The 72,089-nt window shown below is 39.3% G+C and overlaps 1 protein-coding gene across 4 annotated transcripts; it reads right to left on the reverse strand.

Annotated features, from left to right (window-relative positions):
• Window positions 1-6,204: 6,204 nt before the first annotated feature.
• On the reverse strand, window positions 6,205-55,531 carry LOC307125004 (transmembrane protein 272-like). 4 transcript variants are annotated; one of them, XM_079814567.1, is made up of 6 exons: window positions 55,254-55,519; window positions 22,761-22,907; window positions 14,741-14,824; window positions 12,349-12,399; window positions 12,056-12,262; window positions 6,212-6,857 (listed from the first exon to the last, which is right to left on the reverse strand). In XM_079814567.1, the coding sequence occupies exons 3-6, from the start codon at window positions 14,802-14,804 to the stop codon at window positions 6,661-6,663; spliced, it is 519 nt and encodes a 172-aa protein (XP_079670693.1). In that variant the 5' UTR covers window positions 14,805-14,824; window positions 22,761-22,907; window positions 55,254-55,519; the 3' UTR covers window positions 6,212-6,660. The 4 variants fall into 4 exon arrangements, with proteins under 4 accessions (XP_079670691.1, XP_079670693.1, XP_079670692.1 ...); XM_079814565.1 differs by lacking the exon at window positions 22,761-22,907 and having other exon boundaries at window positions 6,205-6,857; window positions 55,254-55,531; XM_079814566.1 differs by lacking the exon at window positions 22,761-22,907 and having other exon boundaries at window positions 55,333-55,505.
• Window positions 55,532-72,089: the final 16,558 nt, after the last annotated feature.

The following is a 72,089-nucleotide window of genomic DNA, read 5'->3' on the forward strand; positions in this document are numbered from 1 at the left end:
TACTGCGCAGAATTGTATAATAGATTTTGTGATATTCTTGCACCACTTATGCTCAGGATGATGTATAATTCTAAAAACAATGGAAATCTGCCAAAAACCCTTTATGAAGCAAACCTCTCTCTAATTAAAAAAAAAGGCAGAGACGAAACCGACCCTGCAAGTTTTAGGCCAATTACACTTCAAAATTTTGATCGTAAAGTAATAACTAAAATCTTGGCTACTAGATTAAACAAATATCTGGCTTCTATCATCCATCTTGACCAGACAGGGTTTATTCCCTGCAAACTCTCCTTTTCTAATGTCAGGCGGCTGCTCAATACTATTTACTCTGATTTTAGTGGCACTAATGGAGCTTCTATTTTGTCCCTTGACGCACACAAAGCTTTTGATCAGGTCGAGTGGCCTTATATGTTTTAGTCACTGCGCAGGTTCGGATTCGAGGAAACCTTTATCTCTTGGGTGAAACTGATATATGCAAAACCGCGCTGTTCTGTTCTGACGAATGCCGATCGGTCAGCTCCTTTTTTTTTGCAAAGCTTGGTTCAGCAAGGCTTTCCATTGTCTCCGGCGCTTTTTGCTATTGCACTGGAGCCTCTTGCTGTAACAATAAGAGAGCATCCACAGGTGGAGGGGCTTCAGGTTGGAGGTGTGGAAACACTTATCAGTCTATATGCTGATGACGTAATATTGTATTTGCACAATGCCGAAAAATCAGTTCCCCCTCTTTCGAGTTGATCGAGTCTTTTGGTAAAATAACAAAATCTTCCCTTATCAATGGTCGGACGCATAAACTCAATTAAAATGATCTCCCTTCCCAAATTTTTATACTTATGTCAAAATCTCCCCATCTATCTCACCACAGCCTTTTTTAAGGACTTGGACTCAATTGTCTTGTCCTATATTTGGAATGGCAAAAATGCCAGAATGTCAAAGGCACACTTGCAGAAGTCTAGATTAGAGGGAGGCCTGTATTTAAACACTATTACTGGGCTGCCAATGTTAGGGCATTAATGTTCTGGCTAAAAGGATCCTTGGATAATCAGACGCTTGCAACCCCTTTGTGGCTTAAGATGGAGGCCAACTCTGTGAATAACTCTTCATTGCCACTGCCAGCTATGTTATTTTCCAAATTTAAAAAGCCAGAGTCCTATAAGAATTTATTATTTGTGGTAAAACAGTCAGTAAAAATTTTATCGAATTTTTATTCAAATACATCAGTACAAACACCTATATGCTTTAACCATAGTCTTCTGCCTCCCTGGCATGACATAGCATATCATGATTGGAGAAGGAAGGGCTTGATCTCACTTAATAATCTGTACATTGACGGTAAATTTGCATCAATTAACCAACTGAAAGAAAAATATAATCTTTCTAATTCCCATTTCTTTCGGTATTTGCAGGTTAGGCATTACACCCAGTCAAAAATTTAAGATTTTCAAAATCTACCCCTGGAGCATGAAATTTATGATATTTGTAAGAGCCCTCCTTTCTCCAAGCATCTCATTTCGAGAATTGTACGTCTATTTGATGACTGTATTGCTGCGCACACTGTGAGAACTAGGGATGCTTGGAAAGAAGAGTTAGGTGTGGAACTATCTGAATCCATGTGGAACACCTGTTTGTCTAATATTCATTCCTGCTCTATAAACAGCAGACACCAATTAATTCAATTTAAGATTGTCCATCGCTTACATTATTCCAAAGTCAGATTACATAGAATATATCCATTAGTTTCCCCAGTGTGTGACAGATGTAATATGTCAGAGGGTACACTGTCCCATGCTTTTTGGTCTTACTCTTCATTGACAAACTTTTGGTCTAAAATATTTGGTACTCCAAAGCATATCAGAGGCCCCTTCAGCCCGAGCCTGGACTTGCTATTTTTGGCTGCTCACAATTAACAAGGGCAATTCCAACTATAATGCGGCAACCATTGGAACTGGGCTTGATAGCTGCCAAGAGACTGATATTGAAGGAATGGAAGTCTCCCTCTCCTCCCTCCTTTCAGGTATGGATAGTCGATATGCTATCCATAATACAAATGGAAAAACTTTGCATTAGTCATATGGACACGTTTTCCCGTTCTTGGAATCCATTCCGAACTCATTTTGAAAAAACTAAAATATAGTAAACTAATTGTGTTCCTGTATCAACAACCTTTCCTCCCACCGCTGTACTAAATGTGACTGTAACAACTGGCAATAACTGCATCTGGGCCCTGTTTGTTTGTTTGTTTGCTGTTTAATTTGAAAATGTAAAAAAAAAAAAAAAAAAAAAAAAGTGTCTAGGCTCTGCACTGCTCTCAGCTCACTCGGGAGGTGGTTCCAAAGCAGAGGTGAAGCCAAGCAGAATGCTCGGTCCCCCATGGTACGAAGCCTGGTGGTGGGGACCTGAAGCAAAGAGTATAGAAGAAGAGGCGAAACTCAATAGAAAGCTCCATAGCAACAGTTGCCCCCATGCCGTGACGGCGCGGCCGCCATTATGGACTGAAAACTGAAGGAAAACGCAGAAAAATTATGGAAGTCAATGGCACTGAACCAACTTAACATAACAAAAACTTAACATAACAATTTTTTCTGGCCATCATATCTAAATATGAAAACAATTTAAAATACATTGATGAGGAGGACCGACGTTAAATGACAGAAAATGTTACATCTATGTGTTGGTCAGGGGTGGTAAAAGTACTCAAAAGTTATACTCAAGTAAAAGTATATATACCTAAATAAAAAATGACTCCAGTAAAAGTAGAAAGTCCTCCATTCAAAAATCACTTGAGTAAAAGTACAAAAGTATCCGATTTAAAATGTACTCAAGTACCGAAAGTAAAAAGTAAATATTCAAATTGACTGTAAATATCAATAATCAAAGAGAACAGTTGTTTTGGGAGTGATATGCAATGCTTTAATTGAACAAATGATAATGAAGCACCTTAACGCAGTATAGGGGTTGAACAAGCAATAGACATGTTCCATAATTAGCTGCATCAAACAAGATAAGCAACTAAGGAACATTCTATATGATTAATAGATTAAATAATCATTACATTGTTAATAGTTAAATGTGTCATATTGTATTAATTCTCTAATAACATTCTATTAACTAATAGTGTAAATTCATGTTAATTACCACAATATTAATTTACACTATTAGTTAATATAACATGTTATTAGAGAATTAATACATGACACATTTAATTAATATCAATTCATATATCACTTAATCTATTAATCATATAGAATGTTCATTAGTTGCTTATGCAGTGATCATTAATAAATGATTTAGTCATACATTAACTCATGATCTGAGCATTAGTTAAGCATGAATTAATGCATATTAGTGTGTTACAGACACCGTTAGCTATCAATATGCGTTAGCTAACTTGACTAACGTTAACTAGCTGTTTACAAGCCACGTTTGACATTTCAATATGAAATCACTTGGCTAACAATAGTAACAACATTAACCTCAGCTCACCTCAATATGTTTCTTCAGATTTGAGGGTGAATTCTTGAAAGCTGATATTGCATTCACCCGTGGCAGGCAAAGAAGACATTTCAGCCGATATGAATCTCCCTTGACTTCAATGAATTCAAACATATCCTTGAGATATGGCCATGGATGATCTCTGTCGGGAATCTCTGGATCATTGCTGGCAGCGAGAGCTGCCCCTTCACCTGTGGTTTCTGCGGCCATCTTCGCAATGGTTAACTGACTCGATTGTGAGCGTATGCTAGCAAAGAGCTCGCGGGAGTCGCGGCGCCTCCGCGTTCTTTTTATTCAAACGAAAACCACGTTTTTCATTGGTTTGGGAAGCAAGTGTAATAAATACTTGGAGCGGGCATAGGGAAATGTATCGGAGTAAAAAGTAAACTTTTTCTTTAATATTGTAGTGGAGTAAAAGTGAAAGTAAATGCAAAAAAAATATACTCAAGTAAAGTACAGATCCCAGAAAAAAATACTTAAGTAAAGTAACGAAGTATTTTTACTTCGTTACTTACCACCTCTGGTGTTGGTTATGCATGGCCTAATTACCCTTAGGAAAATAGTATTTTGGGACAAAATATTACTATAGTACTATAAGACTACTATAGAAATACTATAGCGGCTCTAGGATATTAGAGGTATTACAGAACATCACAGAAGTATGTTATGTTCTGTAATACCTCTAATATCCTAGAGCCGCTATAGTATTTCTATAGTAGTCTTATAGTACTATAGTAATATTTTGTCCCAAAAATACTAATACCTCTATAATATTTTAAAGCTGCTATAGTCTTATCGTACTTCTATAGTATGTCCCAAATTACTATAGTATTCCTATAAGATTACTATAATATTTTGTCCCAAAATACTATAAGATTCCTATAGTACTTTTTCGTAAGGTTATGCCCCCCACCGAGTCGGCTTCATTAGCCTACCACTTACGGTTTCCAAAGATACAATTATAAAATTACTGCAAACCTTTAATCTATCAATATTTATGTTCTATTATGCATTTTCCTTGTCATATGAATAACAGAAATTCATGAAATAATATATAGGCAGACACACAGTAATAAGATATTTATTCAAATGTTGATTTTGAAATTAGTGAAGATCACCATATATATGATTTGGAAAAATAAATAAATAAATAAATAAATAAAATAATAAAATATTAAATGAACATTTCTAAAGACAGTTAATCTTTTACATAGAAAATCACTAAAATATTAACAACTTGTTTTTCAACATCTTCAGTGAAAGTGCACACAGTGAACGTTTCAATGGCAAGAACAAAAACAAAAGGAAATCGATGAAATGCCAAATTGCTTCTGGTGGACTGATCATTTTTGCAATTTATTGCAGAACACTGCTTGCGTTTTGACCACTTGCTCATCTTCACAGTTGTGAGGCGTGCTAACGATTTCAGCAGCTTTCAGTCCATAATGGCGGCCGCGCCTCCGCAGCGCCATCTACAGACTGTTACCCATAACACAACAGAGTTTCACCTCTTGGGCTTCTATACTCTTTGCCTGAAGAAGCAGCAATATACCATTTCCAAATGTCCATTAATAACTACACACCTTTTTTCTTAAATTCCCACTATTCTAAGTAATTTCTGTATATTCAGTCAATTAGGAATCCTGAGCTTGTTATTGTTACCCTTCATAATCTCCACCCCCTTGGTGACTGTTGCTAGGTCAGACAAAAACTGAATCACACTGTTAATGCAGGACTAAATGCAATTGTTAAATAACAATTTAACAAGTGATATAACAATGTATCATTACTGCTTAGCTAAAAAGGAAGTTGAAAATTCGACTGTTAAAGCATGAAATAACAAAATGCAGGGTACATAATGAAATTATGTACCACGAATCAGTGAAGTTGACTTTAATGTGGGTATATTATCAGTAATAAAGTAATCATTAAAGAATTGTAATCATTCAAATAAATGTCAGCCATTTATATCAATGTGATTTGACTATGAAAATAGTTCAATAAATTGTTGAAAAAAATGGCATATAAATTTATTATAGTTTCACAAAGTTTAATAAAGCCCAATATAATAAGTTTGCAAAATCTGTCATCTCCAAAATACTTATAGACCTTTAATTTTTTTATCTTGATTTTAATCTTAATATTTGACAACATATTTATCAAGTTTCCAGACATGACTGAATCAATATGTTCAATTGAAGAAGAGACACTACACCGTATATCACGAAGCTGATGATACAATAAAAATACCCATTTGAATCCTATTAAGAATTTACCACGTTAAAACTCTATGGAGAAAGTCAAACATGATCAAAAACAGCCACACAAAGCTTTTTGAGCTACTCGTGACCTCCTTTACTAGAATTTTTTCACGTTTTATTGTAGACCTATTTATTGTGGTAAATTTGTATTAAATTGTAGAATTTATATAACTTGTAGATAATAGATAACTTGTAGAACAGATAATCTGTTCATGAAAATGACTTTTTCATAACAAATGCTAAATGCATTTTACCAAAGAGACTGAGAAAACTGAAAGTGCAGAGATGCGCTCTTGGTGTCTCAAGTATATACCACAATTCATTTTATGAGTAGGTATTTACAATCGCTTATTGTTATCAGCATGTTGAGGTTCATTCTGCGATTAACCAGCTGACTGTGTGTTATCCTGTTTGTTTGTTTTTTACCACAGAAAGGACATGACATATCAAAAGATATATTTGAATTGATTTTTATTATTATTATATGAGAAAAGACAGCATAAGCACAGTTACGAAGGAAAAATTGTGCCAGGGACAAAGTCAATTATACAGTTTAGTGTCAGTATACAAAAATATTTGTGCAAAATGCCAAAATTGACCAGTCAAAATGAAGTATTCCAGAGAACAGTGTAATAATTAATAATACATAAATTGATGAGTGACAATAGGTAATATGATATTTTATATCAATTCATTCATCTTTTTTCCACAATATTTAATGCTAAATCTGACACATGCCATTATTAAAGCTTCTGGCACCCAACACATACACAGGAATTAGAGAGTTACAAAACAGAATAAGGTTATCAATATGCAAAAGCTCATAACTGATCCAGTAAGTGGCACAACATCAAATAAGAGTAACTTCAAGAGTATTATTATTAGTAATATTACTGTTGACTGCTGGCCATCATACGTCATCGACATTTCCACTCCTTCCACACAAACACAGGCAGAATAACATACAGCAACCTCCTAAGAAGACGATGCCCAGCAATATATAGACCAATGTGGTGGTCCAGAAAGCAAATAGGTACAGTGTCTTATTGCAATAATCGGTGCTACTGTCGTAATTAGGCTGGTAAATAGAGTAGATCCATACATTACCTGTAGGAGAGACAAGGGTGAAGAGGACAATATGAAGAACTTCACAGGGTAAATGATTTATTTGAAAAACTGGAACTGGATAGTACTTTTGACAAATGTGTGTACAGTTTTTCTCGATTGCTTAAACACTATAACCAGGCTTTTGAACTAAAACCATAACTCCATTTATCAAAAAGCACACCCATTTCCCTAAACTATAAACACTATTCCCCTATTTTGACACATTAATCAGATTTGTTGAACTGTCACTGCAAAACTCTCTAGGAGGGGGGGGGGGGGGGGGAGGAAGAGGAGAACAAGCAAGGGCAAGGAGACAAGTGGTCTCTGATGAAATTCGAGCCACTTTAGTTGACCATGTCCTTGTCCATGGTATGACCATGAGGGAGGCTGGGCAACGCGTACAGCCAAATTTGAGTCGCTTCACCGTTGCCTCCATCATCAGAACTTTCAGGGAGGAAAACAGGTAGGTGTACATACAGTAAGACTGCTCTAAACAGTAACTTTTGAATGCTGTACTCTGTGCTGTGACAACACATACACTGTTGCACATATGCTACTGTAATAAAGAACTGCATAAAATTGCCTTGCATACAGAGAGTTTTAGTATGTTTCCATTTTCCCCATAAAAAAGGATGTGTGACAGTTACAGTAATGATTGCTTCTATTTTTGTAGGACACAGAGACGACCACCTGGTGGAGGCAGGCTAAGGCTTTTGTCGGAGGAGCAAGTGAGGGAGCTTGTAAACATGGTCATTGCCAATAATGTACTTCGCCTGCGAGAAATTCAAAGGAGAGTGATTGAGGATAATCATCATTTTCGAGGGATAAATTCCATCAGCCTCTCCACAATTGATCGCATCCTCCGAAAGCACCGGTTTCGGATGAAACAGGCGTACCGTGTCCCTTTCGAACGAAACTCTGACAGAGTGAAAGACCAACGAGTGGAATATGTTCAGGTATGAGTTTTAATATTGTATGGAGTATTGTGTACCATCACAGTATAGCAGTTTATGCAGCCATTTGTGCCCTCTTGAACTGTGTTTCAGGGAAGTGATTTACTCTACTGTGTTTTGTGTTTTGCAGAGAATCTTTGAAATTGAAGGCCGGCCTGTTCCCCATGAAATCATCTTTGTGGATGAGGCTGGTTTCAACCGGACCAAAAGAAGGAGAAGGGGGAGGAACATAATTGGCCATCGAGCTATAGTAAATGTCCCTGGTCAGCGCGGAGGGAATGTCACTATGTGCGCAGCCATAAGCCGACGAGGGGTACTCTACTGCCATGTCATTCTAGGACCCTATAACCCTATGATTCTCCTTGCTTTTCTTGATGGTCTAAGAGACCATATCGTCGCTGCCCGATGAAACTCACGTATGTCCAAAACGGTTACTTTTCAGGAAGTGAAAAAAACACTATTTCAAAAGCAGTTGAATGTAGCGTTGTCATACTTGGTACGGCATCTTTACATGTAACCATATTCTTGCCAGTGTAATGATATAATCCACATTTGACCAAAATTTTGTTTAAATGGACATACGTGCATATTTTACAGTAACGGTGGTCGATACGCGTTCTTCCGATCAATAATTAGAATGGCCAAGTCGCGTTTCATATTGACAGAGGAATACGTGCTGGACATTCTCAGCCTCAATCATGACAGTAGCATTACAGGCTATAATTTGATCAGTTTGACTAAGGAAAAAAAAGTTTGAATCTTATCAATGAGACCGAGTTTATTTACATACTAGCAAGCAAACTAATCTGTGAAGAACTAGATTAAAACTAAACTGTGGAGAGCTTCAATGTCGTACTTTCGGCTATCCAGTGCTGAGCTTCGATGAAACTTCACGAGACCGGCGAGATGCTTCCACAGGGCGGGAGATACGCGGCGTGATTGACAGCTTTGACACCAAATGGATATACGTGAAAATCAGATGACATGATTTCACAACTTTTCATTGGCCATTTAGATATGTGAAGCATACTGTATACGGAAATGAACCTGGACATTCAATCCGTCTCAAAATCGGCAAAATGGACATACGTGGTTTTCATCGGACAGCGACGATATGTTCCAGCTGGACCTCAGGGAACCAGCACAGCCAGAGCAGCCTCACTACGTTGTTGTTTGGGATAACGTCAGCTTCCATCGTGCTGCTCTTGTTCGTGACTGGTTTACCAATAACCCAAGGTTTTCAAACATCTTTCTGCCTGCATACTCTCCCTTTCTAAACCCGATAGAGGAGTTTTTTTCGGCATGGCGGTGGAAAGTCTATGACCGAGAACCTTATGTTCGAGTTCACCTCCTTCAGGCCATGGAAGAAGCCTGCCATGACATAACCGTAGATGCATGACAGGGATGGATCAGGCATGCACGAGGATTTTACCCTCGCTGCCTGGCTAGGGCCAATATAGCCTGTGATGTGGACGAGATTCTCTGGCCTGACCCAGACCAAAGACGGGACGCTGAGGAGGTGGAATATTTTTTTTTTGTGTAGTACATGAATGAATAAAAATGTGCAAATGTATACATTGGTTATGTCTTTTGTGTTCATTGTTCATCATGTGAAAAGGTGTGTTTTTTAATTAAATTTTTTTACAAGCAACATAATTGAACAGTTTTGGAAATGTTGTTTTGAATTTATTGTACCAGTGTGTAAGACTATGTTGTAGTGTGTGTTTTTCTGAGGGCTTGTGTGTGTTGTCTGAGGGCAAAGTTTGTTTTTTCAGCAAGAGTGAATGGTTTTGAGTGTAGAGCTTCATTTTGACCTGAAAATAGGATGTTTGGGGAATTGGGTGAGATGTTATGAATTTGTTTTTTGTTTTGAGAATGTGAGGCATAGTTTCAAAAAATGTGTTTAAGCAATAGAGAAAAACTGTAATAAAGACCATAATGTGATGTACATGGTCTTTGACCTGAGCGTCCTTAGCCTTGCATGACTGGCAGAAACTACCCAACACTTCCAATTCCAGAACAAATGAATCATAGGTGACTGTGAATAGGATATGCCTGTGAATAGGACATTTCTAAAAAGCCAATGCTTAAAGTGGCGATGAATTTGATTCTTAAATATGGATGGCTAGATAAACTAGATATTTAAGAATAAGTCATCCAATCTATCCAAATTCTTGCACATCATTAAAAGATTCAGTGTGATTAACAGTCCACTGTTTCTCTAAGCAAGCAAATAGGAGACAAAAATAGGAGGTACACGTTAAACAAATCTCTCAGTTACCTGGAGTGAAAGTGATTCATTTCATATTTTTAAAGTTTGCTTCTAAATATACACCAATCAGGCATAACATTATGACCTAATATTGTGTTGGTCCCCCTTTTGCTGCCAAAACAGCCCTGACCCGTCGAGGCATGGACTCCACTAGACCCCTGAAGGTGTGCTGTGGTATCAGGCACCAAGATGTTAGCAGCAGATCCTTTAAGTCCTGTAAGTTAGGAGCCACCAGAGAATACCGTTTCCATGAAGGGGTGTACATGGTCTGCAACAATGCTTAGGTAGGTGGTATGTGTCAAAGTAACATTTACATGGATGGCAGAACCCAAGGTTTACCAGCAGAACATTGCCCAAAGCATCACACTGCCTCCGCCGGCTTGTCTTCTTTCCATATGGCACATATTGCTTTTGGGCAATGTTCTGCACTATGTTCCTTGAATATGCGACGCACACACCCGGCCATCCACGTGATGTAAAAGAAAATGTGATTCATCAGACCAGGCCACATTCTTCAATTGCTCCATGGTCCAGTTCTGATGCTCAAGTGTCCACTGTTGGCACTTTCGGTCGGTGGACAGGGGTCAGCATGGACTGGTCTACGGCTATGCAGCCCCATATGCAACAAACTGCGATGCACTATGTATTCTGACACCTTTCTATCAGAACCAGCATTAACTTCTTGAGTAATTTGAGCTACAGTAGCTTGTCTGTTTGATAGGACCACGGGCCAGCCTTCACTCCCCATGTGCATCAATGAGCCCATGACCCTGTCACCGGTTCACCAATGTTCCTTCCTGAACCACCTTTGGTAGATACTGACCACTGCAGACCGGGAACACTCCACAAGAGCTGCAGTTTTGGAGATGCTCTGACCGTCTGTCGTCTAGCCATCAAAATTTGGCCCTTGTCAAACTTGATCAAATCCTTATGCTTGCCCATTTTCCTTCTTCTAACACATCAACTTTGCGAACAAAATCTTCACTTGCTGCCTAATATATCCCACCCACTAACAGGTGCCGTGATGAAGAGATAATCAGTGTTATTTACTTCACCTGTCATAATGTTATGCCTGATCGGTGTAGATTCCATATTGCATTCAGTACATGCAGTTCCTCTATAATAATTATTACATTATATTATTTATTTTATTACAGTACCTTTCAAAAGTTTGAAACACTACAAATTTGTAATGTTTTTGAAAGAAGCATCTTATCCTCACCAAGGCTGAATTTATTTAAATCAACAATACAGTAAAAAACAGTAATATTGTGAAATATTATTACAAGTTAAAGTTTTCTATTTGAATATATTTTAAAATGTAATTTATTCCTGTGATGGTAAAGCTGAATTTTCAGCAGTCATTAATTTGTATTTATTAAATTTATTTATTAACCAAATCTTTATATTTTATCTCTTTACTGTCACATTTGATCAATTTAATGCATCCTAATAATAATTGTAATAATATTTAACAATATTACTGTTTTTACTGTTTTATTTTTGATTAAATAAATGCAGCCTTGGTGAGCATAAGAGACTTAAAAAATGTTTCCAAACTTTTGACAGGTACTGTATATTATGTATTTTACAGTTAGTATAAAATTTATAATATAAACATTTAGTATGTTTAAAACAGTGTCATTTCGTACACGAAATTAAACAAAACGTTACTTAATGCGCCTTAATATTATGAAATTGTATCGCTTTAAATTAATTTGTTCACATAAAAATATATTAATAATAAATCACAACAATAACAGCTACTCTTTATTGTGATTTCAATCATCCATTTTTTGGCAATTTCTAAAAAACTAATGATTTGTTATTTACTAATCAAAGACAATATTCACTTGCATATTGTTTTTGAGTTTTAACTCTATTTTGTACCCTGTACACTGGTACAAAATAGAGTTGTAATAGCTACAAAATCTGAATTTAACATCAATTTAATAAAACACATTTTATCTTACCAGCGATGAACCAGCAGAAGAGGAAAAGTGACACCAGTGAATTCCAGGCAGTGCAGAGACTACTCAAAAGAGTTTGAGTGCCATCTTCTGGCTCCTGAGCGCATGGAAGGCAGGACAACAGACCAAGGACTATTGCAAACACACCCGACACCAGCAGATAGATGGGAATATATGGCTGCTTTGGACAGTCATGCAGATATATTGCACCTATGAAAAATAAGGGTAATGATAGGCTTGTTCATATGCCCAAAATGAACTAATGTTTTTAAAGACCTGAAATAATAAAGACTTACCAATTGATACCTGAGCGATGGGTAGAATAGTCACAAAGAGTTTGGAGATTACTGTGAAAGAATTAAATCAGTTCATTAAATTTTTTTCCCCAAGCATTTCTCAGTTTTATAAAAGTTCATAATCCTACCATGAATGCTCTAACACTTAGGGGTGGGAGAAAAGATTGATGCATCGCGATTTGTTATCCAACGATTCAGAATCGATTCTCAAAAATTCAGACGGCCACTTCACCACTGTGCGCGCACGCGCGGTCACCGGCCGAACAGAAAACCCCATTGATAGGTTTGTATGCTGGTGAATTGGTAAATGGTAAATGGACTGCATTTATATAGCGCTTTTAACAGACCTACGGCCATCCAAAGCGCTTTACATTTTTGCCTCACATTCACCTATTCAGACACTCATTCATATACCGACGGCGGTGTCAGCCATGCAGCCGGCGCCATTCTGCTCGTCAGGAGCAGCTGGGGTTAGGTGTCTTGCTCATGGACACCTCAACACTTGGTCAGGTGGAACCGGGGATCGAACCACCAACCTTCCGGTTTGTAGACAACCTACATGAACCACTGAGCCACTGCCGCCCTTAATTGACTTTGTTTCAGATAAAATGGACAAACTACGACCTGCTCAGGGTTTTGAAATCACGGTTCGGTACGAGTTCGGTACAGCAGTTTTACAAAATTGCTTTTTATTTATTTTTTATATTTAACAGTGGTTTACTGAAAAAGGAAAAAAAGTGTCTGTCCTTGAATTAATTAAATGATATCTAAAAGTTTATTGAAGATATTTCTGTAAATTATATAGAGAGCCCTTACTTGCACATTAATATTAAAGGTTAACAACAGAGCCCAAACTATTAGCCTAAATTCAGTTGCTATTTATTTTTAGGTATAATAATCAACACTCAAATAACACATTGTATGCAAACATGTAAACTTCACATAAGGCAGTTTTTGCAATAACTTCTAAATCTAATTATAAAATAGTTTTTTTTCTCCAATTCGTTGTTAAAATATAATCATTTATACACAGTGTCTGTCATTTTCATGACAAAAATGTATTTAACATGCATGAAATAATCAAGACATCACTAACAGGTTCAGTAGAATATAATGAATATATAGGCTAATATAGTGCATTTATTTAGTGAAAGCGTTGATTTCTCTAGTGAATAAAAGTATGTGGACACTGAATGACTGCCTGAGGTAAATGTGATGCTAACATTACATGACATTGTTTAGTTTACAAGCGGTTATACTGACGTCTTTCCGCCGTTGAAACACTGATTTAGCGATTACACCACATATATACATGACAGTAAGTTGTAATGTATCCTCAGCTTACCTTCAGATAGTCATTCATGTTTATTCTTTAGGAAGAGATGATCGATCGCGTTCACAGATGATCGCGTCGCGCTGCCGCTTGAACTGTGATCAGTGACCAGTCGCCAGAGCGTCAAAACGGCATTTATCGTTTGAATTTCGTGATAAAATGGACTGAATACTTATTATGTTCGTGTGGGAACTCGGATTGAAGTGTGTTCCGCGCTTAAAACAAGCCGACTGTGAACAGTTAAAGATTGTACTCGGAAACCGTTCGTTAACGTTACACGCGTGCACCGAACCACGATTTTTGGAATGACTTATCGAATATTGCTAAACTATTGCACACTGTTTCAAACGAATGGAAAATTCTGAACAAAGACTTCGTTTTGGTGAGTGATTCGTTAAATGTCTCTAACATGACTGTTGCAGCTCAGCAAGTTCTCATGTGGGATGTTATGCGCACACACTGAATTTGGCTTCCCAGCGAGCGCTAAAGTTGTTTTTCTTCTGCATTAGCCTGTTTTAAAGATTTTTTTGTGGCTCTAACCAAAGTAAAAAAAAATGCTTTAAAGACATTTTTAGTTCAAGTGTTCTAAAGAAAAATTGTCACACTTAGTTGTAAATTGAGAACTGTTTATTCTTAATGATTGTTCTTTGCAATTGTATGGCTTACTATGTTTCATTAGAGCTTGTTAATCTTGAATATAGCTTTGTTAATAAAATAAAAGTACTGAAAGAAATCTTCATAATCATTTTTAATATGGCAATACTGTCAAACAGATATTCTAACTAAAAACAACACATATTAGCTCCAATTTTGGTTAAAATGTAAAGTTCATGTATTTGCACAGCAGGATAATTAGTTACCAAAAATGTATATTAAGAATCGTTTTGGGAATTGGATCGTTACTCCCAGAATCGGATCGAATCGTTAAGTGCCTTAAGATTCCCACCCCTACTAACACTTTAGCTATGTAGCTCTCTTAAAACTGCCAAAGCATTTTCAAAAGGAAATCACATCAACATATTACATTCACACACAGAACAACAGAGTAATTGTGAATACTTAGAACAGGTGTGCTGAGTTTGGGAGGCCTGCGAATATTCTGCAACAAGCTTCTGTCTTCCATTGTCTTTACTTAACACTGGCCTGAAAGAACAAGGAAAAAGAAAAATTAACAGATATATTTATAACAGATATATATCATGCTGAGGAAACTGGGTAGATCGACAAAAGCGACAGTGGATATAAAAACTACACACCACTCTTAGAACAGCTGTTTTTTGTCATGTAAAAAATAAAACAAAGATAAATAAATAATAATAAAATGTTTATTATGCAAAGAGCAATTTGGGAGTCATGTTTGGTATTTGCTGAGGAATAAAAGTACTAAAGATTCTACGTTCAGAGGACAACAGCAGGGACAGAGGTAGTGTTGGAAGACTACAGAGTCAGACCCCCACTCGGGGTGAGACTGTAATAGGCTACGCTGACTTAGTATTAATGATACTGTGTCGCACCAGTGTACACCTGAGAAGGGCGGTGAGATTGTATGCAAAAGACCTGGTGCTCACATGTGCTTTACTGAAGTGGAAGTAGTGATAGTAGCTTCTTGACGGGATGGTGTCATGATACATCAGAACGGTTTTAAGTCTTATTTTGGCCGATCTCTATTCTGAACTTGCACACAAACTGCTTTGCAATAATTTCCCAAAATGTAATTTGTGTGTTAATATTACGAAATCTGTAAAACAGGACATTACCAAAGGCCAGACGGGGCACGCTAAAGACGGACTAAAAGAGGAGGACGCGCCAGCAAGAACGCTGCTTTGTGTACAGCAGTAAACAAGGAAACGCTATATTGCTGATGTTCCACCTACTGACACAGAGTGAATTTGCAATTTAATTCAGTCAGTCTGCTGTTTTTGTTTTGTGCAGATGTCTTCTAGCTAGGGATGAAACGGTATGGAAATTTCACATCACGATTATAGTGACCCAAATTATCACGGTTATCAATATTATCACGGTTTTGTTCAAATGAGATGAAAGTGTTCAAAAAGAACAGGGCCCGTATTCATAAAGAATCTTAATGGAAACAGTAGCTCCTAGTGACAAAATTCTAAGAAAATTCTTAGAAATGTGGGCGTTTACTCTTAAAATTAACTAAAAAATCCTAGTAAAGAAAAAAGTAATTCAGAAAGCATCTTAACCCTTAAAAGCGGTCTTAAGGTCAAATTTGTTAGGAGCACGGACGAGGACTTTTAAGAGGCTTAAGAGTTTCTTTAGCAGCGGAGAAAATGGCAGAAAGACGAAGAGGGAGAAGAAATGTGTTGCAGACAATGGATAACAGTGACTTAAGACGCTATAGATTAGATCGTGCATGGATCATGTTTGTTGCATTAAATCCAACTTTCAAACCACCAATTAAATAGACATGCCAGCAATCAGTGTAATTGGAAAGAGTGGAACAATGTTTATAATTCTAAGCCAATCAAATACCTTATAGGAAATTAACAGCATGGTAAATAATAAAAGGATTTATATACACTGAAAAAAATGATTTGTTGAATTTACAAAAAAATGTTATCGTAAGTGGTCGCAATCAATTTATTTGATCTCAATTTAAACAAAAACACATGCAATTACCATAAAACCAATTCATTTTTTAAAATTAAAATAAAAAAACTAAATTAAAATTACGTTTAAATCTGCTTTAAGTGTAGATTTCAGTGAGTGAGAGCCGCGTGCTCTGAACAAAACTCTGGCTAATCTGAACGCCTCTGATTATGAGACATTGCATTCATAAACTCAATAGAAACCCGTGTGAGTGGTTATATTGCGCAACGCGATTATAACAGATGGCTTTTGAGAAGACTATAATAAGTTCAACCGCCAAAGTGGCTAGTGTGCAGCCGAAATAACTTTACACCAGCAAATGGCGGTTGTTAATGTCAAGCCCTGATTATTATCCCTTAAATGTCACCCTAGTCTTGTATGAATTTGTCTGTTCGCTTCACGTTATTATTTCCCAGACGTAGTTTTGGTATTGAGGTCAAAGTCCACTTGCCTTGCGTTCGTAGGTTTGAAGTGTTCCCTCTATTACAGCGACTTTCTTCTGGCATGTTCTGCACTGCAGACAGGGTGACCACTGTAGGGACTATGAGTCAGATCAAATAACTCAACGGGGAATTTATTTAAAATGAGAGCGACTTGAATTACATTATAATTTATAAATAATTCAGAATTAATGTTTACACCTTAACTTATTCGTCCACCAATATGTAAGAACTTAAAGAGGACTCTGTTAAAGGGAAACAGGTCTATTTAGCTCAAATGAATGAATTAATGAATTCACAGGGAATTTTGAGAGAGTCTATTTTACAGCCGAGCAAATGACTCTTCCAGCGTTCATTTCAACGGGCCGTAAATATCAACTCTGCAGTGGATATTAATATCCGAACAATAGTGAAACACTATTTAACAGCCAGGTAACTTAGATCGGCAGTTCAAGACATTAAATTCGTAAGCACATAACACAAGAACAGTTATCTTTGAATACAAACGGAACTTTATTGATTACTCTAACACATCAAACTAAATCTAACATAAACACACGCACTCGCACATTCACACGCGTTGCAGAAAGGAAGAAAGTGAGGAAATAATGAGTTTTGAGAGAGAGAAATTATGAAATCCCAAGCAATATATGCATTTATGACACATGACCTGAAGAAACCATTGATCATTAATTTAACCTCCTATCGTTTCTTAGGCGGGGTTATTAAATTTGATCTAATGCACCAGTTCAGCTCGGAATCTAGAGGTATTGCTTGCGTTTGTGTCTCGTGTGTCGTCTCTGCCGGGATTCCCTTTTCCTGGCTGGAGAGGGGTTTTCCCGGGTCTTTGATTCGCTAAAGGTCTGGTCGTGTCTTTTGATCGACATCTTTGGAAACCAATCACGTGGCGTGTTGGCGGCTGAATGGAAGTCTTGTGGGCTTTGTTTGAAGTTGAAGCGCGCTGTTGGAGACTCGTTAAGAAACTTTGCGGCGAAACTTAACAGAACCCGAGACTTAACGGAAGAAAATAAACTTTAAGTAAAAGAAAGGAAAGTGAGAGAAGAGCGGATGGCCTGAATGAAATCGTTGTTTAACCCATTTTCTCTGATCTCGGTCTGCCACGATTGTCAGATCGTCTCCTGGGAGCTCTCCGTTCAGAACTCAACTCTGAACAACTGCTAGAACTCAACTCAACTGAACAACTCCGAACTGGCCGTCCGTGTTCTGAGATTAAAAATCAAATATTTGCCCATCCCCTGGATGGGTTCTGGCCAATTAGGGTTCAGGGGTGACTTTGTCTCTGACTTGTTCCCTCCCATAAAAATTGGGTTATCTATGGTAATTTAGTTTCCTGCTCTTAAGCAGAGAATAAATTTAGACCTAATTTCTTACTATAAGGACATGATCCATTCTACAAAGATTTCATTCAGCTCATCTGTTGGATTATACCCATACGAACAAAAAGATATCAAACACGGTGCCTTTTCATCCACTCATTCAATAGTTACATAATTGCATGAATTGGGAGTGATATACATGCATAATAGTCACGTGTATCAGTTGTAGACACACTAACAAGCTATGTCGAAGGCAGAGCATGTGAGCGGAGCAAAGCGCAAGCGTAGCGGGGAGCGTAGCGGTAATATTACCTCTAGAGCGGTGAGCGCCGTTCTGAAGATTCCGCTCAACTCGCTCAGTCCGCTCGCGCCGCTCGCTCAACACAGAATGCCCTTTGGTGATTTGCTAGATCTAGAATCTGTGAAATAGCTAAGCAATAGTGGAGTAATAGGTTATGGAGTTAAAATATTGTTTTAATGGAGTTGCGAGCCTTATACATAAATGCACAGTAAAAATCAAAGTTAAAGGTCCAATGGCATGGCATTTTTCTATTATTTTATAATGTTTCCTGGGGTGTACTTATATTGTTAGTATGATTTTTACATCATAAAATGTCATAATTTAGAAATAAAAGGCATTTTTTTCTATACTGCTGTTTGCCCTGTGGCTGAATGTCCTGTTTCAAGAGGCGTGTCTGCTGTGAGACTTCAGTAAAAACGCCCACTGTTGTGATTGGCTGACATCTTTGCATTTGATATGAGCGGAGGGGGCGTGGTTTAACGAGGTCTACGAGGCAAGAGCTGCTGCCAGAGAGACAGATGGACCTGAGTTCACTTCACATCAGTTCTGTCAGTCTCAGTTCAGTGAACTGTTTTAGTTACAGCATATACTTCAGGTTATTAGTCTATTTCTAGTCGAAAGGGCTGTCACTCATGTCAGAAAGTTAGTAACTTTAGTAAATTATGGATCAGCGCTGACTGGAGACGCGAACCGTTTAGAACGATTCAGTCCGATTTGGTGAACTGATTCGGTTCACTAAAAAGAACCGGTTCAAAAGAAAGATCGTTCGCGAACCGGACATCACTAATGTACCAGAGACGGAGCTCAGCGATTGCTAACAAAGTTATTTATAGTAACTACTGAGTTATGAGAGCGCTGTCAGTCAGCGCAAGTAAATAGTGTTTGTATTTGAGAGTTCTGAATAAACACGAGTCCCAGTCACGCCGAGTCCTTCTTCATCATTATTACCAACTTTGTAACACATGCAAAGTACCATTACAGCTGTCGAGATGAACGAGTTACCAGTAAGTGTTGATAATAGCATTATTTTTAGCTATGTTCCTATCATATGGAAAGCGTCAGTGACGCACGTGCATTGAGTACACAGCGCAAACAAAGACACAACAGCAGTAATCGAATGTAATCCAGTTTATTGTCGGAATAGCTGGCTAGCCTAGCCCAGATACCCTCCCGCTTACCCCCCTTCTGCTTAATCTCGCGCCGCGTTTGGTGCCTCTGCTGTGGGCCAGATGCAGTACTGGGGGTCGGGGATGTTGAAGGCCGACCGGTCAGTGCAGCCCGAGCTTCGGCGTGTGTGAGGTTTATCTCTAAAGATGTGAGTCTGCTGATGTTGAGTAGAAACAACTGTATGCACATTGTAGAACAGATAGACGCGACGAGGACGTACAAAAACACTGACTCACAAGATAGAAAACACGAAAACACTGTTCTGTCGGGAGAGAGAGAAGCCGCTGCGTGTGCAGGAATAATAAATAATTAGCTACACATCAGAAATCACTGATCACAGATCAGAAGGAACAAACACTGAGAAACTGCCAGCGTTCACTCGTTCACAAGCAATGATCTCTCGAGCGTTTGCATGGGCGTGCCAGATTCTCTGGGTGGAGGAAAGGGAGGTAACCGTTCCTGCTTGGACGTCAAACCAGGAGACTTCAGGATTGGCTAGTCTGGCCTGTAATTTTCTCAAAGGCAGAGAAAGACAGCCAGAACTCGGGTTTACACCGATCAACATTTCTATCCACTTGGGGACAATATTCAGGTTAGGGGAACTCATATTAATGTTGAAAAAACTACTAAAATGAAAATTTCATGCCATGGGACCTTTAAGATTGAGCAGGGAGAAGAAATTGAAAGGGCGTGTGGAGAGATTATGAGAGTTAGCAAAGATATTGGAATCTAAAGCGGCACATTGCCAGAACACGAGGATGCGCTACGCAAACATGGCAGGAAAAAAATTATTAAAACATGCTAACGGGTGGTAACGAATTGTTAATTCGTTATGCAATCATCATATTAGTGAAACTAAAAATAACCTATAGCCAACACACAATATGAATTAGCCTAAAATTGTAGCTTATGTATTTTTTTTTTAGTTGAAGTTAAGACAGGTTATTAAATTACTTGTTAAATTATTAATAAAAAAAAACGGACCTTAATAATTGGGTAGGCCTACTATTGCACTTGCTAGTTTGCCAAAGGGCTAGACCTATTTTTTTAATTGATAAAGTTAATTTAATGCATTTAAATTAATAAAAAGTACAGACTGTCACGCCAAAATAACCTAATAATACTGTATTTGATACATTTATTCAAGAAATTCATTACAAACAGAAAGCATGAAGCCGGCTATACACACTGGCTGCGTGGCGTGTCCGTTTTTATTTCGGCTCCCATGTTAACAGGTTAGAGCTTGCACTGCCTGCGTTTTCACGAGCGGGATCTGAGCGGGATTTCTTTTACTGGTGAACTGAGCGGTTCATGAGCGGAGTGTTCGCTTGGGCCGTGAGCGATTGAGTGGAGCGCGCTGGCATAGAGAGGAATATTGAGCTGAGCGTCACACCGCTCCGCTTCGCTCACATGCTCTGGTCGAAGGCTATTTGAATGCAAGTCCAATAATCAATGATTTGATGCCGTTCATATGCCACACAGTTTCTGTGAGTTTGCTTGGAGTTTTAGCTGTTTCACGTGGAGTTAATTTACCAGTCATTGCGAAGACAGAGATCTGGTTTGTTTCTTTGTCTTGTGATCACACCGAGTCTTTTGTTCTCTTTGTCTACGTTTTGGTCAAAAGTTCATAGGCAATCAAGTAATTATTATATAAAAGTAGTTGCTCCGGGCAGAATGGAGCCTACGTCTCTCTGGTGATAGATGGTTGATTTCCTGGGGTCTGGAGCTGAATTGGGCTTTGTAAAGGGGAAGTTCATTTGATCGAATCATTGGGAAGTTCATTCATCTATTTTTCTGCGCCCACAATTCCTACACCATCTTCGATTAAGTTTGCCTCAGGACTTTTGTAAAAGCCAAAATATGACCCCACCTCAGATTTGGTTCTTTTAGAAGTCTGAAAAATCTCCCGGCGCTGTCACTGCCATTTCTTCTCATTCAAAAAACAGCGGTACGCTACGCCTGCGTCAAGCCTTGTTTACACTGCACGCGTCTGCGGCACGTTACAGCTGCGACATATGGTAAGCCAAAAGGCTCAGAATTACGCTATAGATTAATCGCGTTTACAATCAAACGGCGTAAAATACAGCGTTTTAAACAGTATTTGCGCCGCAAAATACGCCGTTGCGATTACAAACGCCGTAAAAATCGCGCGAAATACATTAATGACGCCGTATGTGACGCCGTTTTAGTGTGCCTGAAAAGGGCCGCTTTTTACGCTGTTCAGCTTGCCATATGACGGCATAAAAAAACGCCGTTTTGGAATGCACAGAGCGCGCGTTATTTACGGCGTTTTGTGTATAGTATAATGAACCACTCCCACTGATTTCCACAGCCAGTAAGTTTGAACTGTTCTCACCCAATCAATGATGAACTGAGTCAGACCAGACAAATTCAGCACGGAGTGCCTATATGAACTAAAGGGTGTATTTATCTACAATAGCCTATACTTTTTGGATATTTTCATCTCTACTCACCATATTAATTAAAGATCTCACCTCTTTATCATAGCCTACTTTAATGCAATTGCTAAGATTTCATGTTCAGCAATTATCCTACCTACATTCAACTTAATACACATATACTTTTCACGTTAGTAGCCTAATAACTGGACAAAAGCTTTGAGTAATGTTTCCAAAACGAGAAATCGTCCCTAATACAACAAAACAGTGTTTAAAAGCGGCGCGGCATGTGGTAGTCGATAGCCTGCTTATTAGTGCCGGACTCCCACACCAAAATGATCGCTGGTTCGTGTCCCGCTCTTAGCAGGTCTGGTTTGAAAGAATATTTGCTGAATATGATAGGCCTATAGCCTAAGCTATTTTAGTTGACCCTCACTCTTGAACTAATCCTTTAAAATGAATGGTATTCAGAACAAAACAAGAATGAAAAATGTAGCTATAGGCCAAAACAAATTAATTTAAAGCTGAACCAAAACAACCTGGTCTCACAGAATTCTGTGAAATGAACACGGGCCCCTTAACTCAAAATCCGTGGCAGTTTACGGAATCACCGAAAATTCTGTGAAGGGTCCACGGAAGTGATTCCTATGCAAGTCAATGACAGTAAAAAGTAGACATGATTTTATGAATATTTATAGGCTACTTTTATATTTTGGTGCAACTAACAACTAACACTCCTACCCTAAACCTACCCACTCTCAACAACATAAAACACATAAAGGGCAAATACAAGTACAGTCACAGGTATTTATTGCAAAAACTGACCAAAAACAGCATAAAAGTATTAACTCATCGTTGCATTCCAAGTCTTCTGAAGTCACACGATGTCTTCATGTAAAGAACAGAGTTGATCTTAATGTTTTAATCGCTAAAATGATGATCCCGCCGCTCTGTGAACACACTCATTCATGTCTCATTCAAATAATACACACAACTCTTTAGCGTGACGCAATCTGTCACGAGACACACGAGAGCCAATGGCATTTTACAATCGAAGCCGAAGTAATGACGCAATTGGTCACGAGACATACGACAGCCAATGCTGTCAAAGCTGACGTAACGTTTCTTCCGGCGGTAAAATTTGAAATGTGTTTTTGATCTTTGGCGGATGGACTCAACGCTGCTGATCGCTTTTGGGGATTTTCTTCACACAATTTAATCGTTTGGCCTCGAAACTTTTTGTTTCTTTTATTTGTACTTTTTGAATAAATTGTGCCTGCAGTCGTATCTGCCTGTTATATCCTGTTGTTTATAATACACAAATGGGTAGGTTTAGGGACGGGATTGGGTTACGTGTTCAAAACGTGTCAAATACTGTAAATAAATAAAAAAATGAAAATATTTATAAATAAAATTATGCTGGCTGATTAAATCAAGAATCACACTCAATGTCATAATGGCAAAAATCATAGTTTCATGATGATAACCATGCCGTCTGTATACTGTCATTGACTTACATAGGCATCACTTCCGTGCACCCATCACGGAATTTTTGGCGATTCCGTGAAACTGCCACGGATTTTGAGTTAAGGGGCCTGTGTTCATTTCACGGAATTCTGTGAGATCAGGTTGACCAAAACAGAAACCCGCGACCTCTCTCATTTGACACAAATCCAAATATTTCCATATTTACGATGTATTTGGATGCTAAACCATATTTATTATTTTAGTTTTGTACTTCGTGTTCCCGTAACGGTGATGCATTGCTGCCACACATATTTTTTCCACTCAATTATGTAATAATAACGAGATCTTGTGCCATAAAAACGATATTATTTTCTCCTAATAAGGACGTATAGTGATGTGGACAAAATATGCCTTTATCCACATTAGAGAATTTATATAGCCTATGTGCCATTGTCACACTTCCATGTTAAAAAAACTAAAGCAGAAGCAAGCTCAGCGTAAATCCGCTGCCTGTGTCAGTGGCAGTGCCCATAGCACGAAATTGTTGTAATTTATGATGTAGCCTTCAACCAAATAATGACGGACCCCGGTGCAGCCACAAATTCATTCATTATGAAGCTGTGGTTTGTACTTACTTCAAAGGTATTAAAATGTATGCTTATAACGGTTGAGTGTCTAAGCTACTTTAGTGACTTTACTTTAGTAACAGCTTCTGTATGAGTGTTCGTTTGTCAAAATATATCAGGCATTAGTTCAACATAATACACATCTGATGGTCGAAACTCGCTTTAATGTTCAAACTGGCAGGGCTTAAACCACATACAAATGACAAAGCTTTGTGAGGACGCAGGTGAAAGAGGTCTGCCTTCAGGGCGTGCGCGTTTTCAGAGAAGCGACACGGCTCAGCTCTGTGTCACTGAAAAAAGTTAAGCACTGAACGGAGAAGTTTTCCGTATTTTTAAATGTTGAAACTGGCAAGCCTTTAAACGCATTTACTTGACAAACTTTATGAGCACGAAAGTGAAAGCGGCTGCGGGGCTTGTGCGCGCCATCTGTGTGTGTGTGTGTGTGTCAGCGCGTAGGCTATAAGAACAGCAATTAACTGACCTGTATAAACTGTGTAAAACATGCAGTTACTATAGTGATTCTGGGTATCTATAAACACAGATAACTGCTCTTGCATCTCTCTGTGTGCCTTCAAACTGCACTTGATGTGACTGACGGGGCGGAGTCACGTGAAAACCGAAATAACCGACATGGGAAAAATACGTCGGTTAGAGGTTCTGAATGTCGGTTTCGGTTATTTTTCGATTCATCGTACAGCCCTAGTTTCAGCCTTACTCAAAGGCCGTGGAAACAGGCCATTGGGTTATAGGCACATCAATCCATTCCAAACATTCTTGGTTTGCTTCTTATTTATTAAATATAATACAGGCAATTAATTGATTAAACATTCATTCATTTATTCATCAAAATGTAAATAAAATTTATACAAAACGAAATTCCCTTTCGTGAAGAAAGACTTAATGCAGTAGTCAAAATCATGTCTGACCTCACTTCCATGTCCCCAGACATATGCGCATCTTATGATGTAGCTTACTCATGCTGCTCACTTTATAATCAACATATGAAATAAAAAAATAATACTAACATAGGCTAATATTAAACATAACACCTAACTATGAAACTAAATAGGCTACGTTTATTTTAACCCTCTGTCCAAAGAAGCGCTGGCGCATTCTGGTGGATTTTTTTCCTTTATATGACAGCAGAAACAACTCACAATACTCATTTTTAGCCATACAGATAAGTGCAATATAAACTATAAACTATCTACTTTTATTTGTGTACACTCTCAATAACAACAATGGCCGTGGATTCAGGGAACAGATTATTTTGCATGCACTTCACTCCAAATGCTGTCTTCATTTAAAAAAATATATATCTTTTGTTTTTTTTAAGTTTTTAATTTCAAAGCATTTCTAAATTCAGTTCATATTTCCAACAAACGAAATTCAGAGCCAAAATAACGAAATGGTAAAAAATAAAAAAATAAATAACTTCGAGTTACCACCATGCAAATTCAAACATTTCGCCCTTCTCTCCCTATATGTGGTGACAGGCGAACGGTAATTAACTAAATGTTCTAAATAAATATGCACATAGCCTAATAATAATAATAATCATCATAATAATAATAATAAACAAATACACAACTTATAATAAATAAACTAAAATATGCTAAAATATAGACAAGCTACAATAACATAAATCACGGAGTAGGCTTGCTACTTCAAATTGAGCAGTGTAACTTTTCATACATTAAGTTGACTATTTTATTTTAACAGCGAACAGGCTGCGATGTCAAGTTAACGTTATGCGTGCGGCTTGTCCGCCGCGATCACTTAAATTTTCTTAAAACAGCTGAAACAATTAAGCATACTCCATAATTTATGGTCATAAGCAGAGGTGTCAAAAGTATTCGCATTCATTACTCAAGTAGAAGTATAGATACTAGGGTTTAAAAAGACTTCTGTAGAAGTTGAAGTATCAACTCAAGCGTTTTACTCAAGTAAAAGTGTAAAAGTACTGGTTTCAAAACTACTTAAAGTATAAAAGTAAAAGTAATGTAAGGGGAAAAAATACCATTAAAGGGATAGTTCACCCAAAAATGAAAATTCTGTCATCATTTACTCACCCTCAAGTTGTTCCAAACCTGTATGAGTTTCTTTGTTCTGAAGATATTTTGAAGAATGTTTGTAATCAAGCAGAGAGAGAGCAACCATTGACTGCCATAGTAGGGGGAAAATGCTATGGCTGTCAATGGTTGCATATAATCTGCTTGGTTACAAACATTCTTCTAAATATCTTCAGAACAAAGAAACTCATACTGGTTGGAACAACTTGAGGGTGAGTAAATGATGACAGAATTTTCATTTTTGGGTGAAGTATCCCTTTAAGGACAAAAGATTAGGCCGTGCCACAATGCATACCCCACCTCCTCAAAAAACATTTTTCTAAAGGCCATAATGACTATAATGTTATATTAAAAGGTTAATGTTGAAAATGTTTAGATGCACTATGCGTTTCAGCCACATATATTCCCATTGAAAATGAACGCATTTTAGGACAATGGAAATACATTAAAGAACCAAATGTGTACTACTGAGCATTAACGTGTTTCATGGAGCGGAAGATTTGATGACTAGTTGCCTATAAATAATGTTAAGGTGCAAAAAGTAAAAATTCAGAGGCATGTTATCAAAAACCATTATTTGAATGTGTGATCAGTGTTGCCAGATTGGGTCGAAGATTTCCAGCCCAAAAACTCACCAAATACACATTTATATATAAAAAAAAACAGTTATTGATAACATGCCTCTGAATTTTGACTTTTTGCACCTTTACAATACTTATAGGCAACTAAGTTAGTCACTCCAAGAAAAAAAAAAACACTTTAACTGTCAAAATAATGTGATATTTTATTGCCATACCAATCAAGGTTGATAAGTAAGTTACCATTTTATCTCCTTAAAACATAACATTAATGATAAAAAAAAATCTATTTCCCAGTAAAACAGATCAAATATGACTATATAGTATATGTCCAGGTAGAAACTGTCAAAACGGCTATCCCTCGGAAAAACACATGCATCATTTTCAATGTCAACAGTAAGAAGCCAATTTATGTGCAAAACGTGCCTAATAGGCCTATAGAGATTGGAAAAAGCAATGTAATTAACAGGCATTTCACGCGTTAATGCACACACCACTGCCAAAATGCATAATTCATTGATACTGTACAATAATCTGCCAACAAAAAACAACAATGCGCTTACCTTTGTGTTGCACTTTGCTTTGACAAAACTACAGCATGTCTTTCGTGAAGTACATGGCACATAAACTTAGCATAGTCAAAACGGATTAATGGTTGATTTTAACATCTTTCAGCAGCTGTCGGTGTTGCTAGTTGCAGATGTCCTGAGTGTGTATGATGATGGACAGGAGTCACGGTCCTCGATTCACAGGTGTAATTCACGTTTGAGAGTTGAGTCACTCTCCCACTCTTTACTGTAGAAACAACTTACTGTATATTTATTCTACTGTCATAGCGATTACTGGAATATACAGCTACAAGTTTTCGCGCTAAAAACATAGGCTAAAAACCCGGCTAAAGTCATGAATGAGCACGTCTGCCTGCTGATCGCTGATTGGCTGAAAGTGCGTGCTCGTCGCGAGAACCCGCCCTATCTGGCCACATGGTGTGTGTGTTTTGTGCAGGTGCAGGCGTGATTGATCGCCTACAACCCAATAGGGTGTCGGAATGGTTTGTGCTTATCCTTCTCATCCAACCACAATCAAATTCACTCTATCTGCATGGCGCGATTTATCTGGATAGTTTTTTTTGACGACAAGCCGGAATGAAAACATGCCGAAATGGAATAGGAGTAACGAGGCTATTATTAAAATGTAAGGAGTAGAAAGTACAGATAATTGCTTGAAAATGTAAGGAGTAGAAGTAAAAAGTAGGCTGAAAAATAATTACTCCAGTAAAGTATAGATACTCAAAATTTCTACTTAAGTAAGGTAACGAAGTATATGTACTTCGTTACTTGACACCTCTGGTCATAAGAGTATCATTCGAATCTGTGAAGGGTAAATATTATCTGTGCACACTCACAATAAAATCGAAACTTTGCTTGTATATAAAAATAAAACAAAAACAGCTGCCGCTTTCCTTTCCAAACTTGCTTCTCAAAAATGAACCGAACCTAAGCATTTAGCCTATTTCTTATCTCAGTTTCTTTCATTCATTTTGTTAATTATTAAAGTGAAATAAATTTTGCGTATAGACATAGGCTATTTACTCCTTTTATCTAATTTTATCCTGTTTTTCTCCGTTCACAGAATCGGGTGCATGATGATGATGATGAATCCTTATGTTCTTTTGTTTATGCTGCTATTTGTGCATGCTGTAGGCTAAAATTAGGCTAATCCCTGGGTATTTTAATGGGTCACAGAAATTTATCCATTCTAATTTAACAATCTTGTCGGTTAATGAGAATGATCGCGTAGCAGGAACAAAAAAAATCCCGAAATGAATACAGTTTATTGTCTGATCGATTGCTCCTGATCGATTTCTCTTGTCTCCTGTTTGCCTCCTGCCTTGTTTGTAGCTCTGTACAGCCTTGCTTGCGTTTGTGTCTCTATTTTGATATATTTTCTTTGTTCTACTGCTAAATATAACTTACTCATCACCATACATTGTTTAAATATTGCCTATCACGTTAAATTTGACATTTTAATCTAAATCACCATCACACGTTAGCATTTCGCTACCCTGTTAGCTTGTCATCTCTGCAACCAGGTCTCCTGTTCTCTGAGTTCATTAGTTGGATTAGTAAATAGTGTCCAGCAAAAAATTGTGTTAAGTTGGATTAATCAACAAACCCGGTAAGTCATGTCATCTCCTGTCATTGTCACTTGCACCGCATGCTGCATGTTTAGTATAGGCTTCTCTGCTGGCGAACAGGGCTTCACATGTGATAAAAACTCACGCACACTATTCAGAACATTCAACTCTCTGCTCTGTCCTCCTCCTCCACCCCCCACCACCTCCCTATCTCCAGACGACTTTGCACAATTCTTCACAAACAAAACAACAACTATCAGCAATCAGTTCTCACCCCCACACACTGTGGATTTTAGATCAGCCACTTCCACGACCGAACATACTCTCTCCTCATTTTCCACACTCACTGAGGCCGAAGTATCTAAACTTTTCCTCTCCAGCCATCCTACCACCTGTCCTCTCGATCCCATTCCCTCACACCTCCTTCAAGCCATCTCTCCTACTCTCCTTCCTGCACTCACACACATCATCAACACATCGCTCTGCACTGGCACTTTCCCTACCACTTTCAAGCAGGCTCGGGTAACTCCACTGCTTAAGAAACCCACTTTAAAAGCATCACTCATAGATAACTACAGACCTGTCTCTCTCCTGCCATTCATAGCAAAAACTCTTGAACGAGTTGTTTTCAACCAGGTTTCATCCTTCCTCTCACAGAATAACCAGCTGGACTCTAACCAATCCGGTTTCAAAAGGGGCCACTCCACAGAGACTGCATTACTGTCGGTCACCGAAGCCCTGCGGATAGCTAAAGCTGAGTCCAAATCATCAGTCCTCGTCCTCCTTGATCTATCTGCTGCCTTTGACACGGTAAATCATCAAATCCTTCTGTCCACCCTCTCATCACTGGGCATCACAGGGACTCCGCTCCATTGGTTTGAATCTTATCTCACAGGTAGGTCCTTCAAGGTTGCCTGGAGAGGAGAGGAATCCCAAGCACATCAACTGACCACGGGGGTTCCTCAGGGCTCAGTGCTTGGACCTCTCCTTTTCTCCATTTACACTACTTCATTAGGTCCCATCATACAGGCACATGGCTTCTCATATCACTGCTATGCTGATGACACTCAGCTCTACCTTTCATTCCAACCAGACGACCCCACAGTAGCTGCACGAATCTCCAGCTGTCTGGCTGACATCTCTGCATGGATGAGTAAAAATCACCTACAGCTCAACCTGGCAAAGACTGAGTTCCTCATCTTTCCCGCCAGTCCCACTATGCAACATGACTTCACCATCCAGCTAGGTGCATCCCTGATCTCCCCTTCAAAATCAGTCAGAAATCTTGGAGTTACATTTGATGACCAGTTGTCCTTCAGAGATCACATTGCTAAGACAGGTTTGCGGGTTTGCGCTCTACAACATCAGGAAGATCAGACCGTTCCTAACAGAACACGCAACACAGCTTCTTGTCCAGGCCCTGGTTATTTCTAGACTTGACTACTGCAATGCGCTTCTGGCTGGACTCCCCTCTTGTGCGATCCAAACACTACGAATGATCCAGAATGCAGCGGCACGTCTGGTCTTCAACGAGCCCAAAAGGACCCACGTCACATCACTCTTCATCTCTCTGCACTGGCTACCACTCGCTGCTCGCATCAAGTTTAAGTCGCTGACGCTTGCCTACAGAGCCACCACGCACTCAGCTCCTGCATACTTTGACTCGATTCTACGTCGCCACACCCCCACCAGAAGCCTTCGTTCAACCAAGGAGCGAAGGCTTGTGGTACCTTCACAGAGAGGCAAAAAATCCCTTTCCAGAACATTTTCATTCAACGTTCCCAGCTGGTGGAACGATCTGCCCACCGCCATCCGAAATGCGGATTCATTGACAACATTCAAAAGTCAACTAAAAACTCATCTCTTCCGTGAGCACTTAACCTCCTAAAAAAAAAAAAAAAAAAAAAAAAAAAAAATTCCTTTCCTCTTTTCCTCCTCTTTCCCGCCCTACTCTAGCCTGTGCAACACTGAGACCAAGTATTTCAGGCACTTGTTGCGCTCACTCGACTCTTCCCGACCAATCGCTTATTGTACCCCCAAGTTGTAAGTCGCTTTGGATAAAAGTGTCTGCTAAATGCATAAATGTAAATGTAAATGTAAATGTAAGGAGATAGTTAGGCTGACGGAGAAGATTTCAGATTTAGAAACACGCATCCATACTTTATCTGTGAGTAGTGAGGATGTAACCGCTTTAGACACGGATTTGGATGCGAATAGCTTAGTGAACTCTGTACATTCTTCGGTTCCGGCTGCAGGGCCCACGCAGCAGGGAAACTGGGTAACGGTGAGACGGCATAGTCGCGGAGCTAAAAAAAACGCTTTTCCGTTCCGGTTAGAACATCAAACAGGTTCTCCCCACTTAGTGAAGCACCCACTGAGTATCCTGTTGAAAGTGCCCTAGTCAATGGTGATTCTAATACACGGAATGTGAAAATAGAGACACCAGCCACCATAGTCACATGTTTACCGGGAGCCAGAGCGCCTGACATCAAAGCAAATTTAAAAGTGCTGGCAAATTCTCTAAGATTATTATTCACGTCGGCACTAATGATGTTCGACTTCGCCAGTCGGAGATCACCAAATTTAACATTAAAGAGGTGTGTGAACTCGCTGGTACGATGTCAGAGGCTGTTTATTGTTCTGGGCCACTTCCTGTTAAAAGGAGTGATGAGATAGTTATAGACTATCATCACTCAATGGCTGGTTGTCTAAGTGGTGTCCGCAAAATAACATAGGGTTCATAGACAATTGGAAAAGTTTTTGGGGCAGACCTGACCAGTTGAAGAAGGATGGCATCCATCCCTCCTGGGGTGGTTCCTAGGGCTGCTCGATTATAGAAAAAATCATAATCATGATTATTTTGGTCAATATTGAAATCACGATTATGTAACACGATTATTTCACATGACTTTGGGAATGTGTTGCAGCCACTACCATGTAGCAAATCTTGCACGTAGCATGTTTCTGCTCGTTGTCTGATTCCTCGAAGTCAAATTGTTCCCAGACAACCAGTGTTGGGCACGTTACTTTAAAAAAGTAATTAGTTATAGTTACTTCTTACAAAAAGTTACATCTTCATAAAAGTAACTAATTACCAGGGAAAGTAACTACAGGGCTCCAGAGTGCGACTAAATGGTCGCATTTTGCGACTAAAATTTGAGAGTGTGCGACCAGTAAATTTGCCTGCTGTCGGTACTGGAGAAATTAAGAAAATACACTTACTAATTATAATTGATAGACGTTATGTCTGGCAAATTCTATCTTTGCCAGCCGTTTCTATATGAGAGAATATTAAACCATTTGTCCGTGATGCATTTTTGCCATTCGCAATCCAGAAGAGAGAGAAAGCGAGCAAGCTCTTTCACGTGGAGCTACAGCGAACACTACAGTCAGCTTTAATGAGTGACGTTGGCCAAGAACTAAACAAAAGTTTAGTCTGCTTAAACTTTAGAGATGTGCTGTGATATTAATCTAATTTTATTTTCGATTTTGGCTTCCAAGAATTATAAAAAGATGGTATGATGTAAAACTATTCCTATAGCCGTGTTCAGTCGAGCGCGACATCCTTCCCTTCACAGCCTTGCGCTGTCATTTCTCCCTAAACCTAAACGTCAGATTCAGTGATTGTTGTAAACTGCAGTCTCTACTGTTGCTAAACTGCGGGATGTGTTTGATAATAAAGAGCTATTAAATGCACAATAATCCGCGCAAGAGACGCTGTTTCCAACTTCAAGGCGGCGTGTGCTGCGAAATGGACCGACTTGCACTTATTTTAGGCTCTGTGTGCGCGTCTAAACCATCAAATAAACAACAAATAGCCGGTGTCAAAATGACCGGATTGGAGAGTAGTTATTTTAACAGTTTATATCTTAAATGGTCGTAAATAGTATGGAGAAATAGGAGAATATGATATTATTAGTTCTACATTTGATTAGTCTTAAATGGGCAGCGTCTAATAAACCTGCTGACGATTGAGCCATTAATTCGAATCGAACAAAAGGCAAATAGAAAATATTCACATCTCTTCAATTAATAACTTTAGCTTTTATAAGCATTAATCTATCAATTTATACAGTGAAAACTATGCAGTGTTATTTTACATTTCATTACTTTATTAGATTTCTTTGTAGGTTTGTTCTTTACTGTAATATTAATGTTAGCAGACCTTCCGAATGCCTGCACACTGGTCCATTTACAAATAGATATTTTATATTTTTGTTCAAACTTTGCGGTTTCTTTTGCTATAGATATTTTACTTTTCAGATTATAAAGCCATGTTAATTATGTTCTTAATTATGTTTTTTTTTTATATAAAAAAAATATATAAAGTATAATAAAAAGAACCGGTAAGAATACTGTTAAAGTACCGGATCGATAAGCAGTATCGGTAAGAGTAGTAATACCATTAAAACCTTAACGATACCGATCCCTATTAGTAATACAGTGGAAATTAGTAGATTTGGTTAGCATGTTGATTTACGGTGTGGTGTGCGCCCCTAAAATTTCTTGTTGAGCCCCTAAAATTTTCAGTTGGGGGCCACTGTGCTCCTAGTGAAAAAAGTTAGTCTGGAGCCCTGAACTACTGAGTTACTTTTTTTTTTTTTTTTTCAAAACTTGGATGCCCCCAATATTAAATATGTTAAATGAATGAATTGGACACTAAATAGAATACATTATTATTATAAAACATTGTACATTAATGTACACTATTGTAATGTTGCTGTGGGACAATGTGAGAGACACCTATCAAATTCAATGCATTATGGTAAATATTATCAGTAGGCCTACTATAGTGTAAATATTGTGTAAATATTATCAGTACTATACTACTCCTTTGGTAGTGGAGCGTTATCACCTGGGTTTTTAGCCACTAATTTTGTGGCGGTCTGTGATGATGTGAGGTGCTTCATTAGATTAGATTTGCCACCGCCGTGGAGAGAGTCTTTCTTCCTGGGCATAAGTTGCATGTTACATAAACATTCAACTAGGGAAAAGTAGCGCATACTTCGAGTTTGCAAAAGCTACCTTTGAAGTCGTTGGACTTGGTGTGTGTGACTGTGCATATGCGTGTGCGTGTGTGTGTGTGTGCGTGTGAACTCAATCTATCAACCTCAACCTTGTTTCCCACCCACCAATCATCATCAGTTATGTGTACAACACCCCCCCCCCCACCCCCCAACACGCATGGCATGCAGGCCCAACGAGCACACTCTGGCCCTTAAAACAGCAGCCAGAAAACTGGAGCGCAGCTGGAAGAAAACAAAACTAGAGGTCTTTCGTCATTCGTGGAAAGAGCACATGATCGCATACAGAAAGGCTGTAAAAACTGCTAGATCTGCTTATTTCTCGACTCTCTTGGAAGAAAACAAACACAACCCAAGGTATTTATTCGATACAGTAGCTAAATTAACCAAAAATAAAGCTTCAACTTCTGATGTTTGTAAACAGCTCAGCAGTAATGACTTTATGAACTTCTTTACATGCAAGATTGATAATATTAGGAAGAAAATTTTAACCATGCAGCCGTCTACTACAGTATCACATCACACAGAGCATTGTAGCGTCACTGAGGGAAAATTACACTCATTCACTGCTATAGGAGAAGAAGAATTGGCTAAACTCGTTAAATCATCAAAATCAACAACATGTATGCTCGACCCTATACCGACTAGGCTATTAAAAGAGATGCTACCAGAGGTCATAGATCCTCTTCTTAATATCGTTAATTAATCTTTGTCATTAGGATATGTACCGAAAACTTTTAAGTTGGCTATTATTAAACCACTTATTAAAAAAACGCAACTTGATCCTACAGAATTAGTCAATTATAGACCAATCTCAAATCTACCCTTTCTGTCAAAAATACTTGAAAAGGCAGTGTCTTCACAATTATCTTCCTTTTTAGAAAGAAATGGTATCTGTGAGGATTTCCAGTCAGGATTTAGACTGTATCATAGCACTGAGACTGCTCTCATCAGAGTTACAAATGATTTACTCTTGTCATCCGATCGTGGCTGTATCTCTCTATTAGTGTTACTCGATCTTAGCGCTGCATTTGATACTATCGACCACAACATTCTTTTGAATAGCCTTGAAAATTATGTAGGCATTAGTGGAATTGCTTTGTCATGGTTTAAATCATACCTATGAGATGTCCCACCGATCACAAGTTCAGTATGGAGTACCGCAAGGCTCAGTGAATATTTGCTGAATATGATATAGGCTATTTTAGCTCACTCTAGAACTAATCATTTAAAATTAATGGTATTCAGAACAGAACAAGAATGAAACATTTAACTATAGACTATGAAGCCAAAACAAATTAATTTAAAGCTGAACCGAAACAGAAAAACGCGATAGCTACCTCTCTCATTTATCACAAATCCAAATATTTCTTAAAGGGGTGGTAAACCACGATTTCACCATTCTAACTTTAGCTAGCGTGTAATGTTGCTGCTTGAGCATAAACAACATCTGCAAAGTTACAACGTTCAAAGTTTAAAGCAAAGGGAGATATTTGCTTTTAAAGAAATCAATTTCTAAGGACTATAGCAAACAGCCGGTAGGCGACTACAGACATTCCTCCAGGTTTGCTGACATCACCAGCCCCAATATTTACATAAACCCCTCCTCCGAGAATATTAAATAAGGAGGGGGACGAGGCCATTTTGTATCGCTGCGTTGTTGTGGTTAGTAGGCTGGAGTGTTGTTGCCGCAATGCCGACGAAACGCTGTTATTTTCATCCGGATTGCAGGTCTGGGGTACTTGCTTTGTTCAGCCTTCCTAGGGACAGGGGTTCGTTGCAGTGCGTTTAACATACACCATGTTATATGCATGTGTGTATGAGACAGAGGGGAACAGGTCGCATTTGCAGCAGATATTTGCTGCCCATCATAAATCAAACACGAGACAGACAGGGGTCGGAGGAGAAGACTGGAAAATGTGACATAATGGACAATATTCGTCTGTATTTGCAATTCACAAGCCGCGGTTCAGCTGCGTGAGACAAACACTGCCAGTGTGGATGCATGACGGGCGCGCGCGGCTCCCGCTGCACATTTCACGGAGGAAAGCTTCCACAATCTTCGCTAGTTCAATGAAGGATTCGCACAACGGCTTGTCCTGAAAGCTGGATTTAAAAACAGAAGCTGTTTAAGGGCCACAACCTGCAAGTATGATTTATTTTTCGTCGATGTGTTTTCCTGTATTAGTTCGTATTGTTAATTGTACGTTGTAGCAAGGAAGTAAACAGATGACAATGCTCATACTTAACGTTATCCGACGAACACCTAACGTTACAAACACCTAACGTTAAAATCTCAACAGCGAACTTGGCATTAGTGTAAATTATTCTTTGATTAGAGCTTTTATGTATTGTTTATCTACAGGCATGCTAAACTTGGTTCTGTGTTTGATTTGGCTACTATAGCAAAGCCAATGTTTAGTGTTCGTTTTGGATTAATAGTTCTTGCGACAGATATTTGGCTATAATCATTCTAAAAATACAAAAGTAACAGTGCCATTCAGTAGCGATCACTATAGATCCGCAGTCTTTACTCTTGAGGACTGAACAGGTTGTGCTCGATCATCTTCACTAAAATGTTCTGGGTCTGATTCGGGCTCAGATTGGTATGGTTTTATTGACGCCATTGTTTCTAATACTGACCAAAGCACAGTCTACCGGTAAAGGTAAGGGGCGTGACGTTTCCGACAAACGTGCACTAGGCGGTTAGTGAATCACAACACACTGGGCCAGCTAACCAATCTGAGCCAATTGCGTATTTTTGAGGGACTGGCTTCATACAACCCGGAAACCATCAGACCGTTTTTACAAGGAGGGACAGAGCAGTGTAGAATAAAGGTCAAATATATGAAAAATAATGCAATTTTTTTAAAACGAAGCATGAACACATATTACAGTGCACCCCACAAACACAATCAAGCCTTCAAAAGAATGTGTTTTACCACCCCTTTAATTGATCGGCCACCGATCACGATCGGCAGATATTGACTAAAAATAGCTTGATCGGCGAACCCCAAAAGCGCCGATCAAAAAAGCCGATCACGTGACGTAAATTACTTGTGCGACTTTTTCACACGTGCATGCACGGCACACAGGTACACAACAGCAGAACGGAGCTTGTCAGTGGCAACATGAGCTCTCCCGTCTGGAAGTTTTTCAAAGTGTCCGATAAAGACGTAAAGTTAGCCGTTTACAATGTATGTCGTGATGAAATCCCTCGAGGTGGAAGCACTCAACGTCATTTTAACACCACTAACATGATTAGGCATCTTAGAACACGCCATTCAACTGAATATGCGCATCCCTCAACCAGCCGACTGTGAGTGATGCATTTAAACGACGTGAACCATACAGCAGGGATAGTAAGAGGTGGAAAGACATCACATTCAAAATTATGGAATTAATTTGCCTCGATGAACAACCTCTATCCGTTGTGGGGGATAAAGGGTTCCATCGCCTGCTAAGCTGCCTTGATCCACGATACGACCCCCCAGGCAGGAAATACCTAACTGATGTGTGTCTCCCCGCGTTGTACCAAACAGTGTACACACACATTGACAGGCTTCTGAAGGATAGTGTACATATTAGCTTCACAAGCGATATATGGAGTGCAGACGCCTGTCCAATGTCCCTGCTAAGTTTAACAGCACACTTTATTGACTCAAACTTCGAAAGACACAACGTTGTGGTACATTGTCAGGATTTCACAGGGTCACATTCCGCGGAGGCTTTGGTGAACGCATTTAGCGGCATGTTTCAGTCACGGGGGATACAAAGAGAAAAAATCAACGCAATTTTAACAGACAACGCCAAAAACATGCAGAAAGCAATGAGAGACGCAGATTTCCCTGGCCTGCCGTGTGTAGCACACACTCTCCAACTTGCTGTGCATGAGGGTGTATTATCCCAGCGAAGTATTTTGGATATCACAGCCTCAGGGAGACGCATTGTTGGGCACTTTAAGCATTCTCCGTTGGCATATACCCGGCTGGAAAATGTTCAAAAGCAACTCGGCCAGCCGATTAAAAGACTCTGCCAGGATGTGTCCCCTCGATGGAACAGTACATTGTACATGTTCCAAAGTCTGTTAGAACAGAAATTGGCGTTTGCAGCCTATGCTGCAGAACATGAATTGCCATGCACGTTCACAAATCACCAGTGGAATTTAATCGAAAATATGGTTTCTATCCTCGCCCAGTTTGAAGAGCTCACACAACAAATTAGCTCATCAACTGCGTCCGCTGCGGATGTGATTCCGTGTATAAGAGCTCTCATCCGACTCTTGGAGAAGACGGTGGAGTCTGACCATGGTGTGAAAACATCAAAAAACGTACTACTGGAAGCTGTCAGAAGACGATTTGCTGACATTGACACACAGAAGCTATATGCAATTGCGACGGTGCTAGATCCAAGGTAAGAGAAACTTATATCACTTATCATTAGTCTTCCTCTGTCTTTCAATCTTTGTCCAACTATCTCTTTGCTTTAAATAGATAATCAGGCTTTTCCTATGCCTTATTTGAAGGACGGCTTATAGTAATCTAAAATATTTTATATTTTTTGTCATAGTTGAAAATGGGTTACTCTGGTAGTATTTAATATTTGTGACTATGTAATCTGACACAAATGTATGTGTGTGGCCTGCATGGCATGTCACTATAACTGATTTCACATAGTTTTTCATTTTTATATCCATTTCAGATACAAAGACAGATACTTTCCAGAGGCACTCAAACCAACTGTGCGTGATCTGTTTCGGGACGTTGTTACAGCCCATTGCCACACTGAACTACCAAGTACAAGCAGCGTGGAGGTGCCCAGTTCCAGCAGGTCAACAGACAAAAGCCCACCAGCTTGCTCTTTACAGGCAATGCTTGCTGAACTGGTGGAGGAGGATACAGGACAAACTGATGAGGAAATCACAATCGTCTCACAGATCAACCAATATCTAGCAGAGGCCGTAATGCCACGCAGTGGTCAGCCACTTGCTTATTGGCAGGTGAATAAAGGCCGCTTCCCTGCACTTGCACAGACAGCAAGAGCATATCTTTGTTCACCATGCACAAGTGTGGATAGTGAGCAACTGTTTAGCACGGCTGCAAACGTTACTGATGACAAAAGAAACCGGCTGACATCAAAAAATGTGGAGATGCTCATAGTCATCAAGAGAAACTTGCCTTTTATGATTGAGACCTGAATGATTTTGTACACTGTAAAAAAAAAAATCAGGTCTCCAATTGAAAATGTTCTAGTGACCGATCACATTTAAATTTTTTAGTTGGCCAAATTTAATTTCTTGAATTTTAATTTAATTAAATTGCATCAATTCACAGAAATTCAATTTGGCCAACTGCAAAATTTAGATGTGAACGGTCACTAGAAAATTTTCAATTGGAGACCTGAATTTTTTTTACAGTGATACTCTGTGTTAGTAGGCCGAGGCCCAGCAAGTTTAGGTTTGAAACGTTTTGTGACCAATTGTTTAATTTTAATATTAAAAAAAAGGCTACATTTTAAAAGCAGCCTGGGCCTATGTGACATTATTCCCGCCCAACCCCCCCCCCCCCCCCCCCCCCCCCCCCCCAAGTTCATCTGGTTGGTAACTATCTGCTTAGCCTCCTTGTTTCTCTGTTTTGTTATTTAGGAAGGATGGCATTGGCATACAATGTAGCTTACATTATTTTTTTTTTGGATCTGATGTAGTTGGTTCCTCAACTACATCAGACGTTCATAATAATAACAGAAAAAAAAACTTGCCATAGTTTTGTCCTTTGTGGCAGTAGCCAGTTTTGGTGTAAGAAGTTTTTTTCATATAGATGCCAATTATTAAATGTAATCAGTGTTTTAAGTGTTTTACATCCCATTAAGCTGATCTGATGTGTGTTGGTCTTCCTAACCCCTCTTTGTTTGGAATCATTTTATGTTACTCTGCCTTATTTGGGAAAGATGGCCTACAGTAGCCTTAAGTTATCTCATTTTCTAAAATAAACACTTGGTGGTTCTTCAAGATCTTGACTCTAGCCTATTTCTACAGTTTTTTTTCTCAATACAGTTTATTTAGAGTTAGTTTCATTTCTACAAATGGTGCAAACTCTGCAAGATTATAGATAAAAGATTCCCATTCCCCTGCCATTCTGTGATCGGCAATCGGCAGATCATGATCTTGGTGATCGGTAATCGGTGATCGGCCCCAAAAATGCTGATCGGAGCATCTCTACAATATAATGCCCTATGAATTTGTGTTTTAAGATTTAGAAAATATCAGACGAATATAGGCCTACTGTTTGCCATTTCTAAAAAATGTGGCAGGTTTGTTGGTATAATAAGCTTCTCCTTCCGGGATTAAATAGTGTTCCGATTTTTTACTTAAATTTGTTTCATATTACATTGATTATATAGTTTAAATAACATTGTTACATTTCGTTATATCCAATATATTGTATTGTAATATAAAATATTTTCCCCTATCGATCGTCCCGTTTATAGTAAAATAAATGACTCCACCAAAAAGTCCACCGTTAGTGACCACATGCCGCTCAGCTTTTAAACACTGTTTTATTATATTAGGGACGATTTCTCGTTTTGGAAACATTACTCAAAGCTTTTGTCCAGTTATTAGGCTACAGTGTTTCCACTAGGTTTAGAGCTTTGGGGGGGGACAATAATTTAATTAATTTGGTAAATAAAAAGAAATAACATTTATTTATACATCACACAACTATTTACTACACTAAAGAGGTTGGCTTTGCTTGAGTTGTTTCTCCGGATTTTGTTGCTTTTAAGAAAAATAAATTTTTTTTTTGCCTTTTTAGGTTCGTCACCTTCTCCATTGCATTTTTATATTTTTACCACTAAAGTTACTAGGGGGGGGGGGGGGGGGGGTATATTTCAGGGCTCAATGCTAAGGATTTTTTTCAGGGGTTCAAATTTTTACTTGCTCTGCCAGAAATTTCACTACCCCCACCACAAAAAAACTGATATATAAAATAAAATAGGCCTAGTATTGTTTTTGAGCCATGTAAGCTTAATAAATAAGGTTATGACTCTAAAAACTAATATCCTAACTCATATAATTTTTTTATATTGTTAAAGACAGTCAGTACTAAAATTAGAACAAATAATCGAATTTCGAGTAAAAGCACAAATAAATATAGCAAAACAAACATATACAAATGAAATAAACATTATTATTTTCATGTAGGTCTAAACTAGATTGTCAGGTACAAAAATAGTAATCAAATGTAAAATATCACTGCATAGTCTACATAAAATGAAATGTCACTGACATTTATGTATTATGAACAGAACCGGTGACAAAGGGCAGCCCTGCCGGAGTCCAACATGCACCGGGAACAAGTCTGACTTACTGCCGGCAATGCGGACCAAGCTCCTGCTCTGGTCGTACAGGGACCGAACAGCCCTAAGCAGGGGGCTGCCGACCCCATACTCCCAGAGCACCCTCTACAGGATGCCACGAGGAACACAGTCGAATACCTTCTCCAAATCCACAAATCACAAGTGGACTGGTTGGGCAAACTCCCATGAACCCCCCAGCACCCTGGAAAGGGTATAGAGCTGGTCCAGTGTTCCACGACCGGGACGAAAACCGCACTGTTCCTCCTGAATCCGAGGTTCCACTATCGGCCGAATTCTCCTCTCCAGTACCCTGGCATAGACTTTCCCGGGGAGGCTGAGAAGTGTGATCCCCCTATAGTTGGAACACACTCTCCGGTCCCCCTTCTTGAAAAGAGGGACCACCACCCCGGTCTGCCAGTCCAGAGGTACTGTCCCAGACCTGCCAACCTTGAAGAAACTTTATGAGTATGAGTAGTAGATATTTTATTTGAATTTGACATAAAATGTTGCTATTATATAAATAGACTATTATTACTAATTTACATGTACATTTAATTTAATATTTAATCAAATTAAATATGAATTTTAATTAATAAATAAAAATGTATATAATTTAACACAACTACACAACTGTAGAGTAAAAACATTAATAAAAAACTGATATTCCATGCATTTAAAAAAATCTGACAAGATTAAGGTAAAGTCACACTGTCTGGTGCCTCTCTAGACAACCCAGCACAATTGTTAGCATAAAGTTTAAGGTAAAAATAACTGCCATTCATTTACTAGTATCTTAATACTATGCAATTAGATAAACTGTTCATTCATTACATCACTTTACCTCTGTCTTTATCCCCATTTTCCATCTTCCCTGCATCAGAGGGCATTGGTCTTTTTGATACTGTAGGGTAGGCTATGGCAGACTATAATGCTAATTTATAATGTGTCATGTGAATTCGACCATCTGTCACAATCAGGTAACTTTTTGTCTACTGGTGCGAGTTAAGCACCCTCAAACGAAAGCAATGCTTTCTACATTGAATGTGGCAAGACGCGACGCAACACAACACAACCGTTACGTTAATTCATTTTATACCAGCAGGTCAAACAAAATCATACAAGAAAAGAATTATGGAGATTTGATATTACAGGAACGCCAACTCTATTCATTCACTAAAATTCGCTGAAAGTCAACCGCACAACTGTGCAACGTGCATGTTCACATTTTAATTATCCATAACAACCCCAAAACTTGCCCGCTTGCCTTGCACATCTGCTAATAAACGATGGGCAAAGTTTTTCGACTACTTTTTTACCTTTTTTTTTTTTTTGCTGTGGATGTTATTGAGCTTGTAGAAGTTTAGCTCTTGTGTTCTTCTGAACATCTCGCGCTGCCATTGCCCGATGCCATTTTTATATCACTCCATAATCTGTCTATGTTTTAAATGCCTATTCCCCGCGTGGTAGGCTACAACGACTGGCTGTTTTAAAATATCTACGAGAAGTAACTTAGCCTAGGCCTCCATACTGACAGCTTGGCTCATAGCTTGCAGGTTTGCTTAGTGCACTGTAACAATATTTAAGAATGCATATATATTTTTTTCCATTTGATTGGTTCAACCGCCACTCGCCAAAATTTAAAATATATTTTTTCGTCAAGTCATCCGCGGCTGTAACCGCCAACAGCGCATCTCTGTGAGGCGGTTCAGCCATGGCATGCACGCTGCAGTTATCCGGCCTGCCTAGCTTGCTTGAAGCACTGACTGAAATGAAACGAACGCGCGCGGCGCGGGCTCGAAGCATTTGCCTAGGAGGGGCGGGCATGTAAGCGGAGGGTTCAAATGAAGCGCTCTGATTGGCCGAAAGCTTTTCACTCCACTTTCACGCTGTGGCTCAGCAGCAGAGTCAACGTCATAGATTGCACTGAAACCGGCGAAATGCGAGATGCAACAAAATGCGTACATAGAGAGCAGCGAATCGTACAAGCGTACTAAAGGGTCAAAATGCGTGCCGAGTACGAAAAATGCGTACATGTTGGCAGGTCTGCTGTCCCCGACCGCCATGCGATGTTGCAGAGGCGGGTCAGCCAAGACAGCCCCACAACATCCAGAGACTTGAGGTACTCAGGGCGGATCTCATCCAACCCCGGTGCCTTGCCACCGAGGAGCTTTTTAACCACCTCGATGACTTCAGCCCGGGTGATGGACGAGTCCACCTCTGAGTCCCCAGCCACTGCTTCCTCAACGGAAGACATGTCGATGGGATTGAGGAGATCCTCGAAGTATTCCTTCCACCGCCCGACGATATCCCCAGTTGAGGTCAACAGGTGCCCATCTCCACTGTAAACAGTGTTGGTAGGGCACTGCTTCCCCCTCCTGAGGCGTCGAACGGTTTGCCAGAATCTCTTCGAGGCCGACCGATAGTCTTTTTCCATGGCCTCACCAAACTCCTCCCAGGCCCGATTTTTTGCCTCCACGACTACCCGGCCACCAGGCGCTCTCATACGAGCCCCAACCCCAGGCCTGGCTCCAGGGTGGGGCCCCGGCTGCGCCATGCCGGGCGACGTCACGGTCCTTGGTGTAATTGTGAACATAATTGGTGTTCTTGGTGAACTGTTCTTGGTCTGGCCCGTCACCAAGGACCTGTTTGCCTTGGGAGACCCTACCTCAAGCTCAAATCTGTGGTTTATTTATAAGAAGAGTGCCTATTTTAACATTTTATCTGGCGTTTTCGGAGTTGTGAGCTCCAGTGGGTCAGCGGCGCTCCGCGCTTGTTTACCCGGCGAGAGTAGACTTTCCTCGGGTAGTCCTTCTGACGTCTGCCGCTGGCTCTGATGTCTCTGTGGCGTCTCCAGCTATAATTTGTCTTGTGGAGATTTAACGGCCCATATTTGCTCTCATGGATCTATAATTTGTTCCCTGGCAAATCGTTTAGGCTGAGGGCAAAGTGAAGTTTCATTACTTGTTTATTTTTAGGCTATAACTGTACGTTACTGTTGTAAGTTAGCCGACTAGCACTGACTTTGAATGTTTGACTGAATTGTTCGCTTTATTTAATGTATAGCTTATTATACATTTTACTTATACTTTTGTATTATTGATCATACATAAACTTGCATTTAACAAAAAGAGACTGGGTTGTGTTTCATGTCATTTAATGTTATCACAGTGATAATCATATTGTCTGAAAAAACATTAACAAAAGATAAATCTCAGAGAGGCACGCATAAACAAAATAAGTTTCTAACATTTTTGGAAAAAACGAATGGGCAATGTTTCTCATGAAAAAGTGGATAAGTGTTCATACCTATTTTTTTACAGTCTATGGTTCATACACAGCGCAGATCATAATGAGCGAGCGTGTTTTTAAAAAAAGTTTGAGGAAGCTTGATGATGACATTGATCCGCGACCATGGTGTGCTGTAGTCCGTTTATAGCCTACCGTTAGCATTTTATATCTGACAGCTTTATTTAAGCTTCAAAATTTATACATTTTGGATTAATTTGTAAAGATTATCTTGAAAGACAAAACGTGTAAGGGCCATAACTCTTTGTTGAACACAAATCTTATTTTTTGCGATTTTCCAAAAATCTATGGGGAAAATGCATGGCTTTTCGATCGAGGGAACCCATGCGCCGCTAACTTCCGGGTTGGCCTACAAAGTGACGTCATAACTTTTTTTTGTCTTTTTTTAAAATGCTTTATTTGAACATTCAGTTTGCACTATGGTACAACAAATTTAGAACATAATAATTACGAAAAACATCAATAAAAGAGAGAAGAAAAAAAACATGAATAAGCAATACCATAGCTCAAAATAAAACAAATTGGCAGAAAAGAAGAAAAAAGGAAGAAAAGGGAAAAAAGAGGGCATTACACAAATGAATAACAATTACAGATTGAGTACAGTGAAAAATTTGTAGGCTGTGCAAACTGTACATGTTCTAAGAGCTTTTTTGTTAAGTGAGACTGAAATTGTAAGTAAATAATGTTTTATCTCTTGTAACCACGGGCGTCGGAACCATTGTATATGGGTGGGACAAGACCCACCCACTTTTTACGATCAATGATATTGGACCCACTCACTTTTATCATCTCTAACATTCAGCACATGTCTGTTTACCTACCCCTAATCGATAAACACTTATTATTAAACACATATTAGACGCTTTATTTCCACTTTTCTAATATTTTCTTAATTTGTATTGAAAATAAATGCCTTTCCGATTTGATATGTGATGGGAAAACGGAGAAGATTAATTTCGGCGAAAGCAGGACTCGAACCGCGGGTCGATTTGTGTCAAAACCAGATGCCGTGCGTCTTACCCCTACCCTACTATCGCTCTCAATGATATGGCGATTTACGTAATTTTGTCTTTCCGACCTATACGTTTACCAAGTAAAGCTTTATATTTTTCTTCCTTAATGTAATTGGCATCTACTCCAGTAAAAAAATTCTGAGGACCCACCCACATTTTTTTTGCTTCCGACGCCCATGCTTGTAACAATACTACAAAAACAGGTTTACAATTCGCAAATTTACATTTATGAATGTAAAATCTACACAGAAAAGAATTAGATTTATTATAAAGCAGGCTTTTGAATCTGCTTCAAAAAATCCAAAAATAACAAATTTAAGGTTCATTGAAAACCCTTGTAAGATAAAACTTGAGATAAATAAACTAACATCTTTCCAGAGCTGCAGGGCCGGCCCGTGGCATAGGCGGAATAGGCAAATGCTAGGGGCGCCACTCATCCATAGGGGCGCCAAAATGTATTACTGATACTATTTTATTCATATTAATTTGAAATATTACCAAATAAAGCGCAAAAAAAACGTAACTAAGTCCCCGCATCTTTCCGGTCCGCCTCATCAATCTCCCCCCGCCGATCTACTTGAAGTGCGTCAGAAATACAACGCGCGATCAGTTTATCGTTAGAGGAATTTGTTGTGTCGCGTCGCCTCTCGCCGCATCCAACGCAGACAAGGTTGCTTTCATTTTTTAGGGTGCTTGGCCGTTCGCGCCAGGTGTTGACACGGTGTAAGTTGCCTGATTATTTATGACGGATGGCCGAATTGAAGTGTCTAAAAAAAAGACAGAAGCTCTCTGATGCAGGGAAGATAAGGGATACACTGCTCTTCTTACGTAGTAGGCTATTTGTGTCTTGTTTCTAGTCTAAATATCTAAAATTCATAAATCAAGGTTGAAGGTGCATTTACTAGATAAGTTAAATGACAGAAGATAGTTTTCTTGTTTTCTTGAAAATAAAATCAAAATGAAGTGAGTTTTTGCTTAAAACAAGCAAAATTATCTGCCAATGGAGTGGAAAAATAATCTTGTTTCTGATTGAAATCTTGTTTCTGTCCCACAGAATTAAGATTATTTTTCTCACCCCATTGGCAGATAATTTTGCTTGTTTTAAGCAAAAACTCAAGACATTTTTCTTGTTTACTTGAAAATAAAATCAAAATGTAGTATGTCATTTTAGGCTACTCATCTAGTAAATGCACCTTGATTTAAGAATTTTTAGATATTTGGACTGGAAACAAGAAAAAGATTCTAAATAAGAAGAGCTTTTTTTGCTGTGTAAAGACAGAAGTAAAGGGATGTAGGCAAATTAGTTGAACAGTTAATGAACAGTTTATTTAATTGCATAGTAGTAAAATACTAATGTTTGCTAATTAATTCCAGTTATTTTTACCTTAAACTTTATGCAAGCAGCTGTTCTGGGTTCTCCAGAGGTCACAGCCAGTGTGATTTTGTAAAATATAAATAATATAAAAATATTAAACGCATGTAATATCACTTTTTTAATAGCCTAATGTTTTTACTCTGCAGTTGTGCAGTTTTAAGGGGGTGTATAGCCATTTTAAAATGTATTTGCCGAAATTAGTAATGATATTTATATACAGGTTTATTTAAAATGGCAACATTTTATGTAAAATTCACATTAAATATCAAAATTTCTCAGTTGAATTCCTGGTGAAAGCATGAATGCTCATAGTTTAGAAGATTGCTGCCATCTACTGGAAAACAAACACTTTTGCTAGTTCTCAATGAATAGTTTGTGCATGAATGTTAGATGCAATTACTCTTGCTATTTGTGTTTAGGCTGTAATGTGACATAGGTGTAATATTTGTACAGTTTTACTATCATCAGCCTTTAACAAATAAAAAAATATCATGAACATAATGATGGGGTAGAATGGACTGGACATCCTATAAAACAACAACAACAATAAAAATAAAACATCAATGCATTACAAAAATAAAACAGTGTTTCCACAACTTAGAATGATAACGTGTAGTGCTAAACCTTGATACAAGGGGCACCAAGTAAAATCTTGCCTAGGGCAGCAAATTGGTCAGGGCCGGCCCTGCAGAGCTGGGAAGTATAATTGCACAACCAAAACAAATGAACAAGAGTTTCAGTGTCATTCTGACAAAAGGAACATTTAGAGACAAAACTAGATCTAAATTTGTTTTTAAGAAAGTGTTTGACAGGATAAATGTTATGGAGTAATTTGAAAGATATTTCTTTAAAGTCCCTGTAAAGTCAAAACTAAACATGTGTTCTGAGTTTCTCACACCACAGATAAATGTGTTATTAACCACCCAGCCAAATTTGAATCATTAAAAAATCCGCCAAGTACATAAAATAGCTTATCAAAAACTTGAAAAAATGAGCAGCATTCTCTGCTCTCAAACGCTGGGGGTGTGTCCGCTGTCGGCGCCGAAACCACGCCCACTCACGGGAAAGCTGCCGTGGCACACAAGACAACACTCACTGATCACGAGCGTCTATGATCACGACGCACCAGATGTCGGCGGGACGGGAGGACTAAGGCCAGGGCGGGTGATAGACGGTTCTGCAGTGGATTATCAGTGAATCCCAGTTGTCTCCGGTGAAAGTTTGTAAAACGATCCAGTGTATTGTCACTGCAGACTCAGAGGCAGGCGTCGGTGGTGATCCTCAGCTCTCCATCTAGATGGCTGTTCACAAAATTAATCCACCTCTTCTTGATCATCGTGTTTGTTTTGTAAGCTGTTTTGGAAGTTGTAGACTATAGTAACTAACAGTACTGACAGTAACTCGCGATCGAGCGGGCAAACTGATGCGAATGTGCTCTAGTTATGATCGTGTTAGGGGAGGAGCCAGGCTCGGTGGCTCCAGTGCGTCATCAAGCCACCGTTTTAGCCCCGCCCAGAAAATCCTGAACACAGCAACGGTGAAAAACTGTTTAACGGTCTAACTTCTGAATTCAGTACTACATAGTTCACAGTCTTTGTAATTTGTTTCAGCAATACATTTCTAACATTTATAATGTGTTTAGAAAAAAATCTCAGAATTGCCTTTACAGGGACTTTAACTTTGTTGGTAAGGAAAAATCTATGTTGAATGGACCATATATTTTTCCAATTTAAATTATCAAAAAGGTTGTTCCAGTACGAGACTGCAGGAGGGGCAGAGACAATGTTCTCAAGGAATAGAGCTCTTATTTTAAAATTTCCAGCTCCCTTTTTTCCGGCCGAAACATATGTCACCTACAGGTGTGTTGACAGGTTCAGGAAAGGAAGTTATTCCTGAACAAAGAGTATTGTTCCTGAAAAGCATGCAGATGCCAGATGGAATAGCATCCATAACAGTGGCAAACTCTTTAGGTGTAACAGGTATACTATATTCTGAAAGAAATTCTGTATACCTAAAGAGCAGACCTTCCTTGTTACAGAGCTGGCTAACATGAAATATTCCATTATTGAACCAATGATTATAGAACAAAATATTCCTATTGTTCCATATGTAACAACGGTGGGGAGAAAAATTATGTTTGTAAATAAGAGTCCATGCCAGAAGAACTTGCTGGTGAAAGTTAGAGAGCTTTACAGGGAGTTTTTGGACATCATAATTACACATTAAGACAAACTTTGTGCCACCAAGCTGCGAGAAGACAAATTGAGGGAAAATATTCCAAATAGAGGTGGGATTATTTAGGAATCGGTTAAGCCAATTTATTTTAATTGTATTATTTAATTAATTAAAATCAATAAAGTTTAATCCACCCTTATTCTGGGAATTTAGAATCACTGACTTCTTCAAATAATGGGGCTTGTTTTTCCATAAAAATTTTAGATTCCGTCGATTACTTTACATGTGGGTTTATTAATGTACAGTGACTGAGCGGTAGGGATGGGCGATATCTTATCGTTTGCGATATACCGGTAAAAATTCTCCCCACGATAAGAATTTGTCTTCCCGCGATAATAATGATAAAGCCTAGTTGATGGCGCGACCCATCCGCACCGTGCCACCGCTGGCCGTCTCTTGATGCCCTAAGAGTTATTACTTTATCATGGCCGCGGTGGCTGCGCTCGTCAATTTGTATGGCTGAACGGGGGTTGGAGTGAGAATTTTCTTGTGGTGCCCCCGCAGCAATCGGTGCCCTAAGCACCACGCAATGGGAGCGGCGGCACTGAATCCGCATCTCACGTGCAGAGCAAAAACAACTATAGCAGAAGAGTTCATAGCTAAACGAGGGGCACCTGAGGGCAATCTGAACCTGTACATACAGATGTATTTTCACTCGCTGAGCACTTGGATTGAGCGCTTAAGAGATTCGCTCTGTCTCAATCGATCGGTAAAGCACACTATTTCTGTTCATCTCAATGAATGCGCAGTGCATTTGACGCACATTAAACACTAGTGTGAGGCGCGCGACTGATAGCGCTCAGTGTTATACACACACACTCAAAGAGAGAGCGAGAGAGTCTTATACCACACAGAATTGACGTGCTACATGTAAACAATATCCTTTGTTGTATTTTCCTGTAAAATAATGGCGTTTATTTGGAATTATTCAGCCTTTCATGAACAGGAAGAAACGAATGCACACACGGGAATCTCATTGGCTGGCGCGCACCTATTACTGTGCCTGTTTTGATTTCAGCAAATCAGTTTGAATGAGCGCTGACAACGTGATTAATATTCATGAACCCAGAAGCTCATTATTCTTTAGTGCAGTTTATTTTTATTAGTAGAAGAATTCGTGGTATTATTATCTTATCAACTCAAATTACTGAAGTTCTATCATTAAATCATTATTTTCAACTTTTTTGTAATCTGAAGACATTTTTGGGATAATTACTTTTGCTGTTTCTGCTATTTTTACCACAGTTTGCACCATGAGTGTATGAATAAATACAGAATCGGTTTACATGTAAAACTTGTCATTGATTTCAAAATTATTATTGTTTGTATTGTGATGTTTTTAGTACAGTTGCACTATTTAAACATTACCTGCACTTTTACAGAAGACAATTATATCTGCAACTTTTCCATTTCTGAAAAGGCTGGTGTGGAATTTTACATTAAAAAAAATAATATTATATATATATATATATATATATATATATATATATATATATATATATATATATATATATATATATATATATTTAAAAAAAATGTTTTATGTATTATAGGAGCCTATTTGATGACATGTACGTTTTACTTTAGATCATTGTTAGTTTTTCTGAGACTCTCAAGAATGCATGCAGCTCTCACTTGTATCCAAAAACATGGGGAATGATACTACATTTATCGTCATTGTTATCGCAATAAATACTGAAAATATCGGGATACATTTTTAAGTCCATATCGCCCATCCCTACTGAGCGGCATAAGTAAGGCGAGATAGACCCTCTGCTTTAACAAGCAAACCTCTGCCTTTCAGAGAGAGGTCTCTCTGTAGCCAGCAATTGAACCTTTTTTTTGTTTTTGTAACAATTGGGTTAAAATTTGTAGAGCATCTATGATTGTCTTTAGTTACCTGTATACCCAAATATGTAATACAATTTTTAACTGCAATACCATTAATTGAAGAAGTCATACTGGTTTTCACTGGGAGTAATTCACACTTATTAAGATTAAAATGTAAGCCTGACGCTTTAGAGAAACGCTGGAGAATATGTAGGGCTGCTGGTATTTGGAGAGAGTCTTCTAAGAACAGAGCAGTATCATCTGCTAGCTGACTAATTATTATTTCAGTATTTCCATTTAGATGACTTGCTTTGATATATGAACTTAGAAATTGTGTCGCAATCAAGAAAAGATAGGGAGATACTGGACATCCCTGTCTAACACCCCTTTTTAAGGAGAATCTAGGAGAGGTACAATTACTTAACTTAATTGAGCTATTACTATTCACATACAGCATTTTGACCATATTACAAAAAGGATCTCCAAAGCCAATTTTGTGCAGTGCTTGAAACAGAAATTCATGTTCTAGTGTATCAAATGCTTTATAATAATCTAGGAATAAAATAAAGCTTTCATTTTGAACTAAATGTGAATAATCTAACATATTAAACGTATGTTATTTGAAATATGTCTGTTAGGTAGAAATCCAGACTGCGTTTCATCAATAATGGATTTTAAAATACATTTTAATCTTTTAGCCAGAACTAAAGCTATAATTTTGTAGTCATTATTTAGCAAGGAGATTGGGCGCCAATTATCTATGAGAAGGAGATCTTTGTTTGGCTTTGGGATTAGGGTGATTATTCCCTGACATAAAGTGGGGGGAAGAGAAGTTCTCTCTGTGCTTTCCCTAAAAACCTCTAATAGAAAGGGTGCTATTTTTTTGCTGAATAATTTATAAAACTCTGAGGTGAGTCCATCATTTCCTGGAGATTTTCCATTTTTTAACAAATTAATTGCATCAAAAATTTCTTTCAAGTTAAAGGGTTAGTTCACCCAAAAATGAAAATTCTGTCATTAATTACTCACCCTCACGTCGTTTCGAGACCCGTAAGACCTCCGTTCATATTTGGAACACAAATGAAGATATTTTTGTTGAAAGCTGATGGCTGAGAAAGGCCTCCATTGGCATTCAGTACACTTATACTCCCAAGACGGATAAAAGGCACTCAAAAGATCGTTACAAAGTCCATCTCACCACAGTGACTCTACAATAATCTTACGATGCGACGACAATAGTTTTTGTGCGCAAAAAAAATCAAAATAACACCTTTTTCCAACTTGTTACTGCCTTCCGTGTGTGCCTCCACGACGCATGCGCGAGAATATGACGCAGATCCGGCGTTCGGACATATGACCCAGAAGCGATTTGTTTACAATCAGAGGAAGACGCGCGTATCTCAGCTGTTGGATTCTACATTGATCGTGCTTTAGGTCTCGGCGTAGTGCTCAAAATGGGGTTAGAGTGTGCATTTCATGGAATCCCGAGCCCCGGCGCTACGTCATATTCTCGCGCATGCGTCGTGGAGGCACACGCGGAAGGCAATAACAAGCTGGATAAAGGTGTTATTTTGATTTTTTTTGCGCACAAAAACTATTGTCGTCGCATCGTAAGATTATTGTAGAGTCACTGTGGTGAGATGGACTTTGTAATGACATTTTAAGTGCCTTTTATCGGTCTTGGGAGTATAAGTGTACTGAATGCCAATGGAGGCCTAACTGAAGCCTTTCTCAGCCATCAGCTTTCAACAAAAATATCTTCATTTGTGTTCCGAATATGAACGGAGGTCTTACGGGTCTCGAACGACATAAGGGTGAGTAATTAATGACAGAATTTTCATTTTTGGGTGAACTAACCCTTTAATGGGGGCGTCACAGAAGCTTTTATCTACCATATTCAACTGCTGTGTATTCTGGAGAGACTCAAAAAAATAATCTGCATCTTGGTGGCAAAATTTGGATGTATATAATTCACTATAGAAATTAGCACAAAACTCTCCAATACGTTTTTGATCTTCACTTAATGTTCCATCAATTATGAGTTTTGCTATATTATTTTTTTTGGCTTGTTCCCTTTCTAATCTAAAGAAGTATGCAGAACTTTGCTCACCTTCCTCAAGCCACTTTCTGCACGATCTAATGAAGGCTCCTTCAGCTTTATTTTTATAGTTTAGCAAGTTCAGCTTTTTCAGAATCAGTGATATCTTCCATATTTTTAGCTAAAAGATTGGTAATTTTAGAAATAACTTCATTCTCATAGGTTTTTCTTTTTTTAGTTAAGTCACTACTGAATTTACGAAAATATTTACACACTTCAAATTTAGTTAGCTCCCAATTATTACTGTAATTATTTTCTTCTTTTGCTTCATTCCAAAATGTACTGATAATGTCATCAATTTTGTTTCTGACTTCATCATAAGAGAGGATTGAATTATTCAGCTTCCAATAAGATGGAGTTTTATATGAATTAACATTTTTGAAAGAGGAATTTGAATAGTAATAGACTTATGATCAGATAAAGGTGAAGGTATAATGTCAGATGAAATATTATGTAGCTCTTTAGAAGCAAGCCATAAGTCAATGCGAGATTGGCATGATAGAGAGTTATTACTCCATGTAAATGCTTTTAAGGATGGGTGAGTTTCTCTCCAGCAATCAACCAAAGAAAATCTTTGCACAAACATCTTTAAGTAGTTAGAGTTATAGTTATTCGATTTGGGAGGCCATCTATCAATATTATTGTCCATAACCACATTAAAGTCCCCCCCAAAAAACCAAATAAGAATTGGGGTAGTTATTTAAGAGTAAAAGTATGCGTTTTTCCAATCGACATAAGAAACTTTCATTGTCTTTTTGTTGATTGAATCCATAGAGACTGGTAACAATAAACATCTTATCTGAAATTTCAAGTAAAAGGCACTCATAACGGCCATTGGAATCACAGTCCGAAAACAGTATTTTCCCCTTAAAGCGATGAAGTAAAATGCAAACCCCAGCTGAGCTTGATGTTCCATGGGACATCCACAGGTCCATACCCCATTGTGATCTCCAAAAATGTAAATCTTCTTTGACTGAATTACATTCTTGTAAAAAATCAAAATCAAAATTAAACTGTTTAAGGTACAAAAAGACAGCTTTGCGTTTGGTAAGGTTTCTCAGCCCTCTAACATTAAAATAAAGAATAGATAGAGCCATAACAACAGCAAAAAACACAAAAGAAAAGGAAACCTTTAAGCAAAAGTTACGAAAATATGATACAATTAACGTAGCAAGGAATCACACTTGTATAAGCATAAGCATAACAGAGCTCAGCAAATTCTATTAACAAAAAGTACTAATGTGTTAAAGTAGTGCAGTACCAAATAAAAAGTTGTAAAATTATTAACAACAGGACGGGAGTATAGAAGAACAGGTAATCTTTATTATTTAAACAGAATAATATTAAAACTCCTTGTTTTGTCCAACAGACTGTAAACCATTTACAGTAATATAAAGTGCAAAATTAACCGTTTTAAAACGTTTAGGTTACCACAATACCTGCCTAAAAGGCGTACTGTTCCGCGTAGAAATGCACCTGAATTCGTTTAACGTTAGAGATCCTGAAGAACGAAGTTGTGCGGAGTGGAGCGGATAAACAAAGTCAGAAAGCGGAGTTCATCCAGGAACACACAAAATGCTTACAGCACTCCCAGCGCCTGTTAGAAAACACACTGACGCTGTTTGTAAAACAAAACAGAAAGCACTTGAATAAGCTCATGCACGAAGAGTAAAAAGTCTAAAAGTGAGGTGCCTCTGATATAAAAAAAATAAATAAATATATGAAAATAAAATGTTTCACCATTGATCTAACAAACAGATGACATTTGATTCACAATCACCGGTCAAAAATAACTGTAGCTAATCAAACAAACATAGGCTAAGTTAAAAAAACTGTCTTTTCAGAGTAGCAAAACACTCAAAACCTTTTAGGCCAGGCCAGCATTTGAATAATATTATTAACATTGCTAGTTAAGTAAACTAAAAACAAACGAAAGCATGCAACCATCGCGAGTCTTTTCGCGAGTGTAATATTTGAACAGCGGGTTTTTCATTTCTTGGAAATGGCAACTTATTCTTGCGCCTGAATCTTATTCTACGTGTTTTATAACACTGTTGTGGGTTCAAATGCCCAACTTCTTTACGTTCTCTTGTTCCGAAACGCCGTTCGAACAGTTTTTAATGGCTGAAAAACAATTGACGCTTCGTGTGTTAGCAGGGACAACCGTCAGCGAAGTTGAGAGAAATACTTAAACTACTTACCAAGGCTAGAAAAACTCCTGAATAACTGGTTGTTATTATAATTCAGAGCGACCAAGTGAATACGGAAACTGGCTACTACCTAGTATTGGCAGCCTCATCGGAGGAGGGATCGTTCAGTTTGCGCTCATTTCACACTGACAAGCATCAAACACGTCAAAACTGAGATCAACATTATGGTCAGGATGACGTTAAAACTTTCAACGAACACGCGCACATACACACCCACACATACACGTCTATATTACTAACACTAACAGGGGACTGTTGCTCTACACACTGACCAAGAGAGGACCAGTGGTCGGTTTGAAGAAACAAAATAAGCCATACGAAATTCTCTTTTAATGGTTTTTTTTTTTTTTTTTTCATAATATAATTTCAAATATGCATTTAAAAAAACTGCCAAGAGGGGACCGGGAACACTGACCGACCTATCCAACAGGGGACATTCATGGAACTTTGTGTGTGTAAACCTTTTTTCTTTTCTTTTTTTTACAGTCTATGGTATAAACACAAAGTTAACTGGCAATGAAGTCTTTCTTCATTATGTCACACACACAGGTGATAGGGTGGATCGATTTAAAGGACAGGCGAAATGGAAAGGCAGCCGGGGTCCTTGTAGTATCAGTTAGCTGTTTGGCTAGTAGTAGCTGTGCCAGACCATAGAGACAGGGGGTGCGTTCCATTCGACCGTGAGGGGACTGCGAAGTGGACTTCAGAGGGTATTCCGCCATCTTAAGTGAGATTCCAATCCAAAGGGAGCGAACATGTTCAGTCCGAAGGGTACTGCGAACGGCGCAGGGAAGAAGGGAACATCGATACATCACTTCACAGGAAGTCAGAGCTGCCAACTCTCACGCTTTCGCCGTGTGACACACGGGCTGCGTTCGAAACCGCATACTTCCCTACTATATAGTATGTAAAAAGCAGTAGGCGAGCGAAGAGTATGCTCGAATCCTTTGTATTCATAAAAGAGTAGGCGAGAACTACCAGGGTTTTGGAGTATTTCTCGCGAGATTCGGACGTGCGTATACTGATGTTGCGTTCGAATATGCCTACTTACCTACTATATAGTAGGCGAAAACAGTACGTGAAAGGAGAAGTATGTTCGAAACCTCAGTAATCATAAAAGAGTAGGCGAGAAGTTCCCGGATGGCTTACTGATTCCGCCCAGATTGTGAAGTACCCATCGTCGGATACTTTTCTATCCCTGCCTTCCCATGAGGCCACAGGAAAGGATACGTCAGGCGGAGAAAAGCCAATCAAATATGAGTATTACAAACCAAAATCACCGTTCCTTGTGTTAAAATCGCATTTGTTGGACTACTGTAGAGTAACGTTAAACTGTTGAATTGTTAAAAGTGTAAAGACGACAGACAATATAGTGTAGTTGTGATTGGGCTGTAAAAACACGTTTTATTATGTATGAGCTCCAGTAACACACACACACATCTCCAAAGTGGATTTACATAAACGATATACTTAAAGATAAAGATGCTTACTAAATGTTTATTTAACATCTGACAGGAACATTTTCGATAAGTATTGCAGATGACATCACAGCATGAAATAGACATCTGATCAGAGTGATGTGTGTGCTATAATGTAGAGTTCACTGTGGTCAACACTGCTTACTTTACATGAACGTCAGTAATGTTAATAGATCTACATAAAGTAACTAAACATAAGTTATCTTTTTTTTTGTCCATTAGTACTGTTGATGAATTGAGGAACATTAACACATCAGCAACTACCTCAACATTTAAGGCTATTGAGCACATAAACTTTTATGCTTTTATCAAGGTGTTGTTTAAGATACAGGTAACATGAAAGTTGTCTGATGTTACAGGGGCAGAAGAGCACGTGTGTGTTTATCTGGTGGAGACAGGAGAGAGGGTGATGAAGGAAGCCTGTCATCAAAGGCTTTGAGTATACTACAGAAATGAATAAAACATACATTTAAATCTTAAGTTGTATTTTATTTTAATTTCAAACAGAGTTATTTCAGCACTTTTCTGATTCTTGATGTCTGTGCATTTGCTGCAGAGCTCCTGTGGTTGAGCCTTGCTCAAGGACACACTGGTGGTGACGGCTGCGGAGATCCAAGCAGAAACCTTCTGCTTATCAGTTCAGTGTTTAGCCCACTACACCACAAAAGTCATAAAGCTACAATACAAGTAGCATGTAATTGTAAAAAAATATTAAATCAAATATGGCAAGAAATGGGATGCTGACAACATGAATTGTAAAACGTTTTAAGTAGTCATGCTGATGGAGAGCAGGCACACGGATGTTTGGAGTAGACATCAGCAGTCAGATTGTCCCGCACATGTTCTCACTCTTGCTTCAAGGTTGTGGGGTTCAGAAGGGACATGATGGACGGCTAGGACAGACGAAGGTGTTCACGGTGCTCAACTGCTTCATCAAGCTGTGTTGAGATGGCAGCAGATGTGGGGTTCACCGTCTGTAAATGTGTGATGGTTTGTTAGAACAATACGTTTGAATAAAGCTTTGTTTCATGGTGACTTATTCATTTGTGATGTTTACTTTTATTCATTCTTTTACTCATTAATTCATGTTTCCTATTGTTGTCAGTAAATAAAATATTTTATTAACTCATGCATTTATTCATTGCTTGACTGAAAATTGGTATTCACATCGGCTGCATTTGTTCTAGTTTATTTTCATGCATCGCTATGTCATATGACAACAAGTTGCATTTTGCTTGTTTTACTAAAACAATATAATTTTCAGTAAAAAAAAAAGGTAATATAATTAAGTATTGGTCAGCATTTGTTATTATTATTATTGTAAGTGTTTTAGTGGGCTAACAATGCAATTCATTCTGAGGTAATCTTAATTTTGAATAGTGATAACTTACATTTTAAGAGTATAAAATCAATAGTGTTCTCCCAAGGTGAGATCTTCGAGCAGCTGAAAGACGTCCTCGTTGCAGACTCTGAGGGAAACCGCACAGGTCGGGCTGTGGAGTTATTTATGCTTTGAGCTGTTACTGCACCTGTCACTCATAGGCCTATCTTTTATTTTATAATTACATGGTTGTATCTTTAACAATCCTAATAATAAAACAAATATCATGGGTTTGCATACATTATATACAAAGAAAAAACAATAACAAGGTTTGATATCTTTGAATAAGGGATTGAGGGATAAAACAGGAGTTAAATTTAAAAAGGAAAATATAAAGGAGATTTAGGCCAATTTTGCTTGTGAATGACATGTTTTGCATATAAAATAAAGAAATTAACAACATATTTAAGAGATCACGATTGTGGGTTTTGGTAAGGATAAAACTGGGTCAGATTAGTAGGGTTAATATCACAAAATAAATGGGCAGCTGTTTCTTCAACAAGCCCACACAATTAGCAAGTTTAATCAATATTAAGATATTTATAGATCGATTAATTAAACCTGTCACTCGTCTTTCAAGTCGTTGCGCTTGAGATAACGTCATAGGTCACATGATAACGTCAACATGGCGCATAAAGTGCGGATCGCATTCATACTTAACGAGATCAGGCAATATAGTACCTACTCTTTTAGAGCTCGTTAAGTAAGTACTTATTGAAAATGAGTACCTACTCAATGAGTATGCGGTTTCGAACGCAGCCGCGGTTTTGCCGGTTTTCACCATAGACTGTAAAAAAAATGGACGTAGTGTCCGTGACGTCACCCATAGGATTCTGATGAGCCGTCCTGAAGCGCGTCACTCCCGGATAACAGAAAATGGGCAAAAAGGCGGGACGTGGGCGGAGCTTAAGTGACGCGATGACTAACAGACAGCAGATAAATGGCTATCCACCTGTCACTCGAAGTGGCCACGCCCTTAATTATGCAGAACTTTAAGGCTTTATATAATGTAAACGAATGAGTTATAAAAAAATTCACCCCCCTCACAGTTGTCATGAAGGGCAAAATGAGCCGTATAGACCAAAAGCACAATTTGTACCAGGCTGTAAACATGTTTTATTCTGCTCTAAAGTTGGCCATTTTAACATGGGGCTCAATGAGATTCTGCTCCCTTCTGGATCCTGTCCCTAGCGGCCAGTCGATGAATTGCAGTTTGAGGCACTTCCGTATTGGCTTCAAGAGAAACTGCGGGAGGTTGCCGCTTGGTTTTCACACGCACTCACGCCACACATCCAATTTCTCACGCAAAAAAAACCAAAACCTGACGCCGCTGATGAGCGCCGCTGAACCCTGTGCGTTGCTGTCCATAGATAAGTATAAGTAGATGCCTCATCAGCGAGTGTTTCTATGGGCCGAGTCGTGAACTCGCTTTGTGAACATTCAAATGTTGCCTGTGCGTCTGCAAGCGTAGTTACATGCATGTATGAATATCTATATCTGCAATAGACTGAAGTAGAGGATTTTATAGGATTTAGACTAAAGTTCGAAAACGTATGATAAACTAAATTATTTAGTTTATCATTATTGGTAGATAATTCTGCATAAAAAATGGTTAAACATCTTAACATTATCTTAACATCATTAATATTATTGATCATCAGAGAACCCTACATTGCTCAGCTTTTAATGAAAGCAGTGAACTCATTATAAACAAGGTAATTGGAAATAAATCATAAACCAATCAGCCATCAAAATAAATAAATTATAAAATTAATAATAAATTAGCTTATGTGTTTAATAAACATCAATATAGCCTATTTATTCAAACCAAGTTTTTAGTAGGCCTAATCATTATAGGTAGCCTATTATTTGAAAGCTTAAATTTTCAAAAATCATCCTGTTTAGCAATCGTTTTATATTAAAAAAAGCTTTATAAAATGACCAAAATCACTGAACTTTTTTTAAAACTGAATTTAAACAATTTTTAAGAACAGTGAAAATTATAAATTAGGAGTCAAAATGATAAATTATACATTCATTTAAAATATGATTATATAGAATATTCTAGTTGTATAGGCTATTTAAGCACTTTATTTGTTTCTGATGGGCCATGTGGTGGTAGGCTTTGAATGAAGAATAATGTCCTCCCCTAACTAATCTTGTGTCGTTTTTGGCTAAACATAAATCATTAAGTGCTCTTAAGAATACAATTATTCATAACATAGGCTGCAGTTAAGAATTAGTTTAATACCATTCTAATCAAAATTTCAATCAACCTACCTAATCAACCTTAAACACTGGTCTATGAATAAGGCATTATTGTGGTGCATAGGCAGTCATTTAGGCACAACAATAGTTTTCTGGTTGAATGTTTAGCTCAAGTCTAGAAGCCTCTACAAGTCAATGATGCCGAACATGAATCAGAATAATGACACAAAAAGGCAGGTCCTAGGCACTCAATCAAACGTAAAAAGGGAGAAGGAATTAATTTAAAAGCCTTTATTTGGTATGGCTTAAGTCATCTTTTAAAAAAGTTTTTTTTTGTAGTTTTTTAAAAGATTTTAAAAAAGGCTTTTTAATTAATTCCTTCTCCTTTTTTATGTTTGATTGAGTGCCTGGGACCTGCCTTTTTGTGTCATTGGATTTTTCCCTACCCCAAGAGCACCTATTACGGACTATTTAACTCTACCTGAGCGCAGAGTTGAACCTTTTGCAGTTCATGAATCAGAATAAGTTCAGGTATTGCACATCTTTAGCAGACTACCCCAAAATCCACTAGAATACAGGAAATCATATCTACTTAATCCAAAATTTCCTGGGGGTGGATCTTCATCTATGTCTGCTTCACAGAATGTAATCAATATTGTCCATCTCCAGTAGGCTGCCCATATCAATGGCTTTGGGCCTCCCCACAAACCACCAAAATGCAGGGTACAACATCAAATTAATTCCAATTCTGATATCTGAGCCACCAACTTTTGTGGCTGCGTGTGCAGCATAATTTTGATCTCCCCAACAAAATCTCACTCCAAGGTTTTTTGATAAGTTGGCAGGTATGGGAAGTAGAGAGTGAAAATCACCCAAATGTCTTTGCGCGTCCCATGCATCACCTGTCTGAACGGTCTGAACTAATGATGGTGCAGAGCCGTTGGTTGGAAGAGTTTTTAAACAGCTCTGCGATTAAGGAGTTTACATATGCATTTGAATATTCATAGTTAGTATACAAACTAGAGTATTTATGAATGGTTATGGCAATAACTGTTACATTTGTATATTATATTTTATGAATATGTAAACAAATTAAAAGTGTTGAGAAGCACCTGAGGGCTGTCATTTTTTATATTTTACTTTATTTACCTCAGGAATGTTTACTGTGCAGCTGCACTTGGGATAGAAAGTGCACAAGATGAGACCGCTACAAAGACCATTGATTAAGAATAGCCTACATTTATACATAGTTTACCAAATCAAAGTATTTTCATATTGAATGACAGGTGCAGCTTCAAATCTGTTCATAGTCAATACAGGTAACTTATAAGTAAACTGATAAAACTAATGGACAATGTTTTGATTATATGTTTTAGATAGCCTATACTGTGTGTTTTGTAAATGTATATGTTTATTATATGGTTTTCAATTTGAAAGTAAAGTAAATTGCAATATTAATTTATGTTATATCATAATCTGCCCCCGTAATTGCCTTTCTTTGATGACGTTGCAGGGCGTAGGGACAGAGCGTAGGGACCCACAGAGAGTGAATTCCATTCGACAGGGTCCCTACGCAATGTTCACTGCTCCCTACTCCCTGAGCACGGTATATCAGTTGAAGTGGACTTCGCTGACAATAATCGCTCATTTGGAACGCCCTGCAACGTCATCAAAGAAAGGCAACGACAGGTGCAGATTATGATATAGCCTAACATAAATTAATATTGTAATTTATTTTACTTCCAAATTGAAAACCATTGTGCCGGGGGGGCGTGGTTTAGCGAGGTCTGTGACGGGAGAGAGAGTCGGGAAACAGGTGCACCGTAAGTGGGTCAAGTGCAAAGCATAAACACCTGTGTCTTGTTTCAGTAATGGGCGTGGAGAGACCGGATATAAGCCATCCGGAAGAGGGCTTCAAGGAGAGAGAGACTGTCTGGAGGCTCGGGAGACACACGCACAGAGAGACGGGAGAACACAGAGAAACATTGAGATTGCCCGTACCAGTTTGAGTTTATTGTGAAACGCCAGTGGGCGTTGAAGGGTTAAGGGTCAAGCCAAACATCACTTGCCTCTTCAACAGACCCATATCCTTCATGAACGATTTTATGTTCAATATTAAAATTAGAATGAATGATAATCAATTTATAACCATTTCCTACATTTGATAAATCAGTTCTCTATATTCAAGGAGTGATTTTGAATATTGTAGTGTTTTAGTTGCTCTGTGCTTTTGAATCCAGCTCTGATGCCTGTGTCAAGATGTGCTGACAGGCAAATGTGCTTGGTGTTTGAAGTGAGAAGAGCTCAGCATGTGTTAACTGTATGTCTTCCTAAAGCGACCCCCGGGGTCATCTATGTTACAGCTATGTGACTCTTTTGGGGACTCAAAATGTAACAGAAATGTACCTCTCTGATATACTTTTCTTTCTTTATAGAATAGAATAAAGTCACTTCTGTACTAAATGTAGTATCAGCATGTTTTGCAGATTCAGCTTTGTTGATAGTTAGTTAAGATGTCCCGACCTTGATGGAAACTGGTATTCTCTGGAGTATTGTGTGTGTGCGTTGTATGATTTGTGCAGATCCAGTATTGGAGATGGTCCTTTCGGCAGACGATTCTAGACTTGGAGGCGTCTTTTCTATGACCTCCGAGGTCACTGGGGACTAATCTGGGCCTGGGCGACATCAAGTCTACGCATTTTTAGAGATATATGCTCCTATCTGTCTACGTGTGGAAAGTTGCTTACGTTGCATGTTGTTAGAACCAATCAGAATCATTTCCACATGGCAGTAATGACGTGTCTAGACCTTGAAAACAGTATAACTGTTCAGAAAATTGTATGTACGTTAGACGGAGGCGGGGAGACTGTTAGAGGGAGCGCGGCCTACGAACTCCTCTTGAGCTGGCTTCTGCTGATGAAACTGCAAACTATTCTTCAGTAAAATTTTCTTTAATTAATCTGACTCCTGACTCCTGGTCTTCATTTTTCACTACTGGTCCTGGGTCCTAAGCTGTTACCCCAACAGCGTGATTTATGTAGCTGGGCGAAAGTGGCGGCCCTTCGTAATGGCCCAGCAGCTCCGGGACTCCTGCCGCAAATGGCTGGTGGCGGAGGGGAACGGCGTCGGGAGAATCATCGACATCGTGGCACTGGAGCAGTTCATCACTCGGCTCCCACGAGGAACTCCGCGAGCTCCGCCAAGAGGGGCGGGGCTGAGCTCCGGCGGGACCAATGCTGCGCCCTCGTTCCCGCTCTCTCCACGCCCATCGCTGGGCCCACTTACCACCACAGGGGTGGCGGGTAGGTCTGGGCCGGTCTGTTGGCGTTGCGGGGACCTGGACCATTTTATGGACCGGTGTCCGATGATGGAGGTGGGGACAATGATCCGGGTCCCGGATGTCCCGCAGGCTGCCCCCGGTCAGGCTGGCTGGTACCAGATACCCGTGAGTATTAAGGGGGGTACCTATCCGGCTCTGGTGGATTCGGGTTGTAACCAAACCTCGATCCACCAAAGCCTGATCCAGCCCGAGGCATTGGATACAAGCCGCATGGTTCAGGTTCGGTGTGTGCACGGGGACGTGGTGAGGTATCCTGTAGTGTCAGTGGTGATTACATTTCGGGGGCAAAAGCATAATGTGGAGGTGGCGGTTAGTCCGCACCTCAGACATCCGCTGATTCTGGGAACCAATTGGCCAGCTTTTAAAGATTTATTGGGGTATTTGTGTGCGGATGTCTCTTGTGATTAAAGGGAGCCGGGAACGGCAGCGACTGTGCAGGTGGGAGAGACTGAACCGGGACCACTGAGCACTGACCCGTGGGAACCGAGCGCTATTGAGAGGCTGATCCTCTCGGAGCGCGATGACTTTCCCCTGGAACAGTCTCAGGATGAGTCGTTAAAACACGCTTTCGAGCAGGTCCGTTCCATCGACGGCCAGACCCTCCAACCTGAACAGCCGCTCTCGTTTCCGTATTTTGCTATTATAAAAGATCGGTTGTATAGAGTGACGCAAGACACTCAGTCAAAGGAAAATACAACCCAGTTGTTAGTGCCAAAGAGCCGTCGGGAAATGCTTTTCCAGGCGGCTCATTGTAATCCCATGGCTGGACACTTGGGACAGGGAACCACATTAAATCGTCTCATGGCCCGTTTCTTTTGGTCGGGCATTCACAAGAATGTGCGCAGGTGATGCGCGTCTTGTCGGGAATGTCAGCTGGTGAATCCGCCGGCCGCTCCAAAAGCGCCATTGCGCCCCCTTCCGTTAATGCAGGTCCCCTTCGAGAGAATTGGTATGGACCTCATCGGGCCATTAGAACCAGGGCCGGCCCTGACCAATTTGCTGCCCTAGGCAAGATTTTACTTGGTGCCCCTTAAAGGTTTAACACTACATGTTATCAGTCTAAGTTGAGGAAACACTGGTATGGTTTTATTTTTGTAATGCACTGATGTTTTTTTTATTTTTATTGTTGTTGTTTTATATGATCTCCAGTCCATTCTACCCCATAATTATGTACATGATATTATTATAAAAAAAATGTAAAGGCTGATTATAGTTAAACTATACAAAAATAGCACCTACGACACATTACAGCCTAAACACAAATAGCAAGAGTACTTGCATCTAACATTCATGCACAAACTATTCATTGAGAACTAGCAAGTTTTTTTTCCAGTAGATGGCAGCAATCTTCCACTAAACTATGCACATTCATGTTTTCACCATGAATTCTACTGAGAAATTTAGAAATTTAATGTGAATCTTACATAAAATGTTGCTATTTTAAATAACCTGTATATAAATATCATTACTAATTTCGGCAAATACATTTTAAAATTGCCATATGTCCCATTGAAACTGCACAACTGTAGTGTAAAAACATTAGGCTATAAAAAAAGTGATATTACATGCATTTAAATATTTAATGCAATTAGATAAACTGTTCATTCATTAGCCTATATCACTTTACCTGTCCAAATATCAAAAAATTCTTAAATCAAGATGCATTTAATAAAATTACATATTTTTTAAAACAAGCAAAATTATCTGCCAATGGGGTGAGCAAAATAATCTTATTTCTGTTTGGGACAGAAACAAGATTTCAATCAGAAACAAGATTATTTTTCTCACCCCATTGGCAGATAATTTTGCCTGTTTTAAGCAAAAACTCATTTAATTTTGATTTGATTTTCAAGAAAACAATAACAAATATCTTATGTAATTTTACTTATCTAAATGCATCTTAATTTAAGAATTTTTTGAAATGTAGACTAGAAACAAGACACTAAGAAAGAAGAATACTAAGTAAGAAGAGCATTTTTTTTACAGTGTAGCCTATACCTTATCTTCCCTGCATCAGGGGGCTTCTGTCTTTTTTGACACTACAACTCGGCCATCCGTCATAAATAAACAGGCAACTTTCACTGTGTCTACACCTGGCACGAGCGGCCAAGCACCCTAAAAAATGAAAGCAATCCTGTCTACGTTGGCTTCTGTCTTTTTTGACACTACAACTCGGCCATCCGTCATAAATAAACAGGCAACTTTCACTGTGTCTACACCTGGCGCGAGCGGCCAAGCACCCTAAAAAATGAAAGCAATCCTGTCTACGTTGGGAGCGGCACAAAAACATCCCAACGACACAAAAAAATCCCAACGTTAAACTGATCGTGCGTTATATTTCTGACGCACTTCAAGTAGCTTGGCGGGGGAGATTGATGAGGTGGATCGAGAAGAAGCGGGGGACTTAGTTAAGTTTTTTTTATTTGGTAATATTTCGAATTAATATTAATAAAATGGTAACAGTAATAAATTTTGCCGCCCCTATGGATGAGTGGCGCCCCTAGCATTTGCCTATTCCGCCTATGCCACGGGCTGGCCCTGATTAGAACGATCGGCATGGGGGCATCGTTTTGCATTAGTGATAGTGGACTGTGCAACATGATACCCGGAGGCAGTAGCGCTCCGTAACATCTCCGCGAAAAGTGTTGTGGACGCTCTGTTTCGTTTAATCTCCCGCGTGGGGATCCCGATAAAGATCCTCACGGATCAGGGCACAGCGTTTATGTCACGTACTTTACGCAAACTGTACGAATTATTGGGCATTAAATCGATTCGCACCAGCGTCTATCACCCACAAACAGACGGGCTGGTGGCGCGATTTAATCGCACGTTGAAAACCATGATTCGTAAGTTCGTTCATGAGGACGCCAAAAATTGGGATAAATGGTTAGAACCCCTGTTGTTCACTGTGCGCGAAGTCCCGCAAGCCTCCACGGGGTTTTCCCCCTTCAAGCTACTTTATGGCCGTCAGCCCCGCGGGGTGCTGGATGTCCTAAAGGAAACTTGGGAGGAGGGACCTTCTGATGGGCGAAACGAAATTCAGTATGTCCTGGACCTGAGAACAAAACTCCACACTCTGGGGCGGCTTTCAATGGAGAATTTGTTGCAGGCTCAGGACAAACAGACCCGGGTATATAACAGGGGTACTAAACTGCGAGAATTTACACCAGGAGAGAAAGTCCTTGTGTTGCTCCCCACATCAAGCTCTTAATTACTAGCGAAGTGGCAAGGACCCTTTGAGGTTACACAGCGAGTTGGGGATCTCAATTATGAGGTGGTGCGCACGGACAGTTCTGGCCCAGTTGCAAGCAGATTTTGCGGACGTGTTCTCACCCCTTCCCGGGCGAACTAATCTCATTCAGCACCATATTGAGACCGAGCCGGGCGTGGTAGTTCGCAGCCGGGCGTACCGTCTGCCTGAACACAAAAAAAAGGTGGTTCAGAGTGAGTTAGAGGCAATGCTTGATATGGGGGTAATAGAAGAGTCCCACAGTGACTGGGCCAGCCCGATGGTTTTAGTACCTAAAACGGACGGCTCGGTGCGTTTCTGTGTGGATTACCGCAGGGTGAATGCTGTGGATTGACGAATTGCTTGATCGAAAGGATACTGGCAGATCCCCTTATCACCTTTATCTAAAGAAAAAACAGCTTTCACAACGCCGTTCGGGTTGCACCAATTTGTTACGCTTCCTTTTGGGTTGTTTGGGGCTCCCGCCACGTTTCAGCGTCTCATGGACCGCATTTTACGGCCCCACGCTGCATATGCCGCTGCCTATCTGGATGACATTGTCATTTATAGTAATGACTGGCAGCGACATATGGAGCATGTGAGGGCTGTTCTGAGAACGCTGAGGGGGGCGGGGCTAACGGCCAACCCAAAGACGTGTGCAGTTGGGCGTGTGGAGGTCAGGTATCTGGGCTTCCACTTGGGTCACGGGCAGGTGCGTCCCCAAATTGATAAGACGGCAGCGATTGCAACCTGTCCGAAACCCAAGACCAAAAAGGAGGTGAGACAGTTCCTGGGGCTGGCGGGATATTATAGTAGGTTTGTGCCCAATTATTCGGAACTCACTAGCCCGCTGACTGATCTCACTAAAAAGGAAGCGATCCGGTCCAGTGGACGGAGCGATGTCAGCAGGCCCTCACCCACATAAAGGCTGCCCTATGTGGGGGGCCACTTTTACAGTCTCCTGTCCCAGGAGGTGGGGGGTGAGGATCGGCCGGTGCTGTACATTAGTCGGAAGCTCTCTAAGAGGGAGACTAAGTACAGCACCATTGAGAAAGAATGCCTAGCTATTAGGTGGGCCGTCCTCACCCTCCGATATTACCTCCTGGGGCGGGAATTCACCCTCTGTTCGGACCACGCTCCCCTGCAGTGGCTCCACCGCATGAAGGATACCAACGCGCGGATCACCCGTTGGTATCTCGCTTTACAGCCTTTTAAGTTCAAGGTGATCCACAGGCCGGGGGCGCAGATGGTGGTAGCTGACCTCCTCTCCTCTGCAGGCCAGACGGCTCCCCAGCCTGAGTCAGGTGGTGGGGGTATGTGCCGGGGGGGGGGCGTGGTTTAGCGAGGTCTGTGACGGGAGAGAGAGTCGGGAAACAGGTGCGCCGTAATTGGGTCAAGTGCAAAGCATAAACACCTGTGTCTTGTTTCAGTAATGGGCGTGGAGAAGAGGGCTTCAAGGAGAGAGTGACTGTCTGGAGGCTCGGGAGACACACGCACAGAGAGACGGGAGAACACAGAGAAACATTGAGATTGCCCGTACCAGTTTGAGTTTATTGTGAAACGCCAGTGGGCGTGATTTATGTTGTATAACGAAAAGAGAGAAAATAAAGCACCCCGAGTCTCCAACACGCCGACCCTGCCTTCTTCCTTCCGTGCAACAAACGAACCTTATTACAACCATATAATAAGCATTTACATTTACAAAAACACACAGTATAGGCTATCTAATATGGGGTTCCATGTGTGCCAAAAATAAGTCGATTGCTTAGTGCTTTGTACTATACATTTGTCCTTGTCAACAGTCATTGCTTACTTATGGGTTCCATATGTTCCAAAAATAAGTTGATTGCTTAGTGCTTTGTACTATACATTTGTCCTTGTCAATACTCTTGGTCTAGTTGTTCAGATAAATTGGTATATGTTGATTTGTTCTGTCATCTTAACTGTCGTCCTGTTCTGTCGTCTTAACTGTCGTCCTGTTCTGTCATCTTAACTGTCGTCCTGTTCTGTCGTCCTGTTCTGTCGTCTTAACTGTCGTCCTGTTCTGTCGTCTTAACTGTCGTCCTGTTCTGTCGTCTTAACTGTCGTCCTGTTCTGTCGTCTTAACTGTCGTCCTGTTCTGTCATCTTAACTGTCGTCCTGTTCTGTCGTCTTTACTGTCGTCCTGTTTTGTCGTCTTAACTGTCGTCCTGTTCTGTCGTCTTCACTGTCGTCCTGTTCTGTCGTCTTCACTGACGTCCTGTTCTGTCGTCCTGTTCTGTCGTCTTAACTGTCATCCTGTTCTGTCGTCTTAACTGTCGTCCTGTTCTGTCGTCTTAACTGTCGTCCTGTTCTGTCGTCTTCACTGTCATCCTGTTCTGTCATCTCAACTGTCGTTCTGTCATGTCATCGGAATCCGTTTGTAATCTTGTTCAGTCATCGTCTTGCTGTCCTTCGTAAACTCACCAAAATTGAGCGTGGTGTAAACGCAAAAGCACCAGCTACGTCACACAAATCTGTCAAAATAAAAGTCTTTATCTGGCAATTTTACTAAGTAATGTTCATCATATTTTTGTGTCATTATAACTAGGTGGTAACTGTAATTTTTATTGAAAAATGTGATGTGAATGGGTTATTTTACAGAAACAAATTAACTTGGAATCAGAAAGTGGTTCAACCAGTTACAATTTATTTCATATCCTCCCAGTAAACCACTTCAGGTATATGTCCAACAAATAAAATATACCCTCCCAGCAGTGATATATAGTGGTATAGTGGAACAATTTAATCTCTTCTGATCCACTGTCCTGTCCCAGCTAACGTATGACCAGCAGTCAAAAAAAAAACTAAAAAAACAACCTGGTACAACCATACAGTGTTTTTCTCAATACATATCGTTTCAAAGCAGCTCTACAGAAAATGCATGTTCAAGATAACAATCACAAACTATGCTTTAATCAGACAGAGGTGACTGTGACTCTTCTGGCAACAAAGTAATGTCCATATTACAATAGCTCTTAAGATAATAAAAGTAATTATTAAAGCTGCAAGCAGCGATGAAAGGGCCCTCGCACCCGGTGGCCTCAGGAAAACGTTGAATAGTAAGCTACATGCAAAAAAACAAACATGCACAGATAACTTCAAATTAAGACAGACAGTTAAGACGACAGAACAGGACGACAGTTAAGACGACAGAACAGGACGACAGTTAAGACGACAGAACAGGATGACAGTTAAGACGACAGAACAGGACGTCAGTGAAGACGACAGAACAGGACGACAGTTAAGACGACAGAACAGGACAACAGTTAAGACGACAGAACAGGACGTCAGTGAAGACGACAGAACAGGACGACAGTTAAGACGACAGAACAGGACGACAGGACAGTTAAGACGACAGAACAGGACGACAGTGAAGACGACAGAACAGGACGACAGTTAAGACAACAGAACAGGACAACAGTTAAGACGACAGAACAGGATGACAGAACAGGACGACAGTTAAGATGACAGAACAGGACGTCAGTGAAGACGACAGAACAGGACGACAGTTAAGACGACAGAACAGGACGACAGTTAAGACGACAGAACAGGACGACAGAACAGGACGACAGTTAAGACGACAGAACAGACAGTTAAGACGACAGAACAGGACGACAGTTAAGACGACGTATAGTACAAAGCACTAAGCAATCGACTTAATTTTGGCACATATGGAACCCCATACATATGGAACCCATAAGTAAGCAATGACTGTTGACAAGGACAAATGTATAGTACAAAGCACTAAGCAATCGACTTATTTTTGGCACATATGGAACCCATAAGTAAGCAATGACTGTTGACAAGGACAAATGTATAGTACAAAGCACTAAGCAATCGACTTATTTTTGGCACATATGGAACCCCATAATCTAAAACATATAATCAAAACATTGTTCATTAGTTTTATTAGTTTACTTATAACCTGTATTGACTATGAACAGATTTGAAGCTGCACCTGTCATTCAATATGAAAATACTTTGATTTGGTTAACTATGTAGGCTATTCTTAATGGTCTTTGTAGCGGTCTCATCTCGTGTGCTTTCTTTCCCAAGTGCAGCTGCACAGTAAACATTCCTGAGGTAAATAAAGTAAAATATAAAACATGACAGCCCTCAGGTGCTTCTCAGGGCAATCCAACGTTCTCAATTGACTTTGCATTGCGTGAGGCTGCATCCTTGCCATTTTGGACTTATAACAAAAAACAGAACATTGGCTACGTCCGAAATCGCGTACTATGTGAGTATGTACTAGGGATGGGCAACAGTGGTCGAGTAATGGAGTACTCGAACGTGACAGCGATCATCGATCATGAGAACGATGATCGCCCTGACTTTTAAAAAAAATATTTCCCAGCAAACACAAAACGTTTTTACAACGTTTCACAACGTTGTATTTTGGTTGCAATTAGGTAATGTTGCAGTACAACGTTTTAAAGACGTTTTAAAAACGTTTTTTTTAAATAGAAAAATAATGTAACCAAAATAAAACGTTTCAAAAACGTTGTAAAAATACCAACCTGGTACGTTTTCTTTAAGTAGTCAAAAAAACGTAAATATTACGTTTGTCTACTACCAAACTACAACTTTTGTTAGACGTTTTATTCTGGTGTTAAAATAACGTAATCTGCACGTTGGAATACGACGTTTAAAAAACGTCATGACAGTACCAAAATACAACCAGATGCCAAACCTCCATAGGCTACGTTCTGTTTGTGTAAAAATATCAGTAACATTTTACCATTGAGGCGATTCAGTGACTGAGTGAGACTGATTTATGCAGCTGAGCATTCGATATCAAAAGGACTTAAAGGTAGCCTAATATGTGAATGCTTACTTTCAGTGGTCTCTGCTCATTTAACTGATAGCAAGCTATATTAGAATAATCCAATCGATTATTGTTGTTTCATAGCTCATCACGAGCCTGGCGCGTGGATCAAACAGCTCATAGTGTAAAAATGAGCCCGATCACATGAAAATGCGTATAAATATAACTATTACTATATACGCACGAACCTAGGCTGTGATGATGTAGGCCTAGGCTGCACTATCCAATTAAACAACGTTATCAACTTTAGGGACATTTTCTACTCCATCAGTAAGACTATGTGATGTTTTAATTCTTGAAACGCTGTGTTATTGACATATGACGTGTTTAATGGGCGTGCGT

Source organism: Gobio gobio (genome assembly GCF_949357685.1).
Source record: "Gobio gobio genome assembly, chromosome: 4".
Classification (NCBI taxonomy): Eukaryota; Metazoa; Chordata; class Actinopteri; order Cypriniformes; family Gobionidae; genus Gobio; species Gobio gobio.

What these genes read in the sequence shown, in the direction of transcription:
- LOC307125004 (XM_079814565.1), bottom strand. Translation starts at nt 14,804, where the DNA reads ATGGAAGACAGAAGCTTGTTGCAGAATATTCGCAGGCCTCCCAAACTC. An exon ending in ACTCAGCACACCTGTTCTAA is followed by an intron (nt 12,400 to 14,740) that starts GTATTCACAATT and finishes ATTCTTTCACAG; the next exon opens with TAATCTCCAAACTCTTTGTG. An exon ending in CTTCTGCTGGTTCATCGCTG is followed by an intron (nt 6,858 to 12,055) that starts GTAAGATAAAAT and finishes TCTCTCCTACAG; the next exon opens with GTAATGTATGGATCTACTCT.